The sequence below is a fragment of the Lingula anatina genome, chromosome 8 (assembly GCF_051362555.1).
Source record: "Lingula anatina isolate TDL-2025a chromosome 8, LinAna3.0, whole genome shotgun sequence".
Classification (NCBI taxonomy): domain Eukaryota; kingdom Metazoa; phylum Brachiopoda; class Lingulata; order Lingulida; family Lingulidae; genus Lingula; species Lingula anatina.
Genome location: NC_141774.1, coordinates 2,239,338 through 2,311,426, shown reverse-complemented (window position 1 = coordinate 2,311,426; position 72,089 = coordinate 2,239,338). Strand labels below are relative to the sequence as shown.

General features: G+C 36.2%; 1 protein-coding gene and 1 long non-coding RNA gene across 4 annotated transcripts; one reads left to right on the top strand and one right to left on the bottom strand.

The window, feature by feature from the left end:
* Nucleotides 1-21,796: 21,796 nt before the first annotated feature.
* Nucleotides 21,797-41,608, bottom strand: LOC147760177 (uncharacterized). 3 transcript variants are annotated; one of them, XR_015330922.1, is made up of 7 exons: nt 41,288-41,608; nt 40,481-40,565; nt 34,276-34,503; nt 25,244-25,357; nt 24,153-24,252; nt 22,752-22,911; nt 21,797-22,504 (listed from the first exon to the last, which is right to left on the bottom strand). It is a non-coding gene; the product is annotated as an uncharacterized LOC147760177 (long non-coding RNA). The 3 variants fall into 3 exon arrangements; XR_015330924.1 differs by lacking the exons at nt 34,276-34,503; nt 40,481-40,565; nt 41,288-41,608 and adding an exon at nt 25,584-25,724; XR_015330923.1 differs by lacking the exons at nt 21,797-22,504; nt 22,752-22,911; nt 24,153-24,252; nt 25,244-25,357 and adding exons at nt 25,796-26,806; nt 27,291-28,480.
* A 7,699-nt stretch (nt 41,609-49,307) lies between these two features.
* Nucleotides 49,308-69,954, top strand: LOC106157851 (alpha-tocopherol transfer protein-like). Its single transcript, XM_013533630.2, has 8 exons — nt 49,308-49,433; nt 50,533-50,679; nt 55,275-55,508; nt 57,180-57,256; nt 64,314-64,430; nt 64,770-64,880; nt 67,557-67,658; nt 68,122-69,954. The coding sequence occupies exons 2-8, from the start codon at nt 50,547-50,549 to the stop codon at nt 68,269-68,271; spliced, it is 924 nt and encodes a 307-aa protein (XP_013389084.2). The 5' UTR covers nt 49,308-49,433; nt 50,533-50,546; the 3' UTR covers nt 68,272-69,954.
* Nucleotides 69,955-72,089: the final 2,135 nt, after the last annotated feature.

Below are 72,089 nucleotides of genomic sequence, written 5' to 3'. Positions count from 1 at the left end.
GGATCCACTGATTATAACATTGGTCAATGTTAGGCTTGGTTTGTATGGTGGCAGGTCGTCTGAAAATTATAAACATACTTAAATGATCACACCTTAGATTATATACCCTGGATATATCATTATTTTACCTCATTTGAGTTCCTTAGTCATTCTCTCATCTTCTTAGTATGTACAGGGGTACAGGTATCAGTCTATCATGTCTTGCATTTTTGTGATAGCCCAGGTAAATACAGAACATAACGAGCCCACGAATAGCACTTTAACCCAAAACCGGTGATATGACGTCATCTTCAAAATGTGAACACCTTTTTGTACACAAATAATATCCATGAATATGATAGAATAATATCATTACAGCCGGTTTTATATTTAGTCGTTTTAGCCTGATAATTGACTAACATGCTATATTACCTATATATTTAATAAATTCCACGGTGTTTTTGTCGAAGCAAATATTTCTCATGAATTCACATTGTGAGCCATCATATACGTACATATACCAAGCTGTAAGCGCTAGTGGGGTATATCTGTACACTTCAATAATGAATTCAATATCGGAAAACTTAGAACGTTATTTTTATCTATCAAGTATGTTCTATGCAAAAACCAAGATGTTCTCAATTACAGTGCAGTTTCCGGACTGAGCAAACTGCAAATCAATGTATGATAGAAAAAAGATTTTGGCATAATTACTAAGTTAGACGATGCATTTGTACCAATTATCATATCTAATTACAAGTTGACACCTACCACTTTATGTTGCTTACCTTTCACCGCCATAACTACTGCGTGTATATATACACTGCACCAAGTACATCCGTTGAGCCAAGCCTTGAGGAACTGTAGAGTGTTAGTAGAGGTGGTGAGAACGGAATCCGTCGAGTTCAGACCTATTGTCCAGTTTTTCACTGTATCTGTTAAAAGCAGCTGGAAGTCACGAAAACTACTGTAAATGATAAAAACCCGTAGTCTGAGGTCCGACCTGGTTGTAAAGGTACCGCATTGTGTACGCGTATTTATGTAGTGATAAAATGGCTCCATATCGCCTTCATTGGCCAGATATGATACACCGCAGTCTCTTTTATAGGGAGTAAAGTACCCTGTCGTTGTCCAACTGGGTGACCCTGATTGAAACAATACAGCATATGAGTTTATGTCTTCCATCCGTGAATCCCTCAGAGTTGCGCTCAGTGTGTATGTTTCAAAGGCGTTGGTATATATGTCTGCCATCACCATGTTAGTCATATTTCGCTCTAACCCGTCCACGTATATTTGTCGAATGCCTCCCCCCGAGGTAAGAATGGCCAAGTTGTCAATGATATGTCGGTTGAAATCCACCTGTAAAGAAGGGCCTGTTCTGCTTGACCCGGAGTCAAAGTATCCAGCAAACTGCATCACCGCATGTTGTATAGAGCTGGGACGAGCCGTCAGACCTAATCGTATACCTGCCCACGTGGACTCTCGTGAATGCTTGGTGCACACAACTCTGAAGAACAAAGTGCACCTATATCTTTGCATACCCGTAAAGCAGATATTTTCAAAGTCTGTTTCAGTCCCAGCACAATTTAGTTTTAACCCCGGTTTAGCCGTATGAGAAGTCGAGCTCATGTACAAAAGAGAAACATATCCAAGTCGCCTGCATTCTCCGTCCAACCATGTTGTCAACATCGACCCTCTCAATAAAGAATCATAACAAACTGGCAATATATCTCCGTCTTCTTCTCCGTAAAGTAGTCCATAAAACGATGTCGCGTCATATGATTGCGATGACCCTCGAAGCAACGAAAATTTGCCAAAATTTGTTTTAGATGTGACATTTTTCGTTGTAGCCATCTTTCCCTTGGCGGTAAAGATGCACTTCTTACTCTCTGTTCCACTGACATTCAGTCTTCCTTCAATGTACACCCCCACAGAATCTTCAAATTCTAAAACCACTCCTGGTTCAATGGTAAGTGTGGCGTTGGCTGTCACGTTCAGGTCATGTGTCACCGTGTACGGTCTACCAGTGTCCTTAAGAGTAAGGTCGGTGTTAATGCGGCCACCGAGTGTGTGGGGAGTTGGCGCTGGGTCCACTTCTATCGTTGCTGGGGACAAACTGGAGAGATTAGACGTGATATAGAACGGAGTGTATAGGAACTCAGTTCTCAGAGTGTAGCGTTTTGTATTATCCATAATCCCCGAGTAAACATCTTGCGGGTTTGGTGTTCCCCAGTAATTGCGTGAAACATTAAGTATTCTAAGGACGGAATTCTCGTACCAAGTGGCCAATTGATATTCGACCAACAGGTTTTCAAAAATATTGTCAGTGAATGTGCAACTGCTCGGGAAATTCTTCAAGACCGTGATAGCACCCACCTCATGTCTTTTGTTTTCCGTTCTTACATTGTTGTTTCTAAATTCATTTCCAGTCACCAACAAACTGGAGGCAGAAACACAAAGAACGCATTGGGACACGCCATAATCAGATAGTGTATTGTTCCTAAAGTTATTTCCAGTCACGAACAAACTGTAGGCAGAAACACAAAGAACGCATTGGGGCACGTTATTATCAGAAAACGTGTTGTTGAGTATCTGGGTGTTCCTGGAAGTGTCTATTACAAAACCTGCCGTGCCATTTGTTTTAGAAACCAAATTCTCATTCACCTGGACGGAACTGAGTCTGCTTGTTCTACATACAGAACCAGACCCCAACTTGAGGGCGGTTGCCCTTTGGTTGTAAAAGACATTGTCGGACACTACGATGTCTGTTAGGGCACACTGTCTGGCTTGCGGTACTGATACACCAAATAAATTATCCATCAGGGTGTTGTTTTGAAAAATGAAGCTGACTTTATCTGATAATATCCACACTGAGGTGGTGCCAACAGACAAAGCATACGTAGAGGAATTAATGAATTCATTGTTTTTCACGGTAACATTCCTCTGGATGTGTTCAAAGTACACATGGTTCATGTTATTCACAAAGGCGCTGTCCTGAAGCACAATCGTACCGGATCCTTTACCAACGTACAGACCTGTGTCTGAGGAATGTGCCACATAAGAGCCTGATATGCGAATTGGTTGCAGTTGATTCTCAATAAAAATGCCATATCTGGACTTTGTAACTTTGACGCTATTCATTGATAACTCAGTAAGGTGACCTGAATGAGCTGTAAAAAGGCATACAGGGTTTATATAGATAACTTTTATGTTACAATAGCAAATTCATATCGAAAATTTTCATGTGATATTTAGCTGTATATGCTGACATTAAAACAAGCATGACTCACTCGAACATTGAATCATTAGTCAGTATGCACTATAATATACGATATGTACTGTGATAATAATAATAATATATATATATATATATATATATATATATATATATAGTTCAGTCAGTGGCCTTTTTTTAGCGATTTTCATAGGTTATAAGCTCAATTAGTCAATTTTTGATTCTTCAGAATTGTTTGGATCTATTAATTAGTAAAGTAAAATTCAAGAAAAATCTGTATGTTTTAAAAAGAGGCACGAAATTATTTTTTCGCAAAATTCTTCAAAATTGTTTGGATCTATTAGTAAAGTAAAATTCAAGTATACATCTGTGTGTTCTGAAAAGAGGCAAAAATTTATTTCTTTCAAAAAATTAAAATTTACTCACCGGCAACGGACTGAATTGTAAACATTCCTTGATATCGGTCTCCAGTATCGATATTGAGTCTTGAAAATGACAGCAAGACTGAACCACCACTTGTGTAGAGAGGAGACGGCATGTTTACCTCGGTGCCGTACATATGCACGCTCTTCAGCCACCGGGAGGACGAACTGTTTCCGTCAAATATATCCAGTATGTTACGACTTGTATACCAACGTGCCCTTAAATATAGTACGCGCACCGCCAAAATATATCCTGGGTTTTGACTTCGAAACACCTATATGATGGAACACAGCAAATTAATACAGGTTTTATGAAACAACGTCTCTTGCGTAACTACTATCATCTACCCAAGTACTTAACTAATTAAACGCTTGAGCTGAATGATTATTTACTTAAAATGTAAAGATGTATGGCCAGAAACTATGTGCAACGTTCTTTTTACAATATAGGCTACGCGTTGAACAAACTAATTCTTAAATATGACAAATCAGTGAGTTCTAAAGGTCCAATAAGTATAAGTGGCCTACCTGAAAACAGGAAAACCTTGACCCCAGGTGAAGGTCAGTACTGTCAAAGCTGACTATGAGCGGTTCTCCATCAGGAACCGTTGTTTCCGGCAGTTGGCACATCTTATAGGAGGGCAGCGGATATGTTCTGTTGTAAAATACACCTGCTTTATGGACATTAGAAATCTGTACATTGTCCATTGCCAGGTTACCACCAAAGCTTCTGAAGGAAACCCCGTTGCCCATGATGTCCTCAATGTTACTATTGTTGATAGCCGCATGTCCAGTTATATCTCTGAGTAGAACACCATTACCGATGACATTTGTGATGTACAGGTTATCAAGCACAGGTGGGATTCCACTAATCGATATGGCTGCCGTATCATTTGACTGTGTCCCGATGTTAGGAAGACCAGCAAATTCGATGTCCACATATTGGAGAGCACTTGTTCCTAGTGCGGAAGAGTTAGTCGCCAGCTCTATACCAGACCAGTACTTGGCAGTTTCGTTGGCAATCCCACGATAACCATAGTAACCTGAGCACTGCAGCCATACGTCTTGACTGTGAACTGAAAAATTAAACATAATGACATGCATATTTTTATCAACTTAGGAAAACGGTATGTGAACAGAACTCGATGTTATTGTTCACAGTTTATTTTGTATACAATTGACTCAATTACACTTGGAAGTTGCTAGGTAATAGGAGACAAAACCATTGGGAAACCACAGAGGGACAGGCGGCATTGGTGGCAGCTACTAGTATTTCAAACTTGTGTGTTTTTAGCGACGACATATAGATGGTCAAGCAGGTACCGTGGTGAACGAGAAGCAAATGGACGTGATAATACTGTTAATTAACACATGGTATGTACCCTAGGTTCTAGATTCCGGTATTGCCAGCTCGATCTTGATTTCATATATAACCCATATCAACAATACCGGCTCTAGTGACCAGCGGCCATGTTACACTTCCATCAATCAAATAGAACTGCTCCGCAGTGAATCTGCAGTTGAATGTCATCAGACCAAAATGAAACGTAAAACAGATTTAATTCTGCTTTATTTAATTTTATTTGCTGTATGTAAGATGTAAAGTGAAAAAATAAATAATATTATTCGAACAGAAAAGATATATCCAATGTTTTTGTATTTTTTGCTTATCAAAGAACATTTAGTCCTGAGATGTACACGTGCGCAATACACGTGTTTGCCGTGTGCCAAATTTGACAGCTACACTGTATGCCCGATACCACTATAAGGGCTGCGCAATGGCTACACCAAAATCAGTTTTAAAAGCAGAATGTTGCTTCTATTGTGGCACTGACCTTCGACTGCAAGATATTTTCAATTCAAACTTCGTCAGGCACTTTGCTTCTTGTCTCGTCTGCACGAGATAACTTTAGCGCGAGGCGGGAAAGGCAGCTACAGGCGGCCAAACCTGTGACGTACGAGACTTATGACTTCCAAATATGGATCCAGGCGGACACGGCTGTGACGTGTGACTTCCAAATATGGAAGCGCCCCAGGCAAAATTTTGAAGAAGAACGCCCTCAGACTGTCGCTGTTCGTCAGAGCTAGTAAAAGCGACTCCATCACAAGGTATATATTTAACAAGCTAGCTTTTACGTTGCTCTGACACTCAGGGTAATGGTATGCAGAACATTGCAGAAAGGATAAAAAACAAAAGGGATTAATACACAACTCCAACAACTACAGCAGTAACATTGTAGTCTATTGGGAACAAAGACGAAAAACAGAGTAACAGTTTTGAAGAGTTAGGTTCAAACGTTCCAGATAAAATATCAAAACCCAAAGCCCCCGCAAGATCGACTCAGACCACAGTACCACTTGTGAAATGAACAAAAGGCAATCTGTTTGAAGTAACTAATGCGCTCTAGATCTCTTTATATGTCTATTGCTGCTATGCCTCTGAGAGCGCATTCAGAACAGCGGACCAGGAATGGATTTAGAACAGATGATTTTCGGACTAACTGATCTGCCGACAAAATATGGCCGACCCCAATTAAACACGTTTGGTCGATTGGAGCCGAAATTTTATTACTGTGCCCCTGCAGGGACGATGCGTTGTTACTAACATCAGAAAGACAGACAATGACTGTATGATACTTTATCATTTTGGTTCCTATGCAAAGACATACCCAAGGACAGGGTAACCTGAAGCTAAGGTGAACAGGGCAGGCCTTTCTTAAAGCAAGCATGTGCCATACCTGTACGGTATATACATGTATGACAGTAATGTTACCTCAGTTTACCATTGAATATTTGCCACCATAAACCAGGCAAAATTTATTGATACTTGTGTTGGCACCCCCTCTCCTGTTAGCACATCCTGGATCTGCCACTATACATATTATAACAGAGCGGTATAGAAATCATGATAACCCTTTACAAACTACCTGATAAAAATCCATTAGTCATCTCTTACTTTCCACTTCGATATATAGCACTCATGCCTTTGTAAGTAATTATTGTTTAAGAACTTACCCACACTTATTTGAAACCGACCAGAATGAATGATAAGATCATGGCGCGAGTGCAGTAAATGGTCGAAATTCCATCATTGTATAACACAATACTATTAAAATAGAAAGTGTTTTGTGTTATTTTCCATTCTAGCAGACTTTTGGCCACAGTTCACTTTTTGTCTTTTTTTGACATTAAGCTCTGTCTAACTGTCAAACAAATTAAGTTTGTCTTACTTCCTCCGGTTGTCAGGAACGTATCAAACACTGCACAATGAGAACTTTTGCAATAATCACTCACGTACAAGAATGTGATGTTTTGATACCTGAATTTACATTATATTCCATTCAATACACGTGCAAACTTTCATGTTCGAAATAAAATGGAAAATAAACCAAAAAATCTGGGTCAAGAGAAATGTTCACATGTTGTAGACACAATAAATAACAGTCGTCTATAAAAGTGTCGAGTTTATCTTTTCTGTGTTTAGCAGTGAAAAAAGGCGCCTAATTATAAATTTAATTTTTTCGTGATAGATCACTCTAAAATTCACCAAACAAAGAAACATCTCTAACACTGGCCTCAGGCTATTACAAAAGATTAACACAATTGCAATATCATGGTTCTCAAAGGTAGTAAATACATGAATAAAAATAACAGGTAAGTAAGATACTCACAACAATTGTGTACACGGACCCCATCGTGAGGACAGTCCCAGAGGGAGCTCTCATGTCCATTGCATCTCACGTTGTTCAGAAGAATACTTCCAGTGCCACTGCCTCTGTTATTTATTCTGGTACATGTTTTATATCCCAACATCCTGGCAACAACTCTGTTGTTGTTGTAGTAGTAGGAACTACCCCAGCCATTCTGACAAACGGTGCCAAAACTACCTGAAAGGGGAAAATTATACGTTCTCTTTAACAAACATTTGTGGAAATGAACATGCAGGCTAGTAGGAAGTCAGATGGGTGCTAACAATTCAAAAATATTAAAGATTAACGCCTGTCTGTGGTCGTGGAAGGGGGGGGTCTTTTGCATTTATAACAGATGTATTTGAATATGTGAGGGGGGAGTAATTTCGTTATGACCCCTACCCCCTCGGCTCCTATGGTAATAAGCCAAACAATTTTTCATTGCAATAGAAAAAAGCAAGTATATAATAAACGTCACAAGCACACAATACTCATTACAATAGCACAATCCACAAGGTTTTAACATTCAAAAAAATTAATCATATTGGATACATTACGTTCATTAATGTCAATTAGAATAAACTGTATATTTCTGAAATTAAAAACATATTACAAGAAATTAACCCTGCTTCTACTTGGCGTAAGAAAATTTGTACAATATCACAATCCCAAAGTATATGGTATATAGTCTCTACCTCCTCGTGGCAAAATGTGCACATAGGTGATTGAGATAGGCCAGCTTTATATGCAAAGCTATTTGTGGTGAACATTCTATAGAAGTTCGAAACTGGAAGCACAGCATTTTTGTGTCCTCTACTCCGAAATGCGATCTGACACACACCTTGAAAACGGGTAGTGTGGTCCGATATACTGGTTAATTCAGGATCCTTATGTGCCGAGTCTGGTATTTGGGTAGGCCTGTTACTGACACATTGGTTTTCTTATATACCTTTTCCCAAAAATTATGATCCGAGGAATAAAAATATTTGACGATTTTTCCTCAGAAATAGGCTTAGCAGTCGAGCTATTTAATATGTCGTACATATCTTTTGAGCCCCTTGTAGGGCCTATGTCTAACAATAACTCGTATACTTTCTGGTTGCCACGGACCGTAAGTTTTGATTTTATGCGCATTGTCATTTTTTCTGTATCGATCATTTATTGTCGCAATAAAGCATTATATTGTAAAAAGTTGATTATAATGTTAGCGAGTTCAGTAAATTCTTTATATGAATATAGTCTACCATGTTCATTAATAAGATCATTCACTTGTCTATATCCTTTGTCATACAGCGTCTCTTTATTTACCCTCAAAGAGTTATTGTACCATAGTGGGACTTTATTCAACTCGGTCATTTGTTCTTTTTTTCAACAATTCCCGCCAAGCTAAAAAACGTCCTTTAAAAAAAATGCTGTGTGCCTGTTTGACAGAAGCGCAAATATTCACATCCACAGTTTAGCATCAAGTCTAATATATATCTATGCAAAAGGATATATTGCCAAGTACCCTCCGTATTTATCAACCGTCTCACCCATGCTTATTTTAATGCCATTATTGAAGCTTATGCGTTTATCATATTTAGTCTTCCATCTTTTATTTTTTTGCGTAATATTTCCCTTTTTACTTTGTCCGGCTTACCTTTCCAAAGAAATCCAAACATTAGCTTTTTAAGCTCCTTTATTATTTAGTTAGATTGGTTAGGTAGTGAAATAAAAAGATGGTTAAATTTAGATATTATGAGACTTTTAATTATTGTAATTCTGCTGACTGGTGTCAAATTTCGTCTTTCCGATTGTTTAAGTAATCGTTCAGTACTTTCAATTTTTTCCCGATAATTCCATTCAAATACAGTATCTAGTTCAACATAGAATGTAATGCCTCATAATTTAAAAGACGCTGCACCCCATATTAGTGTCCAATTTTTGCACAGTTTCTCGTTTGTTTTTTTTACTCCCTATCCAAATAACCAGAGTTTTGTCATAATTTATTTTTAAACCCGCTTTTTTTCAAACCATTTTAGATCCTGTAGGAAGGGGGCTGTTCAGAAACATCTGAAATTATGGACGTGTCTCTGCATATTGTGATATCTTGTATTCATTTTCCCCCAATTTGTATTCCTTTAATTTGAGGGTATTATCTATGCTTACTGAAAGAATTTCAGAACATAACAAAAATATGTATGGTGATGTCAGATCACCTTGTCTCAGGCCGCGCTGTGGTTGAAACATTTCGAAATGACCTCCCTGATTTACTCTTGAAATAATATTTTTATAAAATGTTTTAATGAAATTTGTTATGTTTGGACCGAAATTAAAAAGATAAGAAGTCGATTTAGAAAGTTCCAAGATATCTATTTTTACCAACCTGTAGTCGGGGAATAATTTTTTCTGTAAATCTTCTTTTTTCAAGGCTGAAAAAATATTTTGTGGGTTTTTCTCCCTCAGTTAACCATTTCTCGCGCGATCTAATAATACTACCTTTTTACCTAGCGCCTCTCATCTCAATTAAATGTTGTTTTTTTCTTTCTAATTCTATTTGAAGAAGGGTATCACAATTTTCAAAATCTTCTGTTAATTTAATTTCTTTCATAAGCCCTTTTCTACCTCTTGTAATATTTTCTTCTTAAAACATGCATACGAAATAGTCGTTCCTCATAAACGTAAAAGCATAAGTTCTAGAACATCTGATCGTTTACCATACACTGCAATTCTTGGTCAGGACTGTTGTCAATTTTTTCAAGATTATGTATAGGACTGGGATATTCTTTTTTAAAAATCTCGTATGGATCTATTAATTTTTTCGACATAGTTCATGTCATATAGGAGGGAATTATTAAATTTTCAAAGTCCTCTTCCTCGCTTAAAACTGTCAAATTTTACTTGAAGTTTAATTGGTGAGTGATCTGATCTATAACCAAGTAGGGTGCCACCTGAAACCAAATTTGGAAATAAGCGAAATATGGATAAAATGTACTCTTTATGTGGTTTACCAGCCAATATCAATGTTCGAAGGGAATAAAGTTTTCTCCTACTCACGGAACATTACTCGACCCCTGCGTGCACTTGGATCCGACGTATAGCATAAATTCAATTTAATTTTTTTTTCACATATATCTAAGTAGCTGGGCAGTAGAAACCATTGTTGTAATAGTTTGTTAGGTCTGAATTGGGGAAAAACTGATTGCTTTGCAGGAAATGTAGACACCAAAAATATTTTATTTTAGGAAAATTTCAAACATGTGCTGTTTTCCTATAAGATTTCATTCCCCCAACTTGGAGGTGAGAGTTTTGTTCCGTCATTTCGTAACAATGAAAACTTGTGTTGATACACATAATCAACATTTTGTTCTCATAGATAACTTACAAAAAAATAATAATAATAAAATAAATAAATAAACACTCCAAAAACACAAATACTTTCTACACTGCATATACCTTGGTATAAAAGTTCCAGGCGTCCAAGATGATTTTCCGTGAAGTCCCCGGCCAATCGTGCACCATCAAACCAAACAGGTGACTGGTTATCATCCCTTTCAACATTGGGTGGGTCTGCAGCCGTGAAAAGTATACGTTTGTCGGGTTGTCCCACTGCCAAAAGCCGTCCCTCAACGCGCAAGCCGACAGCCGGGCCGAATTTAACGGTAACGCCAGGTTCTACATTCAGCGTTACCCCCTGCGGTACTGTGATGGAATTGTTGACGTGGAACGGTTGATCTGATAAACGTAACGTCAGATCCTCGGTAGGCGAGGTGTCTATGACAGTATAAGCATTCGAAAGCGCCGAACGAGTCCCCAAAATTATGAAAAAGACGGAGAGTAATTTCTCTCCAACTCCGGTCGATTCCATGCCTCACCTTCGAGTGAGGTTATTTAATCATGCATATTGTTTATGGTTAAGGGTATACTTCCAATAAAAAACATATCTTATCAACAAGGAGACTTTGAAGATCAACACTTCTGTCTTGTTCAAACGTTGGCTGACTTGGGGATTGACGCTCTGCAAATATTTAGTTAAATTTGAAACGAGACATTACAGGAGACTAGTTTAAAATATAGCTTTATAAGCGTTGTTTTTTCCTAATGCGAATGCGAATGAGTTTTTTTTTTCTTCCAACCAAACGTTTATATTTTGCCAAAGCGACCTTCATATAGTTCCCAGGTTCCCCGTTTACAAATATGCACAAAATACCAACTTCTCGTTGAGCTGGATGAATCCTTTTAATTTCAACCATCATCTCACGCCACACAGACTTTTCTTGGCCACCATTCTCGTCAGATCTCAATCCCCCATATTTCTTCCTTTGGGGGCATCTTAAGAAAAAAATTAAGTTTAAAAGACACAAACTCGAGACACTTTGAAGACCAACATTCGAAGAAAAGTAAGGAAACATGACATGATTGCAAGAGCCATTGCCAATGTTTGCGTGGCTGCCGTTATTCAGCAGCGGGGAGAGTGGATAGAGCACATTATTAATTATTGAAATTTGACTACTTTAAAGGTTTCTAATTTCCCCAGAATGTGGAAGGATAAAATTATCATTTATATGGAACAACTTGGCGAAAGGAAGCTGGGATTACCTTAATTAAATCAATAGATATATGTGAACGCGTGGGAAAGCGAGAGGAATGGCATGGCACCGGCTGAAACGCCACTTAGGGACCGGTCATTACTTAGGTTGGAGGGGGAAATTGGGGTGCCTGAAATTTTTCAAGCTAATATCAAGAGGGTCTTGAAATTTGAAAATGACAGATAAGTTGTTATTGAGCAAAGTTATTTTTTTGACATGCCATATAAGCCATAGTGAAAAATACAAATTTTTCACGCGTAAACTTTTATTACAATAATAATAATTAATAATCTTTATTGAGCAATAAAATGTGTATAAGTTACATTTTACAGGCTCTTTACTCTAATCATAACAACTTTATAACAGCTATACAAGTATGTACAAATACTTATGGAATTATTACTGGGAAGTAGCACAGAATAAACGACTATTGCTACTGATGGGTGTATGCAGATAATAGGACAAGGTCGTCAACATACAAGATATTGAGGGGGTGGTTGAGTTATTCAATCAATCCGTAAGGGAGATCTAGAAAAATGTGAATGCTGCCAGTGGTTTTCTCGACTTTTTTTGGTGGGAATTGCAGACATTTTCCCCTTCCCCTCCAACTAAATAATGGCCAGTCCCATAGTAATGTATTAGGCATCGTTCACATGAAAAATCCAAATTCCAAAAATCCATTGGCGGTATCTAGTAATCACGGTCTGTGCCCTGAATACCTCGCGGCGTAATTAACAAGCAGCGAGAGCAAGTCGTTTCCAAAGCTGTAATTGATTCTCGGCTGCGCTCGGAGGAGATTCTGACACCTGAACGCATGCGCAGTAGTATCTTTAAAGTGTGGAGTTCATCAGTTCAGCACTCATATCTGTCGTGTGCGGGCCTCGTGTTCTTCGTCTTGTTGTTGCACAAAATCGACAAACACGTTTTCAAAGCAACCGCGATCGCCATTTTCTTTCTCTCTAACTTTTTACTACGCATACTTAAACCAGCTTTCCAGCTCACCTGGCGTCCTTGGTCAAACTTACACATGTACAATCCTCATTGTCACTTGGAAGGGCTGAAAGCAGACCAGGCAATTAAGTTTGGGATGTTACTAAAAACATCCTTGTCGTGCAAAGCTAATAAAACGAATGGGTTTTATGGTTAACATGGGTGACAACAATGTGAGCTAAAGATCTGCGGCTAGTGTTAGACCCCATTCCCACAGATTTTACATCGATCTATTCCTGTGGGGAGTCTCACTAGATTACTGTCAGCTTAGCCGGCTTAAGCGTCTGTCCCGCCAACTAAAAACTGTAAGGGGGTAATTAACTGTCGTGCACGCTCGGCTGACTGCAATTTAGCGTGAAACCCTAGGGAGTTAGGTCGATCCGGATAGATCCGTTCATAAGGCCTGGAAGTCCCTAACAAAAGTTTATTGAAACTGCTGCCATAAAAGATAAAGTTGATAAGTCAACTTAAATTTCTTAATCCCTATCTTCCCAAAGCAATTTCGCGAACGTATTATTTGAAAAAAATTCAAATGTTCTTATTCATCTTGGTTTTCAGATAATATTAGAGCTCAAACATCTACATCAGGGTATCATGACAATCTCCGTTCAAACCCCCCCCCCTTGTAATGAACATAATAATGAGAATGAAAATGTGATATTGAGAAAATTTATAAATGCCCAATTTTCATAAAACACTATCTCCGGGCAGGGGTGGGTAAACAGATAATCATACTCGTTCAGGTATCTCTTTGATGAAATTTTGTAAGTTTTCATTTATTTACCACTGCCCCAGACAGAAATAAATAGGCTTCGGAACTTATCTTCTTTTTTTAGTATTTCATTATTATTTGCTTAACCTGTTATTCAGAAACCTCACTAACATCAAATGAAATGCAGATAAAATTATGTTTATTTGCTTTCAGGAAAAAAAAGAAAATGGTAGTATTATTTTGATTAAAAATGCATAAATAAAAGAATAAAAACGGTAACTGAAAATAAATTAATAAAGGCAGCAAATTGACAAGGAAGAATAATGATAATAGGAAGAGAATATTAAAGAAAAACTGAAAATCAACAATACGTTGCAAATCAAGCCTGTCAATGGTAGAAACTGAGGTGGTTTGAATTAAATTGTTCATTCGGTCTTTTACGATAACGCGTATTAAATTATACGTATAAAACGACTGAAAACTACCTCTTAGTCAACATTTGTTTTGTATTTGTTTAGCATAATGCAAATTAATGGTCACCGCGAAAATAATTCTCTCTGAAGATTTATTTCCTTCGCGGTCAGCTTTAGTTTTAATAGGTGGTTTTGTTCCCACATAAAATAACATCAGCAATCTAAATTATTACTGGTATATACCGGTTTAAACAATATTCTTACCAATAATTAGCCAAACAAAGTCTTATACTTTTACGTGCGTCCGTAATTCGAGGACTTTCAAATTTGTACAGTGTATTGAACGAAACTGATCTGGGCACTCAGCCGTATGTATGCAGTCACAGACGACATATTCCCCCATTTGAATCGCACCGCACGCACAGTCTGTTGTCACGTGGTCTTCTGACCCACCTGTCCATCAATCATCACTGTACTAAATATAAACATATCAACCATACACTGTATATATACAAAGTTCGTTATGTTTCCTGTTATAACCTCTCAGCAAAATTGAAGTAAATGTAGCGTAGACCATCCCACCAAGGAAAATTTCAAAGTTAATAAATAATAATAATAATAATAACAAGGGACAAATAGAAAAGATATCATGTTGAGCGATCTTTCAATATTTGATTTAAGCTTTCAAGTAACAGAATATTTTTAATCAGTGAAAAAACAAAAATATAATATCTTTCAACTGAAGTAAATGTTATTCGTTGCAAATAATATAGTACTACGGACTAGACCGGCCTTTAAAAAACTTTATTTAACTGTGGCCTACCAAAAGTCGCATGCAGTGCATATGTGTGTATATAGCTGTACAAGTAAAGCCATCGCCTGCGTCCGTCGTCGTCGCCGTCCATATTTCACTGTTATAGCAAAAAATTGATAATCGTGTGGATTTTTTGCTATTCTCAAATTTACTGGGATATACTGTATTATGATATATTATGAGTCGTCGCAACGAGAGAAAATAATAAAGCATTGATCAAATAGGCCCATGATCATAAATATAAAGCGTGTTATTATAAATAGGTAAAAGTTAAAACAATTAGTTTTAGTTGTTTCGGCTTCTTGATCCTAGGGCGTATTCCCATGGATTTTAGATCGATCTATCCCTGTGGGGAGTCTCACTAGATTACTGTCAGATAATCTGGCTTAAATGTCAGTCCCACCTACTACAAGCTGTAAGGGGGTAATTAACTTTCGTGCCCGCTCGGCTGACAGCTATTTAGCGTGAACCCCCAGGGAGTTAGGTCGATCTAGTTTGGAACGATCTAATCTCTGGGAAGGGGGTGCTAGACAACGTCTCGACGTGAATTCCCAGAGAAAAAAATCTATGCCATACAGGGGCCTCAAGTACAGTTATCACTGTTACATGGTACTCTTTTTTCATATCAATGAGATTCAAGAAATTTGGGCAGTATTGAAGTTAGTGTATTCAGTGCAAAAAGTTTCTAGTATTTAAAAAAATAATTATGATAATTATCATATCAGCGCCCTCTGTGCTTTATCGCTGTCTTCACTAGCACAATATGATGAAATTCATGGACACCGTCACAATCATGTTGAGATAGACTCTGAAGTCAAATACTGTAGCATTAACCCTGTTGTAACTCAACTTCCTCTATTCTCCCGGACCATTACGTACCTGTCAATATTGACAATTGCCAGAGAGGGAGATTCCCGTGCACGACCTACGCCCCCACCCGACACACTCACGCACGCACACACACACACACACACACACACACACACACACGCTATTTTTTATGCTTTGGAAAGAAACGCCTCGGTTATAAATGAATTGTAAGCAGTTTGCTAAAATACTTTGAGTATACAAAATTAAATAGAAAAACTAAATCGGCAATTAAGAAATTTATTATATTTCAATTCAAGTCTTTCAATGTTTCAAGAATTATTCCGGTTGTTTTACAACTTAGTCATACTAACAGCCTGTTTTAATCAATAATTAAAACAAGTCAATTTTTGCGCTCCAATATTTCAGTCTCCGTTGTGTGGCTTATTGCACACCTCAGGTAGAGGTGACACTCACCTCAAAAGTTAGCCTAACTTTTTATATTACTGGAACATTTTTGAAATATTGTTTAGATTTCTTTGTGAAGTCTCGAATATCTCACCTCGTAACGAATTCATTTTTAATTTAAAAAATAAAATAAAATTATCATTCTGTCCTTCAACCCGCAATCTGTACTATTTTAGCTCATTGGCAATGTGGATAGTTCGGCAATTCGGCTCATTCATTAGCACTTCTGTTTTATGTTTTCCTATGTATATGTTCTGGATTGTCACGCAAATAGGTCCCAGTGCATAAATGGAAATGTGCAATATTTCGTGCAAGTCGGCGAACATACTTGATGTGAAAATTAATCGCTGACAGTTTGTGTAGTTCAAAATTTGCAAACTTGGACTCCACGTAAATTCTGTCGGCACTTTATGTTCAATTTTTAACCTATTTTAGTTCCTTTCGTAGTGCTGACGCTTTGCCAGTTAATTTTCCAGTGCTGCGATTTTAGTAATGGCGCTCTTTCTCAAAAGTCATCCTTAAAGTACATTTTTATGAATTACTATAGCTGAAACATACGGTAGTTATATAAAAAAAGATAATCTGTACATATTTTCTTTAAAGACAAAAGTTGCAAAAGTTTGTATAACCTGGTGTGTTAAAGTTAAAGGACATCAGTAAACACCCAAACGCTCTCAAAACTCAATTTCCCCGACTCTCCCAAACCTTTTATACTATCATCATACCCTCCCCCCATCATTTTTGCGCCGTTTTATTTCAACATCTTTCCTTTTAATCCAACTTTCTCTGCTTAAAGGCTCGTCGACATCTATTTTAAACTAAAATAGCATGTTGTCATTTCCAATGACTTATTAGGTCATTTCTTTATAAACATTTCATCCCCCTCCCCGTCTCGCGTTATGTCTTCACTAACACAATTGGCTGATATTTGTGGAGTCCGTCACAATCATGGTTGAGACAGCATCAAAATCAACACACCGCAGATTCTGGCTACCCTCTACCAGGGCCATAGATCGATTTTTTCACTATATATTCAAATATGCTTCGCTGGTTAAATAGATGGCTAATCTCTGTAGGGGAGACGGGGTTGGATGGACCCCGTGATAAGTTGGCCCCCTCATCAAGTCTATTTAATAAATTATAGATACTAAATTATTTCATTTGGACTCACTGCCGACGCTTTCTTAGCGCTATTGGATAAGGTCGCTTTACAAAATGATGTGATCAATTCTTTTACCCCATAGTTACTTTGTTATAAATTGATGGGGGGCAACTTACCCCGGGGTCCAACTAGCCCCTGTCTCCCCTACTGTAAAAGCAAAGAAATGTCCACAGCACAATACCTGCCTGTGGCTCATTTCCCGTATTAACTGAGATTGCTCATTTGAAATGTCTTCACAGTGACAGAAAACTTATTTTGGGTTAGCAAGAAAGATTAAGGGGATAAAAACGCGTGCGAGAAAGAGAGTGAACTACATAAACTGTCAGCGATTAATTTTCACATCAAGTAGATTTAGTCGAGACATTAATAAAATCGAAAACCAAATTCATAATAATTGCTTATAAAGCAGGAGCATTTTGATGGACAATATTAAATTACACACAAATATCTAGAACTAATGTCGGATATCGCCATTGGGGGTATTATTATTATCAGCGTTCTGCTAAAGCTTTGGCTACTTTTTTCACAGACGCCGTACGATGAAATCGAATCAATTTGCCGTATTTTGTGCATAGTAAAAGTGACTATGGACTAGTATAGGTACCATTTGTCCCACATGAATTTGAGGTTAAGTAACGGATGACGTACTATTTTTCCCACATGACTTTGAAGTTAAGTGACGGACGTCCCACGAGTAGGGGCATATGGGCAATACATGGACACCATAGGACATCGTATACGACAAATGAAACCTAGGATTGGATATGTGGTAAATTTTTAATATATTTGTTCGGGAATGATGCGTACAGGTTTTGAAAGTTTGGGGGCGCACCTGAGAGAAATTTCGGTCTTATATTTTTATCATTATCATCAAAAACTGTTTGTGCGTGTGTTGGGGGGGGGGGGGGGGTGGAAGGGGAGGGGGTCGGTCCTTTCTACGGGTAATTAAACGAGATCCGCTCATTGCTCAATGGATTGGGTTTTCTAGATCTAATTGTATTGTCATCACAGCCACGTGCAGTGAGTATTACTTGTATACATATACAGCCTATGCCAGCACTTACATTGCCTTCTATACTTCCACATTAAATACTACTACTATTACTACCACAGTGGACAACTTCATCTTGTAGGCCTACTACTACATGCACTGCTACTACTACTTACTTACACTGCCACAGGTATGCTAAGGTGAGTTTCCAGAAGTCTCTTAGATGCTGTCAGGGACAACCTAAAAATATTGTTCCCCGTGAGTTAGTACGACTGTTGTAACGAACTGATCTTTCTGTGTCTCCCTTCCTCTCTCCTACATCCATCCCCGTTATCCTCCCCCCCCCCACCCCACCACATTCCCCTTCAAACACTCCAATCATTGCAATACACGTACATGCTATCTCCCTCCCCTCCAGTCTCACGTTATGTCTTCACTAACACAATGGGGTGATATCTGTGCTATCCGTCACAATCATGGTTGAGACGGCATCAGAATCAGCTGGAATCTCGCTTGTAATGTTGAAAGGACACTAGTAACCTCTACCAGGGCCACACAGAGAATTATTCATTAAAGTGACACAAATATTTTTTCTGGTCAATTCTTAACAGTTTTTGTGTTGTCCAGCGAGAAACTTTGAAAACAAAAATAATAAAACGCCACCCGAAGAACTTGCGAAAGGTAGTAAAAGCCTCTGCAGAGTATTTACGTGTTATCCCGGGGCCGTAGCGATAGTCCGAAGGTTCAATAGTCCGAAGGTTCATTGGTCCGAATGTTCGCTATAGAACCTTCGGACCAATGAACCCTTCTTTAAAAAATCGATATAATGTTACCACTTTTCGGACCAATGAACCTTCGGACCAATGAACCTGACGCCCACGTTATCCCAGCAGGCAAACGACATTGATTCTACGTTGATTCACCGTTGATCCACCAAAATTAACGTTGATTCAACGGTGAATCAATGTCGTTTGTCTGCTGGGTATACAACCTCACAAAGTGAAGAATTCCAGTTTTAAATTTTAAAATGTACCTCTCGGTGCGAACAAGGTTATGTCTCACGTTACGAATGTATTGATATTTTAAAGGTGTATCAACAACATAACCGTGACAACATCTCATCAGAATTTATTGAAGTGATATATGTCAAGTGCGGGTGGGTTGTTTTTACCTTATACTGACTGGGGTAATGGGGTATGAGGTGATCCACGATGCTAAATGTTTACCTGAGGAGTCCTTAGTCTTGAAGTACTACCAGAGCGGATGAATGTTAGTGCTAGGTATCGTTTTGTTGGTGCTAAATAAACGTGTGGTGTGTTGGTTAATTCTTGGGTTTTGTGATTAATATGAGCGTTAGTGCTGAAATATCTGCGGCTAGTGTCAGTAAACGCCTAATCCGTTCATAAGGCCTGGAAGTCCCGAACAAAATTTTATCGAAACTGCTACCATAAATAATACAGCTAATAAGTCAACTTAAATTTCTTAATCCTTATCTCCCAAGAGCAATTTCGTGGACATAATATTTGAAAAAAATCTTCAAATGTTCTTATTCATCTTGGTCATCTGATAATAATAGAGCTCAAACATCCATCTGGGTATCATGACACCCCCGGACCCCCCCCCCCCCCCCCTGTAATGAACATAATAATGAGAATGAAAATGTGATATTGAGAAAATTGATAAATGCCAGCTTTTCATAAAACTCTGTCCCCAGGCAGAGGTGGGTAAACAGATAATCATACTCGTTCAGGTATCTCTTTGATGAAATTTTGAAGTTTTCATTTATTTACCACTGCCCCAGACAGAAATAAATAAGCTTCGAAACTTATCTTCTTTTTATTATTATTAGTATTTCATTATTATATTATTATATATATATATGTATATATTATTTCATTATTATTTGCTTAACCTGTCTACAGAAACCTCACTAACATCAAATGAAATGCAGATAAAATGTTTGTTTGCTTTCAGGAAAAAATAGAGAAAATGACAGTATTAGTTTGATTAAAAATGACATGTAATGGCAAATGACCAAATTTACTTAAATAATTGTTAATAAGGATGCCTCTCAGGCCTGTTTATAAGCGTAAGCGGACTTCCTGATTCTTGTAATTTATAATTATAGCCAATACATTTGTTTTTATTTCATTTTCTCTCTTTTCTTATAGTCAGTTGAACATTCAAGATGTGTATAAAATGGGATACATGTATAATACAGATAATTCAAAACCAGAGTGTTTTATTTTCTGGGAAGGCGGGGTGTCTTGGAGGAATCGTTCGGGGGGATTGCCTTGGTGGGGATCGTCTTGGGGAAGGGGGGGTTACCCAGGAGGAATTATCCGGGGAGGGGGGTGGGGTCCTAGAATCATGTATTCCAGTCAAGATTGACCCACTGCCATCACTGAAGAGTCAAGTCCTGATGTGTAGACTGTAGTATCGACCCCCACCCACATTTCTCTTCCCTTCCCAGAACACGTTTTTTTATTGTGTACCCTTTCATTTCTGTTTCTTTGGCGCTCACGTGTGTTTTGAATGCCAGTAGTACGAGGTCACCCTTCACAGAACTGGGTACAGACAACGTTCTGAACGTAATTTATTTGTAGCCTTTTCAGTTGGAAAGAAAAAATATAGAAAATTGGACTACGGAATATAAAGTAAAAAGCATTCTATTTACTTACATTTTATTCACTTTTCCAAATTAGAATTCTTTACATCACCCATTTCTACTGTACACCGTAGATCAGATATATGGAAAATGAATACAAAATACTTGTTTTCATTTTAATATTGTGAATTTGAACTCCCCTTAAAATCAGAAGTTTAATATCGTTGGTGAGAAATAAAGAGAATTTGATGAATGGGTTTGTGTGTGTGTTCAAATTCACAATAAACCCCTTACATTTTATTCACTTTTCCTCTCCAAGTATCTAATATTAATTCCACTTTTAAGCCTAGCTAATAATTATTATAATATTCAGTCCTTTATTATTATTTTTTGTCTAAAATGAAAAACATTCCGATATTTATATTTCCATTATATATTGGCTGAATTAATTTTTATCTTATTTCATTAGATAGGAAAAAAAAAACAAGATAAACATAAAACACCCTAAGCTGGACTTTTAGGAAATGACCAAAACAAAATCCATTGAACGGCTCTACTGTTAGAGCTCTCAGTAATTTATTGGTAGACATATTGTCCACAGCTGCCGTAAGCTTCAAATTTCTTTCCTGGAAAGTAGATGATGTAAAAAATAGTAGACAGAACTGTCTCATGTTTTCCAAATGTGTCGGGAATCTAATCCGCGAATCAGGCGACCACTGTACCCCTAAACCACAGAGACGTACACCTAAGCTATAGGCATGGCGAGATGGGCCTTGAACTCTGTACCCCCCTCAACCCACTCCCCAATAATACCACCCTGGTAGTCGTGCACTTTTCTGCAAGTGTGTGCAAACATTTTGTTTATTTCGAATAAGTTGCAAATACAAATTTTATGAAAAGTAACAATCTGCAGATGCATTTAAATTACACATCTTGTTCTCCTGCTACTTACGGATGCCTGTGATGAGTTTATAATTACTGACTTAGAGCCAATAGTTTGACATGTTCAGTAACATATGATCAATGTATTCTATGTAAGGATTATTAAAGATGTATATCTCGAAATAGAATGTATATTTTCTTTAATTAGACTTAAAAAATAAGCAATAAAATGTGGAGTACAATACAAATCACTTCTCACATATACATTTCTCAAAAACATATGCATACATACATGCCAGCTATATGTAACTACTGTATGAAATAAATACATATAAAGCATTATTTTTTAGTTCAGAAAAAATTTGATGTCCCTGGATTATGGATGCCCTCCATTTTGTGATTTTCTGTAAATGTATTATTTTACCTGAGAAATTAGTAGATTTTTTTTATCATCATTTCTGAAAATAATATCTGATGCGTAAATCTGAACATTGGCTTCCTTTTCTTCCCTAATCCAGTTTGTGAGTTGTTTCCACAAGTTTTTCACAACATCAAAGTTTACAATATGTATATTATCTTTTATTTTTAAGAATTAAACACATTGGACTTTACTTGATTTCGACTGACGTAAAGTTCAGTAGGTGTGCCAGATATCTAAGTTAATCTACTGGTCAAGACTTGTATTTGATGAACTGAACCAGATTTGTCCTTGCTGTCATACTGATAGGAAGGTGGGCTCCCAGGCTGCTTTTCTGTTGATGAATCTGGAAAAATTTCACAATATTCTTTCAGAAGATATCCATTGCTTTAATTGATCAATATGTCTTGAAATAAAGATATTCAAGAATATGTTAAATACCCAACTGCAGGAATCATTTTAGTAAGCAAAACATGACACTTTTTTATATTGTTCACTATGCAGATGATGGATTTGCAGCTGATATAGTTCTTAAGTTATTTTGATAAATAAATAAATAAATAAATAAATAAAACCACAGCGAGCAGTTTTACCTCAGCTGTCAGCTGTGGTACCATATGGTCTGGAGTATGTCCGTTACCCTGATCTCCATGACAAAAGGTCCAGATGGTCAACGATGGCGTCCAGAGGCTTAGTAACCACCCACTATTTCTGGTCCTTGCTCACTACTTCCACAAGAAATGTGCCAAAATTCTGAAATGAAAAATCAACTAAAAAACAAATCTGACATTGATTGTAGATTTGCAGGGACTCTTGCTGAGTGCAAACAGCTTAAGTGAATGACATGCCTCCAGGGGCGTAACCAGACCATTTTAAATTGTACGCACAGATTTTGAAAATTCCCAGGTACGATTATATTCCGTGAAAAATACACTGAATTTATGGAGAATAATATCATGGTTGGCTCAAAAAATTGTACGCACAGTGCATCCATGCGTATGCCTGGTTACGCCCCTGTGCCTCCTCTTGTTTCCAACATATACTGCTTGCATAATCAGCAGCTATTTTGTATTCTATTCAATGCCTGCAGAGGCGCTTCACTCAGTTAAGCTAATTGCACTTTGCGAGAGTCTAGGCACAGAGTTGGATCACTCCAAGTTGACCAATGGTGTCTGTGAGAATGAGATCAGAATATATACACACAAATACAGTATATATAAACACACATTAAAATATATTCTACATGGTATGAAGCAGATTCAATGGCATCCGTAGGCAAGAGTAGTGACACATGAATTGTAAAATTCTTTGAAAAAATCAGATACTTTCACCTCAACAGGTATGGTCTGTCTATAATAGAAGTAAAATTTGTTTTTTCATTGTTCCAAATCTTTTGGTTTGGTTTGGTTTAATTTTCTGGCCAGTCATCAATACTACTGTGTCTGTACCCTTTTAATCTATCAACTGAACACAACTATTCATTAACATTGGCAGTATGAGTAAACCATCATCATATTTACATAAAACCCAAATAGGTTATATAATATTGATTCATATAATATTAATTCATGTAATAGGAGAAAATATTATCTATTAGTACATCAACCTTTAGACATAGCAAATATTAAGACTGGGTTCCCATACTTAGATCAATCTAACAGGATCGATTCATCTCCAAAGGGTTTCTCGCTCATTGCTTTCAGCTTAAGTTGCTTAAATGTCTGACACACCTACTGAACCTGCTAAATGATAATTAATTACCCCCTAGCAGGTTCAGTAGGCATGACAGACATCTAGTGAAATAATGTATATCATTTAGAAATTATGGTAATAACTCGAAAGTTAAGCCATTCTTTGGATCTTTTTCTATACCTGAAGACAATTTAAAGGCTGTGCAATGGAATTGCCATTTTAAAGCAGGATTTCTTCTAAGCTAGTTTCATAGTGATAAAACAACAGGCAGTGCATATTGTTTTTACAAACTCATGACTCACCTGCATAAACACCTTTCCAGTGTTGACATCATCTAGGTCTTTGAACTCTGTGCTAAAGTAGATCATCACACAGCCCTTCTTTATATCCACACAATGATACCTACAGATTTTATACCAATTCTTGAATTAATCATTGTTTTCATTTAAATAAGTAAAAATAAATAAATAAATAAATAAATAAATAAATAAATAAATAAATAAATAAGGAAAAAAATTTAATAAATTTGGGAAAATTATTCAACAATTTATTTATATAAATTTTTATCAACTGCCTCAATCAATAAATGGAATAACTATTTCACAATTTTTCGGAAAGACCTCATTTCTATACACTAACATTTAAAAATGTTTAGCTGACAGTGAGAAGTTATCAGTCTTACAGAGACATTATGCAATTTTGTATTTGCCTACTGCTTCCCATAATACATGTACAACAGTAATTGTTGATGTCACAATGTTCAATGTCTTCCCATAATACAACAGCAATTGTTGATGTCACAATGTCCAATGTCTTTCCATAATACAACAGCAATTGTTGATGTCACAATGTTCAAAGTCTTCCCATAATACAACAACAACTGTTGATGTCACAATAGTCAATGTCTTCCCATAATACAACAGCAATTGTTGATGTCACAATGTTCAATGTCTTACAATAATACAACAGCAATTGTTGATGTCACAATGTTCAATGTCTTCCCATAATACAACAGCAATTGTTGATGTCATAATGTTCAATGTCTTCCCATAATACAACCAATATTGTTGATGTCACAATGTTCAATGTCATCCTATTATACAACAGCAATTGTTGATGTCACAATGTTCAATGTCTTCCCATAATACAACAGCAATTGTTGATGTCACAATGTTCAATGTCTTCCCATAATACAACCAATATTGTTGATGTCACAATGTTCAGGGCAGAATCCACCAAATAATTTCCCATTGACAGCCATACTAAGAAATGCCTGCAAAACTGCATGAACAACATAAATGGGTGAAACATTTCACATCCCCATGGACAGCAGACACACTGACATAACTCCCAATGGCACAAAAATAAACTGTTATCAAGTAAACTTTCTTACCAGCATTACTTGAACATGTGCACCCCTCTGTTTGTAAACAAACCACTGCACCACTCACAGTCAGTAGCTCCCTCCACCAGAGGTCTCACGACTGCACCACAACTGTGCCTGGTCCTGGAAAAAAAAAAAAAAAAAAAAAAAAAAACTGGCAGTAGTTTATATGCTAGCCTGCTAGTTGACACCAAAATTAACCCTAGCAACACACAAGAAATGGCAGGAAAAACTGAAAAAAAAAGCACTATTTTTCTCTCACTGAACTACATTTGTCTATAACAGGCGCTGATAGGCTGATTTAGTGGTTTCTGCCCTTCACACAAACCACCACCCCCCCTGTTCTTACCTTCTGACACCAAATATTAAAACCTTCATACACTGCCAACTGCTCTGCCCAATATGACTGAGAATGGTCTTTTGGTTCCTGAGAACAGTCAAGTTGAAAATGTGGTTGCTGTGTAGGCCACTGAGCTCACATTGCACCTAGTGAGAAAGGCACAATTTCATGAATAAGTTTATATTATGTTTAAGTCAGAGACAGTTAATGTTAAAGTCAGAAACTGTTATAACATTCGATTTTATTCATGGAAAGGATATTCATGGAGGACATTTAAGACATGGAAAGTGATCAATGAGGACAATAATTCATGGAGGTTACCATGAAGGACATTGGATAAAGTGACATATATTAATTAAAGAGTGGGCACTGTGTTACTTAGTTTAAGATTGACATTTAAGGAGTATAGTTAATTTAAGATGTACCATATAACTGATATGTTTATGTTTTAAAATGTACTTCATACATACAGAGTTCAGTTCTGTCCTTTAATAGTATATTAGGTAAATGTTTGTTTTATAATCTCACATTTAAGGGGCCGGTGTAAAGGACATAACCTACCACCCCTTCAGTTTAGTTTAGTCCACACACCCCTATTGAATAATAGACAATGCCACCTAGAGTGAGCAGTTCATTTACACAGACACCTTAGAAGCTAGCAGTTCATTTTTATGCAGACACCTAAGAAGCAAAAATGTAGTCATACAAAAGAGGACATAAAATTGTAAGTTTCATTTACTTGTACTTTATAAAACTGTCATTATCACTATTAAATTTATATGGAGTTAAATTTTGGTTTGGGGTATGTATATTGTAGTTTACAAGTTTTAGTAAAATTTGGGTGTGGACACGTGGGTAATTTCAAAAGTAGTGTAGCATTTATCTTTATTATTGAATGTGTTCACTTTATTAATATTTATTTATCTGTTTGTTTTTTTTATAGGACATTATTGGTGTTTATACTGGTAACAAGCTCTGTCATACTGCTCAACTGCTCAGAAGTAGAAGGGAAGATGTCTCTTGTCCAGAGCACAGTGGAGTCTGCACAGCCAATATATGAGAAGAGGATAGCAATGGGGACAACCAACACGCCATGCAGCAGATCCTTGAGGATATTTCTGGAGAGGTCACAGTTGGCACCTTAACTACTGCTGGGGACAGCCAAGCCCACTCTGCATATGACAATGTTGAAAGTCTTTGGGACAAACGACTCTTTACACTTTACCAAAGCTCTGAAAAAAAAAAAGGGAAAAAGCACCATCTTCTGGTCAAGTGTTTCCAGCAAAAAAAAAAAAATAAATAAATAAAAACACTAGAGACAAAATGCAAAAACACTTTGCTCAGTGTACAGCAATATGTGCTGCTATTCTGAATTTGATGCTTGTTTTAGAACAAATCAAGGAGACATGGGTTTGATTAAAAGAGCAATGAGTTATGTTATTGACTCTATCATTAGTATTGTTACAGTGGTGATTGTCAAAATTGTTTAAAGTACTCTTATGTATGTAAAGATGACTCAGAAACTATTTTCCCTGAGAAAGGCAAACTAGACTTTAGCAACACTGAAGACATGCAAATCTTGAGACAGTGCCTGAATTATAGACTGGGCCCAAGGGCAATTGAATCAACAAAACTTAATTTTAATTAAAATACCAACACACAAAAAGTGGAGTCTTCAACCCAGACATTTCAGAAAACTAATAATAAAGTTGTCACCTTTTCTCAGAACTTTGCAGGAAGGATTAACAGTGCAGTCCACTTATACAATAATGGACTTAAACTATCCAGTTTGAGTGAGATGGCCTCTGTTGGTATTGTGCAAACTCCTCAGTCATTAAATATCTGAAGAAAGATGAAAAACAGATGAAAATGAGAGTGAATCACAATAAGACACTTGCATTCAAGTTAAGAGCTAGAAGGAGAATCCTTAACTGCTACATAAAGTATGGCAGATCTAAAGCATTGAAAAGTAATGACTATAGAAAATGCATATCTATGCCAAAACTTGTATTTCCTGATCACAGTTATTCAAAGAGAACATGTACTTAAAAGAAAATGTATGATTTCAAGATACTTCTCTGTAATAAACTGGTTGTGAAATATACACAAGTGTGTTGGTCTTTCTTCTACTTAAAACTTAAAAATATAATTGAGAAATCTAGAAATAAAGCAAATGTAAAAAAAAAAAATAATAATAATAAAAAATAAAATAAATTTAAATAAAATAATAATTATCATGTACATAGTTTGGCCTCTGTCCGTGTCCTATGCACCTTTCCAGATTATGACAATGTAGTCTGTTACTGTTGCTTCCGTGAGGCTCTGCTGTAAGATGATCTGGGTTACAGCACAAAGTGACTCCACACAGGTGAGATACTTCTGTCTCTCTCGGTATCTTGAGAATCCTTTCCTTTAGCATAAATGTCACCCTGTGCACTCCAACAGTAACGGAGTATCTGGCCCCAGGAAATGTAACCCTCATGATCCCATAACAGACCCCACTGGAACAACTGGTGCCCCCAGTCCACAGTCAACAGTATCTCTCCTGTGTGGTATGCAAGTTTCTGGGTAATTTTTCATTTAATTGATCAAAAAATTGATAATTAGCCAGACCACCCCTTAAATATTTTCCCCCTTCAGGACAGAATCAACCTGGCATATAATTTCCCATTGATGGCCATACTAAGAAATACCTGCAAAATTGCATGAACAAAATAAATGGGTGAAACATTTCACATCCCCATGGACAGCAGATACACTGACATAACTCCCAATGGCACAAAAATATAGTGTCATCATTACTTGAACATGCGCACCCCTCTGTTTGTAAACAAACCACTGCACCACTCACAGTCAGTAGTCCCTCCACCAGAGGTCTCATGACTGCACCACAGCTATGCCTGGTTCTGAAAAAAAAATGGCAGTATTTTATACCATAGCCTGCTAGGAACACACAAGAAATACCAGGAAAAATATGTAAAAAGCACCAATTAACTTTCTCTCACTGAACTATATATGTATACATTTGTCTATAACAGTCAGTGATTGCTCCATTTAGTGTTTTCTGCCCTTCAATGTCTAATTCCCATAATACAACAGCAATTGTTGATGTCACAATGTTCAATGTCTAATTCCCATAATACAACAGCAATTGTTGATGTCACAATGTTCAATGTCTTCCCATAATACAACAGCAATTGTTGATGTCACAATGTTCAATATCTAATTCCCATAATACAACAGCAATTGTTGATGTCACAATGTTCAATGTCTAATTCCCATAATACAACAGCAATTGTTGATGTCACAATGTTCAATGTCTAATTCCCATAATACAACAGCAATTGTTGATGTCACAATGTTCAATGTCTAATTCCCATAATACAACAGCAATTGTTGATGTCACAATGTTCAATGTCTAATTCCCATAATACAACAGCAATTGTTGATGTCACAATGTTCAATGTCTAATTCCCATAATACAACAGCAATTGTTGATGTCACAATGTTCAATGTCTAATTCCCATAATACAACAGCAATTGTTGATGTCACAATGTTCAATGTCTAATTCCCATAATACAACAGCAATTGTTGATGTCACAATGTTCAATGTCTAATTCCCATAATACAACAGCAATTGTTGATGTCACAATGTTCAATGTCTTCCTACAATACAACAGCAATTGTTGATGTCACAATGTTCAATGTCTAATTCCCATAATACAACAGCAATTGTTGATGTCACAATGTTCAATGTCTAATTCCCATAATACAACAGCAATTGTTGATGTCACAATGTTCAATGTCTTCCCATAATACAACAGCAATTGTTGATGTCACAATGTTCAATGTCTTCCCACAATACAACAGCAATTGTTGATGTCACAATGTTCAATGTCTAATTCCCATAATACAACAGCAATTGTTGATGTCACAATGTTCAATGTCTTCCCATAATACAACAGCAATTGTTGATGTCACAATGTTCAATGTCTAATTCCCATAATACAACAGCAATTGTTGATGTCACAATGTTCAATGTCTAATTCCCATAATACAACAGCAATTGTTGATGTCACAATGTTCAATGTCTAATTCCCATAATACAACAGCAATTGTTGATGTCACAATGTTCAATGTCTAATTCCCATAATACAACAGCAATTGTTGATGTCACAATGTTCAATGTCTAATTCCCATAATACAACAGCAATTGTTGATGTCACAATGTTCAATGTCTTCCCACAATACAACAGCAATTGTTGATGTCACAATGTTCAATGTCTAATTCCCATAATACAACAGCAATTGTTGATGTCACAATGTTCAATGTCTAATTCCCATAATACAACAGCAATTGTTGATGTCACAATGTTCAATGTCTTCCCATAATACAACAGCAATTGTTGATGTCACAATGTTCAATGTCTTCCCACAATACAACAGCAATTGTTGATGTCACAATGTTCAATGTTTAATTCCCATAATACAACAGCAATTGTTGATGTCACAATGTTCAATGTCTAATTCCCATAATACAACAGCAATTGTTGATGTCACAATGTTCAATGTCTAATTCCCATAATACAACAGCAATTGTTGATGTCACAATGTTCAATGTCTAATTCCCATAATACAACAGCAATTGTTGATGTCACAATGTTCAATGTCTAATTCCCATAATACAACAGCAATTGTTGATGTCACAATGTTCAATGTCTAATTCCCAAAATACAACAGCAATTGTTGATGTCACAATGTTCAATGTCTAATTCCCATAATACAACAGCAATTGTTGATGTCACAATGTTCAATGTCTAATTCCCATAATACAACAGCAATTGTTGATGTCACAATGTTCAATGTCTAATTCCCATAATACAACAGCAATTGTTGATGTCACAATGTTCAATGTCTTCCTACAATACAACAGCAATTGTTGATGTCACAATGTTCAATGTCTAATTCCCATAATACAACAGCAATTGTTGATGTCACAATGTTCAATGTCTAATTCCCATAATACAACAGCAATTGTTGATGTCACAATGTTCAATGTCTAATTCCCATAATACAACAGCAATTGTTGATGTCACAATGTTCAATGTCTTCCCATAATACAACAGCAATTGTTGATGTCACAATGTTCAATGTCTTCCCACAATACAACAGCAATTGTTGATGTCGCAATGTTCAATGTCTAATTCCCATAATACAACAGCAATTGTTGATGTCACAATGTTCAATGTCTTCCCATAATACAACAGCAATTGTTGATGTCACAATGTTCAATGTCTAATTCCCATAATACAACAGCAATTGTTGATGTCACAATGTTCAATGTCTAATTCCCATAATACAACAGCAATTGTTGATGTCACAATGTTCAATGTCTTCCCATAATAAAACAGCAATTGTTGATGTCACAATGTTCAATGTCTAATTCCCATAATACAACAGCAATTGTTGATGTCACAATGTTCAATGTCTTCCCATAATACAACAGCAATTGTTGATGTCACAATGTTCAATGTCTTCCCACAATACAACAGCAATTGTTGATGTCACAATGTTCAATGTCTAATTCCCATAATACAACAGCAATTGTTGATGTCACAATGTTCAATGTCTAATTCCCATAATACAACAGCAATTGTTGATGTCACAATGTTCAATGTCTTCCCATAATACAACAGCAATTGTTGATGTCACAATGTTCAATGTCTTCCCACAATACAACAGCAATTGTTGATGTCACAATGTTCAATGTTTAATTCCCATAATACAACAGCAATTGTTGATGTCACAATGTTCAATGTCTAATTCCCATAATACAACAGCAATTGTTGATGTCACAATGTTCAATGTCTAATTCCCATAATACAACAGCAATTGTTGATGTCACAATGTTCAATGTCTAATTCCCATAATACAACAGCAATTGTTGATGTCACAATGTTCAATGTCTTCCCACAATACAACAGCAATTGTTGATGTCACAATGTTCAATGTCTAATTCCCACAATACAACAGCAATTGTTGATGTCACAATGTTCAATGTCTAATTCCCATAATACAACAGCAATTGTTGATGTCACAATGTTCAATGTCTTCCCACAATTCAACAGCAATTGTTGATGTCACAATGTTCAATGTCTAATTCCCACAATACAACAGCAATTGTTGATGTCACAATGTTCAATGTCTAATTCCCACAATACAACAGCAATTGTTGATGTCACAATGTTCAATGTCTAATTCCCATAATACAACAGCAATTGTTGATGTCACAATGTTCAATGTCTAATTCCCATAATACAACAGCAATTGTTGATGTCACAATGTTCAATGTCTTCCCACAATACAACAGCAATTGTTGATGTCACAATGTTCAATGTCTAATTCCCACAATACAACAGCAATTGTTGATGTCACAATGTTCAATGTCTAATTCCCATAATACAACAGCAATTGTTGATGTCACAATGTTCAATGTCTAATTCCCACAATACAACAGCAATTGTTGATGTCACAATGTTCAATGTCTAATTCCCACAATACAACAGCAATTGTTGATGTCACAATGTTCAATGTCTAATTCCCATAATACAACAGCAATTGTTGATGTCACAATGTTCAATGTCTTCCTACAATACAACAGCAATTGTTGATGTCACAATGTTCAATGTCTAATTCCCATAATACAACAGCAATTGTTGATGTCACAATGTTCAATGTCTAATTCCCATAATACAACAGCAATTGTTGATGTCACAATGTTCAATGTCTTATTCCCATAATACAACAGCAATTGTTGATGTCACAATGTTCAATGTCTAATTCCAATAATACAACAGCAATTGTTGATGTCACAATGTTCAATGTCTAATTCCCATAATACAACAGCAATTGTTGAGGTCACAATGTTCAATGTCTTCCCACAATACAACAGCAATTGTTGATGTCACAATGTTCAATGTCTAATTCCCATAATACAACAGCAATTGTTGATGTCACAATGTTCAATGTCTTCCCATAATACAACAGCAATTGTTGATGTCACAATGTTCAATGTCTAATTCCCATAATACAACAGCAATTGTTGATGTCACAATGTTCAATGTCTAATTCCCATAATACAACAGCAATTGTTGATGTCACAATGTTCAGTGTCTTCCCATAATAAAACAGCAATTGTTGATGTCACAATGTTCAATGTCTTCCCACAATACAACAGCAATTGTTGATGTCACAATGTTCAATGTCTAATTCCCACAATACAACAGCAATTGTTGATGTCACAATGTTCAATGTCTAATTCCCATAATACAACAGCAATTGTTGATGTCACAATGTTCAATGTCTAATTCCCATAATACAACAGCAATTGTTGATGTCACAATGTTCAATGTCTAATTCCCACAATACAACAGCAATTGTTGATGTCACAATGTTCAATGTCTAATTCCCATAATACAACAGCAATTGTTGATGTCACAATGTTCAATGTCTTCCTACAATACAACAGCAATTGTTGATGTCACAATGTTCAATGTCTAATTCCCATAATACAACAGCAATTGTTGATGTCACAATGTTCAATGTCTAATTCCCATAATACAACAGCAATTGTTGATGTCACAATGTTCAATGTCTAATTCCCATAATACAACAGCAATTGTTGATGTCACAATGTTCAATGTCTTATTCCCATAATACAACAGCAATTGTTGATGTCACAATGTTCAATGTCTAATTCCAATAATACAACAGCAATTGTTGATGTCACAATGTTCAATGTCTAATTCCCATAATACAACAGCAATTGTTGATGTCACAATGTTCAATGTCTTCCCACAATACAACAGCAATTGTTGATGTCACAATGTTCAATGTCTAATTCCCATAATACAACAGCAATTGTTGATGTCACAATGTTCAATGTCTTCCCATAATACAACAGCAATTGTTGATGTCACAATGTTCAATGTCTAATTCCCATAATACAACAGCAATTGTTGATGTCACAATGTTCAATGTCTAATTCCCATAATACAACAGCAATTGTTGATGTCACAATGTTCAGTGTCTTCCCATAATAAAACAGCAATTGTTGATGTCACAATGTTCAGTGTCTTCCCATAATAAAACAGCAATTGTTGATGTCACAATGTTCAGTGTCTTCCCATAATACAACAGCAATTGTTGATGTCACAATGTTCAATGTCTTCCCATGATACATAAGCAATAGCTGTTGTTTAAATGCTCAATAAATTTCCAACAACAAGATATACCAAACTGAATACAATTATTTACTTATTAATTAAAAACTACCTCAGTTTAAAAGATGCGTAAAAGAATAAATATATATATATATATATATATATATATATATATATATATATATATATATATATATATATATATAATGGTACAATATATAAGAACAGTAGTTAAAACGATTTCAAGAGCAGTCCTGCTAACAAATATTCTTTTGAGAGTCTGTTCTGATAGCAGGGGCTGTTTACTATGAACCTCAGCGTATCAACCAGCCCTGACGGTGCATGCAGGTCCGGGACAGCATTTCAAATTCCCAACCCACTCAAACATAATGATCGGGTTCGTAACACAAGAAACAATATGTAGCAAAGTTTTATCTTTTATTATAAGGTGATGAAGTGACCAAAATGATTTTCTTACCTGTCTTCCCTCATAACCTTGACACATTCTACAGTGGATAAAAGCTCTGAGCTGGTTTGGGCAGCCACACTTTGTAAAGCACATCAGATAACAGTACTGTAGTATGGGGTGACTGGATGAAGCTGCAATCTTACTGGATAGCACATCTTACAGTGTATCATATCAGTTCTCTAAGTCCATCTTCCCCCGTTTCAACAATATACCCAGTACCACATCCTTTTCCATACACTAAAATTCAAAGAAATAAAATAATTAAAACTAGACAGCAAAGTTAATTGGAGGATCAGAGAGGCAAAACTGCCTCCTGATATTGTACCACCAGCTGTAGTAAGGGCACTCATATTGAAAACCAAAAACAAAGGGACACAAGCACCAGTTTTGTGTTTGACAAACTCTACAAAATGCAATTAACAAGACAAGAAATGTGCCCCCCCCCCCCAAGAAAAAAAAAAAAAAAGCACAACTTTTATAAAAATTGTCCAATCAAGCCGATTCTCAAGACAATAAGATTGTCAGTTTTCCTTAAAATGTGTTAATTATCAGTGTTGAATATATGTTTAAAAAAGAAATAGGCCTTTCTCTGCCAGTTTTTGAAATACAAGGGATGGAAAATTTGCAAAAGTCAAAGGTCAATTTCAAAGTCATACGTAGTTAAATTGCCAGTACATGACTTCCTATTCAAGTTCAATAGTAACTATGGTCATATCTTTGCCAGTTTTGCAAATATAAAGTGCAGTTCATTATGAAAAGTAAGTCAAAGGTCAATTTCAAGGTCACAGTTATATTGCCAGTAGAGACACAGGTCCTTGCTGTCTAGGAGGAAAAGCGGTAACGGAGAATTGTATCCCACGCCATCCTGCATAGCCAGTGGAGCTCACGGAGCCAGCAGAACCATACTATATGGGGCAGGACTAAAACCATGAGTACTGCCAGAGTACACACTGGTGGTACTAATAAATATAAAAACACCAAAAAAAAAAAAAATCTTTTTCAACAATGCTAAAACAAGGCAGCAAAATTGTCAACTGTACAGACAAGAGATAACTACACTGAAATGAGTTTATTTCCATTTTCTACACTTTTTACATAATACAAATAATAAATTTCATGTCATCTTCATATGATCAATTAAAAAAATTGCTGAGATAGGAAAAAATAGCAACAGAACATTTTTAAATGTCAAATTTGCTCCATTCTGATATTTTGAACATAATCTGACAAAAAGCAATGATATGGGTTTATCTCCATTTTTGACACTTTACTGCACAATACACGATAACAGGTTTACCCTTATTTTTATATAATCAACTAACAATGTACAACAATGTACCACAATACAGAAAGTCAAAAAAAAAAAAAAACACTTTTACCTATCTAATTAATTCAATAATGAGGCTGTTATTTGATATGCTTAATATATTAATTCTGAGGAAAAACCACTTATACAAAAAGAGGCATAACTTTAGCGAAACAGAAACAATCAAGCTTTCTTTAAAAATATAATCTGTACATTAGCCCTTTGAACCACTAATGACAGCTGCAGCATACTAAGTGTTGATGGCTTCCATGTCATGCCTGTAAACTTGCCATTTCATACCTAATGGGAAACAATGTTTTCGCATGCACATGGGCGTCCACAGAAAATTTTCCAGGGGGGTCAAAGTCATTGAAAGGGGAGATAATGATTGGCTGCGTACCCGCAATTACATGCCTGCCAAAATTCCAGGGGGGAGGGGGGTCAAGTGACCCCATTGACCCCCCTGCGGACGCCCATGCGCATGCATGTACTAGTGTATTAGTCAGAGAAGCTAATCCTCAGTCACAAGCACCTTACCATCTTATATTGGAGAAATAACATAAAGTGACTCCAATGATTTAACCCTGCTCATTAAATTTTTAACAAAATGTGGCAAGTGCAACAATATGCTTAAGTGGCCAACGATGAAAGATGAAATCTGAATATGTTTTGAAAACATTATCCAGAAACTAAAAGATCACCTGCTCTTCTGGGAGTAGCAAATGCTGTTTTACAACACCACCAGACATTCTGAATGGCTTAATTAATGGCATAATTTAGACTACAGTTTTACCTAACCTCTGTTGCTAAGATAATAAAATAAACTCTTACGCTGGTAAAATATGGAATGTAAATTCTACAGATGCATTGGTCAACATATTAGCTACGACACGTATCCAGTGGTGGTAAATGTATTTATATACATGTTTGTACACTGGGACAGGGGGTGTCTTCAAACAACATTATAGTAATTAAAGCTATACATTGTATTTAAAGCATAACTGGGGCAACAAACAAAATAAAACAAAACTGGTTGAAATAAGACAAAGATTTAAAAACCTTGATTTATAGGTGCATAAAAAGTTTAAATGCCTGCAGATGCCTTGTACAGCTACCGGTACATGACAGTAGATTGAAAATAATGTCTGCAACATAAAGGAATTTGTGATACATTCTGTCAGTTTTAATGCAACATTACATAAAGCTTAACAGCAAAATCAACACCAAATTTTGATTATGCACTGTAGGTAACACAGATATTAAGGATAGATGACCACCTTCAGGTCTGTGAAGGTGCAGATTCACACATTTAACGTGCAAAAATGAAAAAAATAAAGAAAAAAAATGCAAAAATGCAAGATAAATAATCCAATCATGCAGGTTCTCTAATTTGAGCTACACATCAATTCTATGTATCATTTTTATAAGTTCAAAAATAAGTCACACTGTTTTCCTTTTATTGCATTTATGGTGACAAGCTGTATTTTAGTTGTATGTTTTGATCTTTTCTGTAGGTTTGAGAATATTTGGTTTATCTTAAATGGCCACTACTGCGGCAGTGCCCAAAATAGGGTTTTCTTCAATTTCGATGAAATACTACATAATGCTTAACAGTATAATCACCACCAATTTAAATGATGCACTGCAGATGACAGGCATTTAGAAATGATACTAGCTAAAGTCTTCAGGCCCATTGAAGTTCAATAGTCACACTTTGAAAATACTACGATGTAAAAAATTTAATTTTCCACACACATAGAAACAAACACACACACTCCTTCAATAACAACAACAACAAAAAAGTATGCGATGTGGCTGGTTTTAAATTGTTTTCCGTGAAATTGCATATTACGTATATGTACACACACACACACACACTGTTAAAAACATTAAAAAACTCCAATGAGGCTGGTTTTGAAATTCAACCTGTATCTAAGACATGCACATTCATCAGTCCTGTAAGTTTTATATGGAAGGTGTTATCTTTATACCATGTTTTATATGCTGAGAAATAAAACAAAAAACATAAATTCAAGAAAAATGGTTCCATCAAGCTGATTTTAAGACTTGGCCTGTATATTAATACTATTGATGTAAGTTTGTGTTATCTGTACTTCATATATTATAATGTATACCAAAAAAAAAAAAATAATAATAATAATAATAATATTGATTACTCCTGAAGACAACATTATTGGTTTTCCTTGAAATGTGTTGCATACAGCATAAAAAATATTGAAAAAAATATATCAGCATTACTTCCAGAAGAATAGTTTGAATAAGTGGATTTTCAGATTTAACCTGTATTCAAGTAACATTGGTCACTCCAGTAAGTTTGAAAACAAAATATGTTGACTGTATTGCATACATGCCAAAAAAAAAAAAAGGTTAATTTTTGAAAAAAATTCATGGGATTATGCCTAGATCTACCAGTTTTCCACTTAATAATATCATGTTGACACTGAAAGTACACTGAATGTTGGGGACAACTACAACAGATGTAGGTGATGGCTACATATACAGGCATGATGTGTCTGTACATAAAACAGTAAAAATAATAAATTCAAAGAAACAATATGATTGAATAATAATTTAAGCAAGTGAAAAAAGTAATTCACAATGTTCAATCTCTTACCAAAATACAGCAGCAGTTGTTGATGTTAAAATGTTTAATGTATTCCCATAATGCAACTGCTATTGTTGATGTCACAATGTTGAATGTATTCCCATAATACAACAGCAATTGTTGATGTCACAATGTTGAATGTATTCCCATAATACAACAGCAATTGTTGATGTCACAATGCTGAATGTATTCCCATAATACAACAGCAATAGTTGATGTCACAATGCTCAATGTATTCCCATAATACAACAGCAATTGTTGATGTCACAATGTTCAATGTCTTCCCATAATACAACAGCAATTGTTGATGTCACAATGTTCAATGTCTTCCCACAATGCAAATGTCACAATGTTCAATGTATTCCCATAATACAACAGCAATTGTTGATGTCACAATGTTCAATGTCTTCCCACAATGCAAATGTCACAATGTTCAATGTATTCCCATAATACAATTGCTATTGATGATATCACAATGCTTAATCCCATAATGCAACTGCAATTGCTAATGTCACAATGCTGAATATATTCCCATAATGCAACTGCAACCGTTGAATTATACAGAGATTTAATTACTGACGACATGTGGTGAGGCATGTGAGAGGTGGAGAGTTCATTACAGGATTAAGCAGTCTTCCTTTCATATGTAGGTCTGCCATATTTAGGTCATGGCCTAACTAGCACTGGGCTCTTCTCATTCTGATTGGTCCCTATGTATAACAGCAAGTTAGCAATAGTTGAAATCACAATTTCCAATGTCTTCCCATTATAAAACAGCAATCATTGTTACTTAAATGCTCATTTTTTTAACACAAGAGAAACCAATGTGAGACAAAGTTCTATCTGGTGTTATACGGAGTTTAAGTGACCAAAATGATTTTCTTCCCACATAACTTTGACCCATATTGTATAGGTTGTATAGAAGTTTTCAGCAGAAAGATGGTTTGTGCAGCCAGACTTCGTAAAGCACATCTTATAAGACTACAGCAGTCCATAAAATACCAGCAAGCAAGGGCAAGATTAAGACCATATTTATTGAAGGTATAAAAAAATTAATAAAACAATGAGGTGAAGGTTCATATACTGCACTGTAGTTAAGAACTCTGGGAAAAAGGCTAAAAAATGCAGATGATGTCACCAACCTAGACATTGGACTGAAACTCAGTCTAAAGAAATGCCAATCAATGAAACAAGCATGGTTCTTTAATGGCATTGTATATTACGAAGCTAAAACAGTGATACCAGTCCATATCAAATACATGTATAATACTGGTAGAAGAAAAATTGAAAAAAATGAAATAATAAATTGAAAGAATTGCTGTTTATGAATATTATATATAAAAATGATCACAAAACCCTAACCAAACAAGAAGTGCATGCTATTGACTAAAGGGTGCAGTGATGTTGGATGGCCCTTTTATATTATATGTTGTGTAATGTTTATGACAAGCATAAAATTAGGGTGTATGAACTGCAGAGGTCTAAGCAAGAACCAAGTTCAATAAAGAAACAATTGACTTTTGTTTGAAAAAGTATGACACTGATTTACTGAATGACAAACATTGTGAAAACAAGGCAGCAAAGCTGTTCAATATACAGTCATAAAGCAGATAATAATAATGCTATAATAACTAGTGTACAAAACAGGTTAGTTTTCAATTTTAATGCAATATTACTTTGTTCACCAGCAAAATCTCAATCACTTTCCATAATATGCACAAGTAAATAAAGGGATAACAACTTTTCATCTGGCAAGAAAATTGACACAAAACAGCCTTTCCTGGGATAGACCATGCTTATACCCCATTAAACAATGGTCAACCAATCCTGTCTGACAGTTACCTGGTGGTCCACTGAGACTACAACACACTTTAAGCTTATGCCATGGGTGTATGTACAGATGCACAACAAAGATATACCCATCCCAATATGATAATAAAAACTGTCATAAATCAATCACTTTTGTCAAAAACTCATCAAATTTCACAACCAGAAATTAACATGTTAAAGAGGGCCCAAAGCAGCCAAGACAATTGTCTCAATACAGTTCACCATGATTTCGCTTCACCTTTAGGTTAAATCAGATTGTACCGTCAACCTCTTTTAAAGATCAGAACTGAATGAGGAAAGATGTTTAAAAGATATATAAACTTGAAAATTATGACTTTGCAAAACCTTTATATGCTGTAATAAGCATTTTATAATAAGCTTGACATTTCAGCACCTTTAATAAAATCTATTACAATTTACTGAAAATAAGACATTATTTTTAGATTACTCACCCCCTTTTGGAGAGAAAATTCAATACATTCATCTGCATCTATCGTTTTGTCACAAACATCAACGCTGCCATCTAGAGTCAACTTCCTGAAAATTAAGTAACTGAATTAAAAAAACATTTATCTAAACAATTATATTATTTTTTTTAATGCAGCTAACTTCTCCATTTACAAATTTTTTGTTGATACAGCTATAAATATAAATCAAACAAGGTCATATTTAAGTTCTCTTTAGAAGAAATCAAAGTTTTTCTTTTCAATAAAATACAATGTGTACATGTGTAGGATAACCAACGCAAAGAAAATGATATTCCTACATCAAAACATTTAAAAATAATCATGTCACATTTTCCTTAATTACTATTCCAAGACCTGGATGCTGTCATCAGATGTTAACTGTGGCTATCTACCTGGACACTGTCCACAGGCATGTGACAATACAGCTACATGTGTTAGTGTACTGGTTAAAATTTTGATTATTTTTTCCGGCAAATTAAAGAATGCATTTCAAAAGTAAACAGTTCTGCCGACTTAGAATAAAATATGTTGCTTTCAAAACATGAAAAAGTAGTTCAGTGAGAAAAAGTTTTTCTATTCCTCTCCGCACACTGATTTTTACATCCTATCTGCACAGAGTCCCAGAGCGAACTTTTAGACATAACAGAAATTCCATGCCTGATCCCAGAAAGATATTGATAAACATAGCATTGATACCAAATAGATTTATATAATAATATCAATATAACCCACTGACAGTGACACTGACCACTGCATCCAGTTCACTGCTGACCACATCTCTAATCAGTTTACCTGAGTGTCCTTGGTACTGTCTTCCTCGAGCTGAGGGAAAGTATATAATGTTAGTCCACCACACTCTCTCCGCTGAATACTGACGTGGTTGGAAATGTGTGTGTTGGGGGGGGGGGGGGGAGGTTTAACCCCCTCCTAACCCACCCCAGCTACTGTGTATGTATATCCACTATCGTTGTCGGGTCTCATGCTGCCACTAGGCGCTGGATTCTCTGCGTTTCCCGGGAGCGGAAGAGTTAACGCGGTCAGCGCCATTTTAGGGAGAGGCAGATGAAATACAAAGATCTCATAATATCTATAAAATTGTACTCACTGAAATTGAATGAATGGATTTTATTTATTAGCCTTTCTTAAATTTGCAGTATATTCTGCTTTCAGTTATTCTAGGCATTCCAAATATTTTTGGTTATTTGAACTCTCTCTCTCTTCATCCTCCCCCTAAAATGTTCCATGTTAGAAAAAAATCAATAATCGTATGGGAGAATAACACAGGCAATTGACCTACTTCACCAGTCAGCGCTATTTTACTACTTTTATGACTTGGGAGAGATTACGTCATGCACGTCTGGAATGTGTCTTTTTTATGATTATATAATTAATAAATTACACATGTTAATAAAATATTTATAAATGTGTCAGTAAAAAAGGAACATTGCTTTTTGAAAATAATGAAAAAATATGTAAAGAACCAATCACAAGATAAAAACGCCTTTTTTCTCTTATATGCAAATTAGATTGTCTTTAGTAATAAAGCTGACAGGAAGTGATGCTCAAACCAGAGATTTCAAAGGTGGTGATCTTGATTAATCTATATTTTGATATTAAATCAATATTGATAAATGTAAAATATAATTGAAGCTACCAAATTATATATTCCTCGAGAGTTTTTTTTTTCTAATTACGAACCAATGCTCGACTCGCTCCTGGGATGAATTTAGTAACAGCCAGAAGGTCTTGTGAGTACGCCCCCCCCCCACCCCCCAATGTGTTGTACATGTATACCCTATCCAGACAACGTTTACCCTCTACACACTGTTACTTTACTTATATCTATTCTGTATCCTTTTTCCTTTTTATGAATGAACGATTCCTAATATTGAGGTGCTTATAAAAAGTAATTGCTCTATATCTTTGTTGATGGACTGATCATAAAGTTGTCATTGGAAAAATTAGTTGTTTACATCAGCATTTCTAAGCATCCCAATAAAGAGAAAACGTGGAGGGCCAAGGTTTGGATGAAAAATCAACATACAAATGGACAAGAAAAAGTTTAACAGAGGTCACGAGGATGGCAGTTGATAGAAAGAAGTAGAGGGGCTTGGTCCATGGAGTGTGGCGACAATCTTCGATATGCGGAGGATCGGGTTAAAGATGATGATCATCATAAAGTACGGGGTGGGTGTGGAGAAAGTGTGTGCGTGTGTGTGTGTGTGGGGGGGGCACATTTTTTTTTTTTTTTTTTTTTTGTCTACTAAAAGAGGTGGGCCAAAAATTAAGCCATTCATTTAGGGTAGGTCACAAGCTAACTAAACTTAATTTTGGGCACCTACTTTTACTATGTAGTTGCACCTAGGGGCGGATCCAAGATTGTTTGAAGGGGGGGGGGGGGTCCGCGGATGCGAAGCCCCCTCCCCCTCAAATCTTGACGTGGGGTTCGGGGCCCGCTGAAGAGGCCCGAAAATTTTTAGTTATTTTAGGGAGCGAACGGTGCCATTTGATACGGTTTAGAATTATGATTCAGCTAGTCAAAATTCTAATTTAATGTATCACGTGGTAATTTTTTACAAATAGTTTGAAGACAACTTCCATCTTTTGTCCCGTTTCTATTTAATTGTAACCTAATATAAAGTAAGACAAATAGGTGTTGACTCACCATAAGTTGAAAGCAGCCAACAGTTATTAAAAACAAAGGTTATGTATGTGTCGACGAATATTAAACTCTGTATGACAATCTAACAAAGAAAAATAAATTTCAGACGTAAAAACAAACATGTATCGATACGTATATATATTGATACACCTTTGAAGATCTACATTACAGTTGTAAAATACAATCCGAGCTTTCGGCCCCAGGGCCTTCTTCGGGGATAAAAATTAAATTTCCTCAAAATAATTGTTCGTTTAATATTTCTTATTTTATCTATTTTACGTTAAAAATAAACGCATCGGACTTTCCCAGTGCTGCCCTCTGTGGCCCAATTAATGTGTAGATACATGTATTAAGACGAGGAAGGGTGTGTCTGTTACTGGACTTCTGTCGTTAGGTCTCCTTTTGTGGATTACGTGTAATTCAAGTACTGATGCAAATTAGATGACCATAATAAAAAAACGCATAAAATATTCATATCCTTTCAGCTTCAAAGACTGATGTAGCAGCTACGAATGTTAACTTGATTGCCAGAAATGGTTTCACTCAGTTCTTTTTATTGCTATTCATTCAAACCAAAGATTATAATCAGGTTTTCTGCATGAAAGGAAATTAATCCAAATACCAGATTTTGACCGTCATCAGTTCTGAACTCTGGAAATGAGACAGTCTATGTATAATTGGTGCTGATTACTGGGTATTGTGGAGTGGGTGGGGAGGGGGGGCGGCCTGATGTCTTGGAGACGGCTTTTTCTCTTTGCTGCAGATCTCGCTTTCATGAACTCGGATGATTAATGATTTTTATTTGTATATCATTGAGTCACTGAACATTTATCTTCATCTTTATTATCTCGTTATAACCAGTAAGAGAATAAGGCAAATAAAGACTTATATAATATAATGTTGACACAGATTACACACACACACATACACACACACACACACACACACACACACACATACAAAAAAAAACTTTTCTTTCACAAAAAATTAAGCTTTTTGCTCATTTGCAGTTTTAATTTTATGTAGAAATAGCTTCTCTCTCTAGCAGCTACGAAGTAATATTCTGACAGAGGTACAAATAAAATGTAAGCACTACAAAGATGAAGCAAGTATATTCAATGTTTGTCTTCATCATGATTCCAGGACTTTCATCTCCTCCGAAATCACATTAATCTGCAAAAGTTTACCCAATTTTGATAATTATTCGAGACCTTTTAATTTGGGCCAGCGAGTTCTAAAGGGCTCTTACGGCCTGTTTGCGTCCAAATTTTCGCAGAATCTCACGTGCCGCGCAAGTCCTTTTTGCGAAATTTGGAGTTCGTAGACAGCCCGTAAGCACGTGCGGAGGATATTAGACATGTCCAAAAGATTCTACGAATAATCTGCGAACAGCGAGGCGCAAGCGTATCTTGCTCCTCTCGAAAGGAGATCGCAAGTGAGACGTGCGTGCTCAAGACGTACGTCGCAAGCAATGAAGAAATGTGTGGTGTGGTGTCTTGTCGTACATGTAGGACACACGTGAAAAATGCACCGTGTCTTGTGTGTTTGGTAGTATACCTTACAATCATACTACATTTGAGAGATTCATGAAAAACTTTATATTACAATTTCTTAAAGGAATATACTATGCGTATATATTACACTTTCAACTATGCGTATCAGTAGAAGAGGAACAGAAGTATCAAAAAGACGCGCTTTAAAAAAAACCCTTTAACAAGATATTTTAGGTAAATGGTTAAAAATCGGTTATTATGGCCTACAATATGCATTTACAGCGGCCAACGGCTTGTCACATCTAACACATTTCCATCAATTTTGTAGAAGACGTCACAACCATGTTGAGACAAGACAAACGTCAGAATATTACCGCGTATAAAAAGTAGTTTTTACATATGGACCGGGCCCCCTATGTCAAAATATCATTTCTCGAGGAAATTAGATACATGCATCGCTTTAAATTCTTATATGAGATAAAATTGAATGTCCTTTAAGTGTTGTACTGGCATGTCAAATAATAATGTGATTTATGATATGTGTTGAAGACGTGTATTGACCGCTTGAAATGACTGGCGGATTGGCGAGTTATAATAAACCAGTGGCGATTTAGAGGTGTGTGTGTGTGTGTGTGTGTGTGGGGGGGGGGGGGGGGGGGCATGCAGTGAAATGAACCAACAAATAGTTACAAGAGCGGTTTGTTTGTTAAATAGGATAGTAATATTTTTGTTAACAGTAATATTTTTCTTTCCCATCCACGTATCTTATTATCACAGGTCCTTGCTAAGATTTAGCCCCGCAAAAACCACTTCAACCACAACACGAATATCACCTTTAATGAGGATGGATTAGTATCGTTTAATTAATCAATTAATTTGCGGAAAGTGTTTGACAGTAAAAGAACCTGTCAATATTCCACACATAATGCAAAAACATTTATTCTTCCTTCTTCCATGCACAAACTGGGGTACATAGTTGAACTAATTTTGAAATGACCCATGCGCTATACCTCCAGAATAAATATTTCTTTACTTGAATCTGTTTTTAAATTGGTTTCTTTTGCTAAATCCTCCTTTTCACGATAGTTTGTAATCTAGAGTGTTGTACTAGACACGTTGAAGGGGTTCAAAAAGAGAACTAGTTTTGGAAACATGTTGCACATTTGCTCTTGAAATATTTTGCAATTTAATTACTAACTTCAGATTTTAGCGCTCTCTTTTGGCGTACTCACTGTTTCACAGTAAGAGAAATCACAGTGCGCGATGATTGACGTTTGTTTATATAACCTGCCAATCAAGCTGTTATTTTTGACAGCAACTATCAAAACTAACTGAATTTGATTGGCACCTTGTCAATCAAAGGGTGTAGAAGATTGAACTAAACGTGTTCGACGACTATAGTAATCCACTGTGTAATGATTGTGATTGACGTTTGTTTATATAACCTGCCAATCAAGCTGTTATTACTTGACAGCAGCTATCAAAACTAATGAATTTGATTGACACCTTGTCAATCAAAGGATTTAGGTTTTTTTTTACATGTTCGGAGAGAAGAGAGTAGTAATTGTGTTTGACGTTTGTTATAAAAACTGTCATCCATAGTCATGTGCGCTTGACAGCTTCCATCAAAGCTGAATTAGCCTGTTTGAATTTGATTCATACCTGTCTATAACAATACATGCCGTAACATTCTAGAGGTAGGGGGCATTTTCTTTTCTTTTCTTTTTGCAGCGTTAAAAAACGCCGGCTTCTTTATTTCAACCGAGGGACTGAAATTTAACAACGTGAAAGAGTCCCGGGTTGTTTCACAGGCGTTTTTAATTGTACTAAAAATCAGCTGTCATTCTTTTTCTGGATACGGTGTAAAATGACTATACATGAATTAACGTTGATGTCAATGTTTGTTGCTCCATGATCCTTTCTTTGGTGCTCGTACGAAATCGGAACTTCGTGTACGAACTGAACATATTACTTTAATCATACTCATGTTCTTTTACATCCAGTGAATATATTTGGATCATTAAAAAAAAAAAAAAAAACACTGGTGAAAAAACCAAAACCTTGTCAATTTTTATAATGAGCCATGGAGAGAAAAATGCCGAGATAATGATGTTAGTGGCCAGGTAAAATCTAAAACTACCGGTTTTGTTCGTTCCTTTTAAACGGCCGGGGCAATAAGAAGCCCGTCTCTGTATATTGACAGGAGCGTTCGTGAAAACTGTTGTTTTTAAATAAATAACGCAACCAATAAATAAAAATTGAAAACAATTTTATGCAATGCGTTAACAATATTTTGTGCTTTAATGTGCGATATATTGTTAGTACTTCATAAGTATGAAAAAAAAAAAACTCCAGATTTCAATAACGTGTGAAAATTAAAAACTAATAATGGAATAAGTCGGGTTGGTTTAATTCTTGTTTTAATTTATTGAAGTTGTTCGTTCAATATTTTAATTTGTATTTCATCAGATTGGTAAAAATCATCTTTTCGTTATATATAAAATGGATGCTACGCCGTATAATTTATTTTATTCTATTCTAAAGTAAAAACAAAATTAATTCAGCATTAACAACAGCATCTTTGCTTTGCCTCATCTAGCACATTCTTTGAAGTTTTTGTTCGAAGGCGCATATTATAATATAATAGATTTCCTGGCATGCTTTTTGCAGTTAATATTCTACGTGCAGCACATTAATGTTTCATACCGCAAGTGACGCTAAAAATGAAGCTTTTTTCTCTCGGTAATTTTTTCTAATCTATCATATATAGAGAAACATATTTAACTTTTTCTATAATCCAGATTAGGTAAAATCTTCCGTAGTTTTGAGCTCAGATCGAGAAAAGTCGGTTTATCAGCCGGGGGCGGTAGGCGAGTCTTGACATTCCTCTCTTTTAGTACATAAGCATATTTCTTATGCAAAAACGACCAAATACAATTTTATACAGCGTAATAAGTACACGCAATGATGTGGAAAAGAAGCAAAGCTAACAACAAAGAGAGTGTTTGAACAGTTTTATTTATAATATCATTTTTATGTGTTTTATTGATAAGTAATAATTTTAATGAACTTTTATCAACTTTAAATGCAGTATTACAGGTTTTAGTCTTTCATAACCCTTAGTAGGGTGGGTTTTATTTTTTTTAAACGTGAGACGTTAATAAAATTATTATTATTATTATATTAGTAGTAGGCCTACGTAACCAAAAGACTTGCAATCGAAAAACTGTGTACGAGGCAACTTCATATCTTGGCTTCCTTAGTCCCAAATTTGCCCTTAGAAATACCCACAGATACTGAGCTTACTTAAGCCCCGATTTAAGGGTCATTCACAAGTAAACTCAGTACCGAAATGCCGTATAGTTCCCACGTCAAGGGGGGTGGGGGTGGGGGTGGGGTGGGGGGGTGGAGGAGGGGCGAGGGTCGGCTTCGCATCCGAGGCCTGTCATTCCTAAAAAACCGGACCCCCCCTTCAAATAATCCTGGATCCGCCCCTGCTACCTTATGAACTTTAATGAAATGGAATTCATCATTTTTATAGTTGCTATTTCACTGAAAAGTCCAGTAAGTCCAGAGTTCATTTCAAGGCATTAAATTACAAGTATGACAAAACTGTCGACCAGTTATTTTGTCTGCGTCTGTTATTCCTTTAAAAAATATATATTTTGTTTTTAGCTAACTTGCTGTAGAGGTTGGTTGACGGCATTTACTCTTAAACTGAAGAAATATGTCATCATTATCAATGGCTTTTTATTTAGGGGGGTTCGATGAATTTTTTTCTTATCCGCTTATGTAGGTCTAGTACAGAAATAAGCATTGTACACGCTATGTTATGAGGAAGAAATTCTGTTGCATTAAAAAAAAAAAAGCGTGGTGACTGTGTTAACAACAGCTGCGTAAATGAAAAATAGATTTAAAAGGTTTTTCTGATTTTATCGGTAAAGATGCGAAATAATGCCTTTCTTCAATGAAACCTCGTAACCTTCTAAATAAAAATAAATAAATAAATAAATAAATAAAAACAAACTCTGGCTCTGGATTATAGTTCACAATCTACAGTATATTCGTCAACCATGCCAGTTTTGATCAGTGTCTTACTAAGATAAAGCGATCACTATATAACACCAATTAAAAAGCATCAACACTGCCGATAAACGCTTGACCACACCCTATCTAATTGCAGCAGTGAGCGTTTAGTTAAATACAACAATAAAAAGAGGATTTGGTTATCTAAAGGTGTCTATTGATATTGCACTTACAATAAAATGAGTATTACAAATTAAAGGAAACAGGAAAATTAAAGCTATTTTGCCACATGTAGGCCTTTAATATCACCACAGAGAGAGAGAGAGAGAGAGAGAGAGAGAGAGAGAGAGAGTACAGTAAAATAAATTGCAGGCAACTGTACAGTTTAGTTTGACTATATTTAAATCTAATCTAAAAAAAATCACACGGGACACCTGCCCCCCCCCCCCCCCCCCCCTCAAAGTCGCGTCCGGTCTTCTCAAGCACAATCTGGTAAAATCTGTAGAGTCCGTCACAATCATGGTTGAGACAGCATCAAAACAACACTTATGAAATTAAGACTTAATTCAATATTTTATTGCATAATTTCAAGTCTTGTATCTGACACGTGGATTGCGGTACTTTATCGATGTCTGTATTTTAATATTAAAAAAATAGGGCGACTGACACTGGTGACCTAGTTCCACAGATATCCCCAGCTGACCTTTAGCAAGGTCATTTCCTGTTTAGATTTCCCAGGTGAATATTGGTGGCTCAGGTAGGTTCTGTTAATATTGTTTTACAATATCTACATTGCAAGAGAGTATTTACTGATCCTGAATCTTAAACTAAGAGTGAATTTGCAAACTGTATGTTGAAGTCAGAGAAGTTTTAGTAGCAATATTAAATCGTCACGTACTAGCTGTACAGTACGTGATGAATTACCTCTACATTCCCCCGGTAGCCAGTGCAAGGGTAAACTGTGTGGTCGGATAAAGCGGAATTTGACCCTTTTGATTGTAAACTCCATTAATACGGTGTGGCGTGCCTCAGCGTTCTGTATGCTCGTCATGCTCTTTCATTTCACGTCTTTTAGCTCTAGTGCTTTGAACAGTACTAGTCTAGTATATAATGTTTATTTTATTACTACATGTATATATCGGTAAACACGCAGAAATACATGTCCAGAAATATTGTATTTATAAATTATTTTGCCAAAATGATCATGAGCACATCTCAGATGTGTATTCTTCTAATAACTGTCAAATAAAACGATTACCGTGCGCAAAATAATTTTAAAAGATACACCAAAATAATGTTTTAACTTCCAACATCAACAAACAAAACTGAGCATTCACATGATAACTACAAGTACAAGCTTCATGTAGGTATTATTAATTTTTTTTTTTTCGGTGTGGAACCAGCTACATGTATTAATTTATACTCGCATAATTTCTTATTTGGAGAGCACGAAATTAGAATTATTGTCATCTGAATAATGTGATCTAAAAAGTTTGGACCCAAACACTGTCAATCTCTCCATCACTGTTTTAGGGGAATGTGCAGCAAGCTTCAAAGTGGGTCAGCCATATTTGATTCAAGGATCTGTTACCTGACCAGACACTGCCACATGACCCACTTGGAAGCTTGCTGCACAATCTCCTTATAGACACTGAATAGATTTCCCACTACACAGGGATTAAGTGGTAGTCTTTCAGTTGGGTTGGCCATATCTGATTTGTGGATCTGTTTGACTGTGGATCAACTTGGTTGTGAATGTGGCCTGCCTCTCCCTCTCTCTCTCTCTCTCTCTCTCTCTCTCTCTCTCTCTCATAATTCATGTTCAGTGATACTATGTAACATTCATATTTGTCCAGGATCAGGAGCCAAGATGTCTACCGCCCCGTACCAGTGTACACTGACCCCAGAGCTCCAAGACAAGGCTAAGAATGAGCTAAATGAGGATCCTGAGTGGAGATCCAAGGATGTAGCAGCACTCAGGGACATGGTGAACAAATATACAGGTAGCCATTACTGTCTGGATAAAATAATTTAGTAGAAAGCACTTAGAGTAACACCACTGCCCAACTAATTTCTGAGTAATGTTGTGGGGTGTAATTTCTCACAATTAAGTGCTTGTGCATGTTTTACGATGTGTGACGTCTTCCACAGAGCCATGACACCACTGCCTTGCAATTAGGACACGAATCAATTTTATGAGAAATAGTGGGGTTGACTTGTGCCATTATTTAACAATGCATTGCATACCACGCATGATGTAAAGACCACAAATTATCCTTTATGTTAAAGTCATAACATGTGTTCATATAAGTTAAAGATGACAAGTTGCTGGTTAAAAACCAAATGGTTGTTAATGTGCTGCTGTAAGCTATGTATCTGGTAGGCTGCCCACAGCCACAGTGATGCCTTTCATTCTTACAGCTTCAAGAGAATACTGAAAAGGTTCTATTTGTGAGCCAAGTCCCTCTGAAATTCTTGTAATTGCAAAAAAAAAAAAAAATTATTGAGAATTTTTTGGCAGTAATTGCATCCATGTTAATGTTGTCCTTTTTGAGTTTTGTTTAGAATTTATAAGCCTACTGGTGAAATACATTGATTGATCTTTTTTGACTAGAATAATGACACTGAGAAGCATTAAGCTGTGATTTTTGTGATGCAGCCATAAAAATGGTGATTGCTAACATCTGAGGTAAAGAGCTCGAGTTATTTGATCAGCTTTCAACCATTACTATTTATACAGCCCATTACTATTTTCAATAATGGAGTAATGCACACCCGAAAGTTTATGGCACTTACAAATTTGGAAAACCTGCAAAATAATAATAATAATAATAATAATAATAATAATAAAAGTTAGAGCCTTGCTTCATGCTATCTTTCATTGTCATTGATATGTCATACATATAACTAGGGTCCCCATGTGGCATCATTGGATGGGTGGTGGAGTGTTTGCCTTTGGACCCTGGGTGGCTCCTACTCTGCATCATATCTGTACAGATTTGATGTGATTCCACACCAGCAAAATATATAGTGAGCTATTTGATATAGATTAAATTGATTGATTAGAAGGTAAAATTGCAATCAGTTGATCAACAAGTTTATAAAGTATACGTGGCATATTGTGCTCTAGCCCAGTGTTGAAAAAAGTCAATAAATTATCCTCATGAATCTAGAAAAAATAGCACTGATGTAATGGATGACCTTTTGCAAGAACCCATTTCTTAAACAGGCAGATAGTAGAAAACTTTCTAACTATAATAGAAGGAAAACGGTGTCACTTATAATTCTTTAATTAACATATAAGAGTTGTTCTTAGGACATAAAATTGAAAAACCAGCTTAACTGAATTATTTTTCTTTAAGTTATGCTTTTTTATGTACAGACACAGATGTGTCTGTACATATTGCCATCACCTGCGTCTGTCGTCGCCGTCGCCGTCGCCGATCATGTCGCCGTCGCTGTCGCCGTCGCCGTGCACTTTCAGTGTTAACACCATAAGTGGAAGATAGTTTTACTTTTTGGCTTTATATTTACAGCGCTGACTAATATTCATAAAACGCAGGTCAAGTTCGAAAATCAGCATGATCGGGCCATTATTGTAGAATTTATGCTGTTTTTTCACTTTTTAGCACATATGCAACACTGTTAACACATTTCAAGGAAAACCGATAGGCCTGTTGTCATGAAACTCACAGGAGTAATCAGTCTTACTAAAACGCAGATCAAGTTCGAAAATCGGCATGATCGGGCCACTATTTTAGTAATTATGCTGTTTCTTCACTTTTCAGCATATATGCAACACTGTTAACACATTTCAAGGAAGACCAATAGACCTGTTGTCATGAAACTCATAGGAGTAATCAATCTTACTAAAACGCAGGTCAAGTTCGAAAATCGGCATGATCGGGCCACCATTTTACTAGTTATGCTGTTTTTTACACTTTTCAGCATATATGCAACACTGTAAACACAATATAAGAAAAACAGATGGGCCAATTGTCATGAAAGTCACAGGAGTGGTCAATTTTACTAAAATGCAGGTTGAGTTCGTAAATCAGCATAATCGTGCCATTATTTTAGAAGGTATGCTGTTTTTTCACATTTCCTCAGATTCAATTTTAGGCATGTTAACAGTCTCATTATTAAACTAATAAGATATGTGAAAGTGTTTGTTTGACATTTCCTGCATCTTTACAACATTGTTAGTTGATTTTGTAAAAATGATGGTAAACATGTTATCGTGTATTGTGTAAAGTTTCAAAAATGGAAATAAACTCATATCATTGCAATTTGTCAGATTCAATCATTCACTATGTTCAGAATCTCAGAATGGAAGAAATTGGACATTTAACACTGCTCTTTTGATACTTTTCTCATCTCATCAATTTTCTTAGTTGATCATATAAAAATGGCAGTAAACTGTTAATTTTGTTTTATGTTAAAAATTGTTAAAAATGGGGAAAAAAACATTTCAGAACAGTGCTGTCTTGTTTACATTTTGGCATTTTCAAGTTGTGACTTTGAAGTTCCATGGGCCTGAAGACCTTTGCTAGTCACATTTTCTAAATATCCATGATACTAATATTTTATTATTAAAAATTGATGGTCATTATGCTGTTACAAATTATGTAATATTGCATCAAAATGTGAAAAAAACCTATTTTGGGCACTGCTCCCATGATTACCTTTTAAGAAAAACCATGTCACTTACTGTTCTCAAACTTACAGGAAAGAAACATGGGACTAAAATACAGCTTCAGTAGGCAATGCAATCTGCCAGATAAACATTTTTTTTGTGAAAATTTAATTTTTCACATATTGGCATTTTCAAGGTGTGACTTTGAAGTTCCACAGGCTTGAAGACCCAGGCTAGTCACATTTTCTGAAAATCCATGATACATATATTTTGTTATTAAAAATTGATTGTCATTATGCTGTTAACCATTATGTGATACTGCATCAGAATAGAAGAAAACACAATTTTGGGTGCTGCTGCCATGATGACCATTATGGGAAAACCATGTTACTTATGATTGCCAAACTTTCAAAAAAGAAATACAGGACTAAAATGCAGCCTGAGTTGGAAAAGCAGTCTAATTGACTTCTTTTTCTGGAAGTTATACATTTTCAAAGTGTGAACTTGAACTCCCATGGGCCTGAAGCCTTATGCTCGTTTCACATTTTACTTACATTGGTATTACCTGTTGAGCATAATTAAAATTTGATGTTGAATTTGCAGTTTTACATAATGTACTTTTGCATCAGAATTGACAGTAGCCTATTTTGTTATTTCCTGCTTTTTGTCTGTACATTTGACAGCTTTGCTGCCTTGTTTAGTGAAATGTTCATTTTTCATATATTAATTGGTATTTTCAGTGTGTGACTTTGAAATCCCATGAAACTGAAGGTCTTTACTAGTAACGTTTTCTAAATGTCCAAATTACCTGTAGTATATTAAATTAAATATTGATGGTAATTATGGTGTTAATCATTAAGTTATTTTGCATCAAAATTAATGAAAAACTATAACAGTTTTGTGCACTATCATTATTATTCTATATTTTTGATTTTTGTTTGTACATTTAACAGTTTTGCTGTCTTGTTGTCTGTACATTTGACAGCTTGCAGTGTCATGTTTGCAGATCAGCAGTGTATTCATCTGAGAATTCAGAAAGATCTACATTAACAAGTGATCTGTTAACTGTAAACAAGAATTTCACAAGAAATGATATAAAAAAACAAATGTACCTGCAGGTATTAAAATTTGACATGTTGCAAGCCTGATCACAAAGTACCCAAAGTATCACAAAGTGCAATGAGTGTTATATCCTACTGTACGTGACACACAGTATTGTCTTTGTCATCAAAATGTGGACATTTGCACAGTACAATTTGATTTATTTCTGATATACCAGTATATGTCAGTGGGAATAGGGGGGATGGGTGTTTTACGTTGGTTCATTGATTTCCATACATTATTGTAGTGACTGCTGTGATGATTGCAGTTAAAAGCTTCGCCTAAAAGACACTTCATTTCCATTATAATTTGAATAACAACTGTTCATTTTGGCCAAAAAATGAATTTTGCTGGGGTAAACAACAATTTTCCCATACTTACAAATGGTTAAGGAATCCATTTCTACATTCAAATTTAGTCCCTGTTTTTTTTTTCAAGAAAGTTTTTTTTTTGCAATAATCTCTTAGGAGATTATTACAGAGTATAGCCATCTATGGAGGTCACGTGGTGACAAGCACAGATTTCAGAATAATTTGCTTTAACTGTCATTTTTGGTGGTTAAATAGAATATTATATTTTTATGAGTTGTTTACAATGTTTTTATTGTGAAATATAGAACTCATACAAAGGTTTGTTATCCCTTTAATTATACATGAAAAAAATGATAGTAATTCATTCTAAATTCCAGGTTGTTAATTCATTACTCTCAACATGACTGTTGCTAAATTGAAGGAATGATTGAAACTTATGTATTCAGATGAAATAGAAATAATGATTTATCGATCGGTATTATTATGTGTAAACAAAATTTTAGTTGAAATTCATCAATTTTTAAAAAATCAATCAAAAAATCTTCCTCAGGTTTGAAGTGCAGAACAGACGATGCGTTCCTACTGCGTTTCTTACGAGCTCGTAAATTTGACCACCAGAGGGCGTTTGATCTGCTGCTGAACTACTTCAAGAAGAGGAAAGAGAACCCGGACATCTTTGAGAACTTTACACCAATGAACCTGAAGCACATGCTTGAGGCTGGAGTGAGCAATGTGCTGGATTGTAAAGACAAGCTGGGGAGACGAATTATTCTGTTAAGAATAGGTAAGTGTATGTGTGTGTTTATAATAAAAATAATGATGATGATAATAACAACAATAATAATTATAATTAGTTTATTAATACATAGCAACCACAAAGTCGAAGTTGTAAATAAACTGGATAAGAAGAAAAATTACAAATTAAATCATATACATAAAATAATGGATATATACAATAAGACCAAAATGAGTTCAAAAAAAAATAAAGCACAACATAAAAGACAAAAAGAATGGGAGCTCAAAAACCAGGCACGCTACTCGTGTGTGTGTGTGTGTGTTTATGTACAGTGTGTGTGTGTGTGTGTGTGTGTGTGTGTGTGTTTATGTACAGTGTGTGTGTGTGTGTGTGTTTATGTACAGTGTGTGTGTGTGTGTGTATGTGTGTGTGTTTATGTACAGTGTGTGTGTGTGTGTATGTGTGTGTGTTTATGTACAGTGTGTGTGTGTGTGTGTGTGTGTATGTGTGTGTGTTTATGTACAGTGTGTGTGTGTGTGTGTGTTTATGTACAGTGTGTGTGTGTGTGTGTGTGTGTGTATGTGTGTGTGTTTATGTACAGTGTGTGTGTGTGTGTGTGTTTATGTACAGTGTGTGTGTGTGTGTGTTTATGTACAGTGTGTGTGTGTGTGTGTGTATGTGTGTGTGTTTATGTACAGTGTGTGTGTGTGTGTGTGTGTGTGTGTTTATGTACAGTGTGTGTGTGTGTGTGTGTGTGTGTTTATGTACAGTGTGTGTGTGTATGTGTGTTTATGTACAGTGTGTGTGTATGTGTGTGTGTGTGTTTATGTACAGTGTGTGTGTGTGTGTGTGTGTGTGTGTGTTTATGTACAGTGTGTGTGTGTGTGTGTGTTACAGTAAGCAACTAATTATGACGTAAGATAACCTTACGTTTGTGTGTGTGTGTGTGTGTGTGTGTGTGTGTGTGTAGGTCTTTATATATATAAATAATGTAGATGCATAATATACAAAATGGGTAATCTGTTACGGTGACCTGGCCTGTATGTGTGTTGTTTTTCATCCATCTTATCAACTTTAAATTGTAGCAGGAATAATAATAATAATAAATATTGGTAAATTTCAGATCTTGTGTTCAAAGGGGATATAGCTTGATAAAATTGTTTACTACTCATAAAACCCTAAAGCCTGGAGTTACTTGTCGATCTGTCATAAAAATGTTATGAGCTGTGTGGAAACTGGTGCCCCATGGCTGACACTGCTTGATTTACTACCCCAGCTACTGATTCATACATTGCGTGAATATTTAGAATTCACTGAATTCATCTAGAACAATCTATGTCTGTCTGTCTGTCTGTCCGTCTGTCTTGTCAATGTTTATACAGTAAAGTTAATAACAGCCAGTGTTTTGATGCTACACTAATGTGAGATGTGATATGAGATATGCTGGCATATCTTGGTAGACTGGTGATAAGGCTTGCCTCTGGCTCTTACACAATGGGGTTGAGTGTAGCAATGTCAAAGCCCCGGCATTTGTATACTACTGTTTTTAATAGTTTGTCTCTCTCCCACTGTTAAAGATTGTCTGTATCCATATTTGCCAACTTTTTATTTAGCTGGATCATTTTTAAAAAAATACACAACAAACCATTTTCAGTGTCAGATCTTTTCAATTCAGATTTACATGTATTTGAACTGATATATAATTTTTGATAATTTCAGGTCGCTGGGACCCAGACAGATACCCTGTGACGGACGTAATGCGCACTCAGCTGCTTAATTTGGAGAAAATCATACAGGTAAGTCGTGCGTGGTTTACCTCATGTTTTGCTTGGAAGACCAACTTAATTTGGTAGTATTAGCACTTCATTGCTCTAATGGTGAACACCAAGAAGCATTATATCTGCCTGTGTGTCCTTCTTGTGTTTACCATTATATCTGACTGGGTGTCCTTCTTGTGTCTACCATTATATCTGACTGGGTGTCCTTCTTGTGTCTACCATATATTATATCTGACTGGGTGTCCTTCTTGTGTCTACCATATATTATATCTGACTGGGTGTCCTTCTTGTGTCTACCATTATATCTGACTGGGTGTCCTTCTTGTGTCTACCATTATATCTGACTGGGTGTCCTTCTTGTGTCTAGCATATATTATATCTGACTGGGTGTCCTTCTTGTGTCTACCATTATATCTGACTGGGTGTCCTTCTTGTGTCTACCATTATATCTGACTGGGTGTCCTTCTTGTGTCTACCATTATATCTGACTGGGTGTCCTTCTTGTGTCTACCATTATATCTGACTGGGTGTCCTTCTTGTGTCTACCATTATATCTGACTAGGTGTCCTTCTTGTGTCTACCATTATATCTGACTGGGTGTCCTTCTTGTGTCTACCATTATATCTGACTGGGTGTCCTTCTTGTGTCTACCATTATATCTGACTGGGTGTCCTTCTTGTGTCTACCATATATTATATCTGACTGGGTGTCCTTCTTGTGTCTACCATTATATCTGACTAGGTGTCCTTCTTGTGTCTACCATTATATCTGACTGGGTGTCCTTCTTGTGTCTACCATTATATCTGACTGGGTGTCCTTCTTGTGTCTACCATATATTATATCTGACTGGGTGTCCTTCTTGTGTCTACCATATATTATATCTGACTAGGTGTCCTTCTTGTGTCTACCATTATATTTGACTGGGTGTCCTTCTTGTGGCTACCATTATATCTGACTGGGTGTCCTTCTTGTGTCTACCATATATTATATCTGACTGGGTGTCCTTCTTGTGTCTACCATATATTATATCTGACTGGGTGTCCTTCTTGTGGCTACCATTATATCTGACTGGGTGTCCTTCTTGTGTCTACCATTATATCTGACTGGGTGTCCTTCTTGTGTCTACCATTATATCTGACTGGGTGTCCTTCTTGTGTCTACCATTATATCTGACTGGGTGTCCTTCTTGTGTCTACCATTATATCTGACTGGGTGTCCTTTATGTGTCTACCATTATATCTGACTGGGTGTTTTTCTTGTGCCTACCATTATATTTGACTGGGTGTCCTTCTTGTGTCTACCATTATATCTGACTGGGTGTCCTTCTTGTGTCTACCATTATATCTGACTGGGTGTCCTTCTTGTGTCTACCATATATTATATCTGACTGGGTGTCCTTCTTGTGTCTACCATATATTATATCTGACTGGGTGTCCTTCTTGTGTCTACCATTATATCTGACTGGGTGTCCTTCTTGTGTCTACCATTATATCTGACTGGGTGTCCTTCTTGTGTCTAGCATATATTATATCTGACTGGGTGTCCTTCTTGTGTCTACCATTATATCTGACTGGGTGTCCTTCTTGTGTCTACCATTATATCTGACTGGGTGTCCTTCTTGTGTCTACCATTATATCTGACTGGGTGTCCTTCTTGTGTCTACCATTATATCTGACTGGGTGTCCTTCTTGTGTTTACCATTATATCTGACTAGGTGTCCTTCTTGTGTCTACCATTATATCTGACTGGGTGTCCTTCTTGTGTCTACCATTATATCTGACTGGGTGTCCTTCTTGTGTCTACCATTATATCTGACTGGGTGTCCTTCTTGTGTCTACCATATATTATATCTGACTGGGTGTCCTTCTTGTGTCTACCATTATATCTGACTAGGTGTCCTTCTTGTGTCTACCATTATATCTGACTGGGTGTCCTTCTTGTGTCTACCATTATATCTGACTGGGTGTCCTTCTTGTGTCTACCATATATTATATCTGACTGGGTGTCCTTCTTGTGTCTACCATATATTATATCTGACTAGGTGTCCTTCTTGTGTCTACCATTATATTTGACTGGGTGTCCTTCTTGTGGCTACCATTATATCTGACTGGGTGTCCTTCTTGTGTCTACCATATATTATATCTGACTGGGTGTCCTTCTTGTGTCTACCATATATTATATCTGACTGGGTGTCCTTCTTGTGGCTACCATTATATCTGACTGGGTGTCCTTCTTGTGTCTACCATTATATCTGACTGGGTGTCCTTCTTGTGTCTACCATTATATCTGACTGGGTGTCCTTCTTGTGTCTACCATTATATCTGACTGGGTGTCCTTCTTGTGTCTACCATTATATCTGACTGGGTGTCCTTTATGTGTCTACCATTATATCTGACTGGGTGTTTTTCTTGTGCCTACCATTATATTTGACTGGGTGTCCTTCTTGTGTCTACCATTATATCTGACTGGGTGTCCTTCTTGTGTCTACCATTATATCTGACTGGGTGTCCTTCTTGTGTCTACCATATATTATATCTGACTGGGTGTCCTTCTTGTGTCTACCATTATATCTGACTGGGTTTCCTTCTTGTGTCTACCATTATATCTGACTGGGTGTCCTTTATGTGTCTACCATTATATCTGACTGGGTGTTTTTCTTGTGCCTACCATTATATTTGACTGGGTGTCCTTCTTGTGTCTACCATTATATCTGACTGGGTGTCCTTCTTGTGTCTACCATTATATCTGACTGGGTGTCCTTCTTGTGTCTACCATATATTATATCTGACTGGGTGTCCTTCTTGTGTCTACCATTATATCTGACTGGGTGTCCTTCTTGTGTCTACCATTATATCTGACTGGGTGTCCTTTATGTGTCTACCATTATATCTGACTGGGTGTTTTTCTTGTGCCTACCATTATATTTGACTGGGTGTCCTTCTTGTGGCTACCTTTGTATCTGACTGGGTGTCCTTCTTGTGTCTACCATATATTATATCTGACTGGGTGTCCTTCTTGTGTCTACCATTATATCTGACTGGTTGTCCTTCTTGTGTCTACCATATATTATATCTGACTGGGTGTCCTTCTTGTGGCTACCTTTGTATCTGACTGGGTGTCCTTCTTGTGGCTACCATTATATCTGACTGGGTGTCCTTCTTGTGTCTACCATATATTATATCTGACTGGGTGTCCTTCTTGTGTCTACCATTATATCTGACTGGGTGTCCTTCTTGTGTCTACCATATATTATATCTGACTGGGTGTCCTTCTTGTGTCTACCATATATTATATCTGACTGGGTGTCCTTCTTGTGGCTACCTTTGTATCTGACTGGGTGTCCTTCTTGTGTCTACCATTATATCTGACTGGGTGTCCTTCTTGTGTCTACCATTATATCTGACTGGGTGTCCTTCTTGTGTCTACCATATATTATATCTGACTGGGTGTCCTTCTTGTGTCTACCATATATTATATCTGACTGGGTGTCCTTCTTGTGTCTACCATTATATCTGACTGGGTGTCCTTCTTGTGTCTACCATTATATCTGACTGGGTGTCCTTTATGTGTCTACCATTATATCTGACTGGGTGTTTTTCTTGTGCCTACCATTATATCTGACTGGGTGTCCTTCTTGTGTCTACCATATATTATATCTGACTGGGTGTCCTTCTTGTGTCTACCATATATTATATCTGACTGGGTGTCCTTCTTGTGGCTACCATTATATCTGACTGGGTGTCCTTCTTGTGTCTACCATTATATCTGACTGGGTGTCCTTTATGTGTCTACCATTATATCTGACTGGGTGTTTTTCTTGTGCCTACCATTATATTTGACTGGGTGTCCTTCTTGTGTCTACCATTATATCTGACTGGGTGTCCTTCTTGTGTCTACCATTATATCTGACTGGGTGTCCTTCTTGTGTCTACCATATATTATATCTGACTGGGTGTCCTTCTTGTGTCTACCATTATATCTGACTGGGTGTCCTTCTTGTGTCTACCATTATATCTGACTGGGTGTCCTTTATGTGTCTACCATTATATCTGACTGGGTGTTTTTCTTGTGCCTACCATTATATTTGACTGGGTGTCCTTTATGTGTCTACCATTATATCTGACTGGGTGTTTTTCTTGTGCCTACCATTATATCTGACTGGGTGTCCTTCTTGTGGCTACCTTTGTATCTGACTGGGTGTCCTTCTTGTGTCTACCATTATATCTGACTGGGTGTCCTTTATGTGTCTACCATTATATCTGACTGGGTGTTTTTCTTGTGCCTACCATTATATTTGACTGGGTGTCCTTCTTGTGGCTACCTTTGTATCTGACTGGGTGTCCTTCTTGTGGCTACCATTATATCTGACTGGGTGTCCTTCTTGTGTCTACCATATATTATATCTGACTGGGTGTCCTTCTTGTGTCTACCATTATATCTGACTGGGTGTCCTTCTTGTGTCTACCATTATATCTGACTGGGTGTCCTTTATGTGTCTACCATTATATCTGACTGGGTGTTTTTCTTGTGCCTACCATTATATTTGACTGGGTGTCCTTCTTGTGGCTACCATTATATCTGACTGGGTGTCCTTCTTGTGTCTACCATTATATCTGACTGGGTGTCCTTTATGTGTCTACCATTATATCTGACTGGGTGTTTTTCTTGTGCCTACCATTATATTTGACTGGGTGTCCTTCTTGTGGCTACCATTATATCTGACTGGGTGTCCTTCTTGTGGCTACCATTAACCAGACCAGTAAAGTGCCCAAGTAAAATATGCAGTGGTTGATCGAACTGCGTTAAGTGAACTTTGAAGTTAACATTATTACCTATACTAGTAATATTAACACCTTACCTGTGGTTGGACACAATTCCATATAGCGCTTGAATAAGTGCACGTGGCATCTGTCAGGGCACTTCGTGATGGCATGACGAACAACCTCTTTATTACTTATCTGTCTGTATTTCAACCCCCTAGGACAGTTTTGGAACAATCCTCAGTATACCTCAAATATGCTGGTTTTTCCAGTGGGCTCATGTAGAGCTATTTGACTTGGATTAAAACAGGATTCAGTTGGATTAAATTCATCTTATTCTTGTCCTCCTCTTAGACCAAAGTGTAATCTGTTGAAAAAAAATATACTTTCGACCAGAACGGTAGGATTAAAGTCACCTAACTGCTTACTTTTCCACAATTTTTCTACGTCCTCAGCCTGAATGTGCTCAGCTGTCTTACTTTTTCTTCCCATGCCTTTTCTTGTCAATCTTTTCATCTCAGCGTGCAGTACTAAACGGATCCGGCTAAAATCTGGGCATTCCAAAAAGTTAATGGGCTTCTGAGTTTTTACTCTTAGATACTTTTGCAAACCCATCACCAATGACATAATGGAGTTCGGTGGATATTCTTCTCCATTTTCCTTACGAACTTCAACTATAAACTTAGATACCCAGTAGTTAAGTAGATCCACATTCATCTGCTCTATGGGACACAGCATTTTATTATACTGGTCTTCATTAATGCCATTCCCTTGTCTGTCAAAAATATGTTTATTATTCCTTGCGATACTCCACTTTTCGAATGAATTAAAAGCCCAGAAATTACATTGTCTGGTATTCTGAGGGATGGAATCCTGTACAATAGCATCCACCTGCTGATCTGAAATGAAGGAAAACCTCTCAGATAACTGAAAAAATATTAAAATTTAATCAAAATGAGGTATATTTATTTGTGAGATATACTACAACACCTCTAGTGTAAACAAATGTATTAAAAGCAGTTATAACAAGAGGACCCCAGAGATAGATATCCTTGGAATGGGCTCCTTGAGGATGAACTGCTCTTTACAATTTTTAAATTAAATACTGAGATGTGCGATGTCTCCCCATTTGACACCGGATGGGTTTGTTGGTCCCTACCATGTATATACTATATATTTTAATTAACTATAAGCATTGTAATATTTTTGGATAACTACTTCACGTGTACTATACCTAGGTAGGCCTACTCATGGCATAAAGGCTGACCTGAAGTAAACCGCTACTTACCCCTGAAGGCTGAACCTATATTTTATTGTTTGTTTCTAGGTCTTGATAAACCCTACTCTTCATCATGCAACGGTAAAATTGTCAAATTTTTAATTATGAATAAAGTAACAAGTGCGAGCTACCTAAATGCATTTATGTTATATTTACTGAAAGCACATGCAAAACGAGTTGCTGAGATAGAAATACTGGTCTTCCATTGTTTATAAATTCTACATTCAGCAACAACTTTTGTAATATGCCTTGTATCTGTAGAGCAGTCCACGCCCCACCCACGTGTGTCACACCTACAAGCAATATAAAAGAGCAAGTGTGGAGTGCATTTTTTTTTTTGCAGTGTAATAAGTAAACCATATTTTCCTGCAGATTTCAGATATTTAATGTACGGTATATATTTTTGATCCTCTCACCGTGTCAGCTGTGGCAACCTGCGTCTTCTTTTTTGAGTCCAAATACAAAAGCTCTGCTGTCTGGCTTGCATTCAGAAGTTCAACTTCCAAAGTGTCAGAGTTAAGCTGCGAAACTTTTACACAATTTTCTTTCTGCTTTTGGGCTGCACCATTGTCATATATGTCCCCCAAAGAAAGGGATAACTACGTTTAGACTGGCTATCCATTCTTATATCGAAAGTCGCTATATCCACGCAGTGCTGTAGATCTAAGCTGTGACAGAACAATTGACGGGAAGGACTGTCATGTGCGCTATATAGATAGGGATCGGTCAGCTATTCACAAAAAAAAAAACAGCTGACCCATGTCTCTGACCATTACGTGGATGAGTTTATTCCTAATAGCATGATATAGAGTCACTTTATTCAGTTTTTAGGGGTATTTTAGGATGAAATAACAGTATTTTCCCTTGGTATGTGTGTCAAATAATACACTGTCACCTTCTCGCGATATATGCCATGAACACGTCTCGCTGATGCTTTAGCTGTTATGGCATATATCGCTCTCACACTTAATAAACAATGAATGTTATGTCAATTCATAAAGTCTCTCCTTTCTCCTCTATCTGGTGGTGTGACTAGGATGAAGAGACTCAGGTGTCTGGGTTGGTTGTATTGGTTGATGCTAAAGGAATGACTTGGAACCATGGGAAACATTTCAATCCTTTCTTCGCTAAGAAACTGATGTCAATAATACAGGTAGGACTGACCAAAATATGAGTGCTACTTTATTTATTTTTTTCAAATTATTGGCACTTTTCATAAATAAATAAGGTTTTCATTAATTAATCTCACATTTCTTGAGAAATGATACTTAGTTTGTTTTTTGTCCAATTTACTCCATGTTAACAGTAATTCAGTGAAGCAACAGCTTTTCTTAGAAATGAAACTTATCAAACATGTCATGCAGAACTATGAGGAAGGAATTTTGATTAATAAATTTTTTCAAGTTTTAGTGAACAATATTGTTGATGTCTACCTGTGAATAAGTTGTAAATGGGAAGATATCAGTCCCCACTGTGTCTGTCCTTATTGCAGGAGGGCATGCCAATACGCCTGAAAGGAATCCATTATTTCAACGAACCTTCCTTCATGGGGACTATATTTGAAATGATCAAACCATTTATGAAGGAGAAGATTAAAAAAAGGGTATGTTGTGATTATTGGAAATAATTCTAGTAGATTTGTGTAGAGTTAGAAACATTGTTTCAGATAAGCTTATTTTAATCATGGATAATCCATAAAATGTGGTGTAAAGTAGAGGTACCTGTAATGTTTGACAAAAGAAAAAAAGTCCAAAAATTGGTCTAAATGTATTGATCAAAATTTTACTGTACTTTGACCCATGTTAGCATGACCAGTAGCATTCCGTTTCAGGGTCAATCCGTGGTATTTGTGTCCTGGGCATAAAATTTTCAAATGTATAAAAATCAAACAAAAGTTGCATATTCTGAAAGTAGAGACTTCAGGGGATAAAAATTTGTAAAAGATTTGTCTGAATTTTTTGAATTCATGATTTTATAGCGCGTTAAACTTGAAAAATGTGAAAATTAGCATTACGGACAGAATTTTTTATTTTTTGCATATGACACTCAAAATAAATTTTAATCAATATATTTCAATTGAGACATAAATAACAGCAATTCCTTGAGGTAAACACATAAAAAATCAAGTGAAATCTTTAAAAAATAGTTAATTAATCATTAATCCAAAGTCATTTTTTCCATCCGTAATGATTTGGGTTCTATTTTTTAAGTTTTTTAAAAGACTACTCGGCAAAAAAAAGTTTCCTTTTATATTCTCCTCATACTAGTCCTATGTTTACCAAATATCCAAAAAAAACTTTTTTTACATGTTTGATGACAAATTAATTTCATAATAAAAAATCTTTACGGACGGAAAATTAGCATTACGGACGGAAAGGCACAGCTACCTGGCTATAACATTTCTACTGAGTGGTTTCATGTGGCATACTCAAGTAATTGATTTATGAATTTTAAAACTAAAGAAGAACTGTTTCCCTTGAAAAATTATTAAAAAAAAAAGGTTATTAAAAAAATGCAGGATTTAAAGTCAAAAAGTGCTTTTTCTTACCTGGCAAGACGTGTCAACATCTGTCTCACCTGTCAATTAGTGGCATTTGAATTGCACCCTAAGGATCACTTATGATCAGGGTTTCTCCTGGATGTGTTTCAGTTACTTTGATTGCAATTTGAAGATAAAATGTGCTTTTGATCACTTACCTGTCATATACACATTGCATATACCTGGGAGATGAGCAGTTAAGATAATTACTGACCACAATTAATCAAAGTTGACTAGAGGCCAGGCCTTTGTTCTGGCACCGTGCCACTTACCTGAAATTATCCTGTATCCTGGTTCAGAGATTAACAGTAAAGATAAACAGTTACTTACCTGGTCACACCTAATTAGCACCTTGATATCCACTTTGATCATAACATACCTTGATCAGTAGAATCCACTTTTGATCATCTTTTTGTAATCATGTCTTTATTCTTAAAAAAGGTATATAAACCAAGCAAGTAACTTTTCTCCCAGCGAAGGACAAGTCCAAAAAAACTGTTTGCCTTTCCTTCTCAAGAAGGCAGAGCATGGATTTCCAGTGACCAAATTATCAAACTTGTACCATTCCCTGTGATGGACCAACGTCAGAGATACAAATTCTCAATTGATCTAAATGTGTCAGAAAAAAACAACCTTAAACTTTAGCATGAAAATAAAAAAAAGATTTAAAATGTAGCTATTCTGAATGAGCATTGAACACAGAATTTTAAACAATAACAATATCAGAACGCAAGGAATTTCTTATTCCTGAAAGTGTAGACTGTACTTGATTTTTGTAATTTGAAATAGCTAACAAAAATATTTAAGTTGTCATCAAAAATAACTTCCTATTATGTATGTATTTAGTAAATAGTTAACTTTTACCAAGAATAAATGATTAATTGTACTTTTTTAATGGCTTCTGTGTAAGTTTTCCACTGTGGACAAATTTTCCGTCCGTAATTTTCTGTCCGTAATCTGACATGATTTTTTAAACTTCAAAATTTTATAACAACAAAAAAAAATTTTAAATAAACTTTTACATTTCTAGTAACTAGAATAATGAAATTGTCATATCAATGCAGTTTTATCTTTAAAAAGCCATAAACAGAGCAGAGTTTTGAAGTTGAAGTTGATTAATAAAAATGCTTGTCCATTTTTTTCCGTCCGTAATGGTGATCAATAACCAATATTTCTCAAAAACCAATAGATGTTATTTCAAGTTCTTTGGTGACAAGTTTAGGCTTGCACTTATCAATATTCCTGCCAAATTTGAACAATGTACTTTTTATAGTTTTTGTAGAATTTATTTTTAAAGTGTCAAAATTCCGTCCGTAATGCAAAACGAATACTGCGGATTGCCCCTTCAATGAAATATTGTGTTTGCTTCAAAACAAGAAACACGGAACTTATGTCAGTCCGATACGACTGTATCAGATTGGACCTAGATCTCAAGCAGATATATGACTTAGGATAAAAGTTTAGATTTATTTTTGAGGTAAAGTTGCTTTGTGTATACTGGGCCATTGCATCCATTCTGTTCAAAACGACAGAAGTCTTTACAAGTGGTATGAGGATGGAAACTTTAGACACGTGATCACGTGAACTATACACTGTAGGTCTTCAATGCACATTCTGTGTGTCTGTCAATGAGTGTTGCTCATATTTCCATTTCCCTCCTGTGGTGGGCTGTGTGTGTTTGGTGACAGGTAGATTTGGGGTTATTAAACATGGCCAATGATAGGACTTGGATCATTTCAGGTCAATTTCCATGGAGATAGGAAAGAAGAGCTGCTGGATGTTTTCCCGAAAGAGTTGATGCCTGAGGAATATGGCGGAGATCAGCCACCGTTCAATCACAAGGTACACGCTGGTGTTGGTTTAGGGACCATTCCCACAGATATTTGGATCGATCTATCTCCCTACTGGGGAGTCTCACTGAATTGCTATCATCTTAACTGGCTTAAATGTCTGTCACCCCTAGTAAAGCTGTTAAGGGGTAATTATCTTTACCCTAGCTGATTAGGTAGGCGTGACAGACATTTAAGCCAGATAAGCTGATAGCAATTTAGTGAGACTCCCCAGGGAGATAGACAGATCCAGATGAATCAATCTAGGCATGGTAACTCAGTCTAAGTGGATATTTCTGGAGACAGTCGGTATCTGCTGAGTAACCACTACTCTCTAGTTTGTAATAATATACATGTACAGTATGTAGTAAAATAGCATGTGCTTACAGTCTTACATATTATACTTCCACACTCAGTTTTTTCTTCCTTTTTTGAAAATTATTCTTATTTTGTAAATGTAAAGCCTTCCCTTCCAGGCATGGACTGAGAAGATGTATGCATCAGAGGAGCAGTTCAAGGAAATGGCCAAGTACGAGCTGGAGTCGTATGTTCCTATTAAAGAGGAGAACCAGGCTGATGCCATCGGTGGTGTCACTGGTACGTTTAAGAAGTTAAATGTGGATTAAATGGTGGCAAAGATTCCAACCATCTCTGTTTTGAAGCCAGCCATTGCAACTGTGAACCTGGATGTCTCCTGAGTTCATTTTCTTTCTTCAATCAAACAAGTACTGAAATGTTAGCAGTTTTTTTTAAACCAAATATAGTGGTTACTTAATACATTCCAGCAAGTTAATTTCAATTACGCATTTGAACACAGTGTATAGCTTGTGATAGGGAAGACTACTAGAAGGTCCTGATGTAGCAGTTGATGTCAGAAATTTCAGAACAGAAAATTTAGCCACATTGCACAACTGTGACACCATATATGAAAGCACAAATTTGCACCAAGTAATCGAGGGAAGAATGGTTAAGTTGTAATAGTTTAAGAAACAGATTACACGCCCTTTCCTGCTCGTGAGGCCATTGTAATCCCACACTGGGGGTGACATGGGTCATGTGACTGCTGGACAAACTTAGGAATATGATATGTGTCGATAAAACTAATCGGACTGATGCTTTGCTTTCTGAATAGCCAATATATTATGCATTGGAGTGATATTTTTACTAGAATTGACTTACATGTTGCCTTGCATGTGATGAATGAATATGCAGATGATTTTTTTGATTTGTTTTCTATAGCATCCATGTATTTGATACATTAGTATTATTGATACTGAACAACTACAAGTACAGGTGTGATATGTGAAACTGCTCCAAACTTTGCACAGTGTCATTGTGCTTTTTCTATTGAATATTTACCTCTATGCATAAAAACAGCTCTGTGACAAGGGGAAACATTTTCAAACTTGCTTTTTGTATTGTTAATGGCATAATATTATTTTTCAATGATGAGTTGTTGTCTGAGCATTCCTCACTAGTTAAAATCTTTATTTCATTAGAGAAGGCTCTCAGAATGTGCAGCTTTTGCTATTTATCCTATTTATGTACGGTAGATGATACTGTGATACTGCATTGCTGTGATTAGAGTCAGTGCACATAAGTTGTCTAGAGCCTGCTTTGTGATAGAATTTAAGCCTGGTAGTTTACATTAAATTTTAGATCACAATTTTAGTCCACTTTAATCCAAGATAAATAGTGGCCCATGTCAATGAAATATTGCCCCAGTATTAATATAACAAAAATGGCTATAGTTTAAGACCAGTACTTCAGTAAGTGGATGACTATTTATCTTGGGTTGAGGCAGGCCAAATTTTGGTGTAAAAGTCAAGACCAAATTTTGGGTTCAAATTTCCTTTGAGAAACTGTGGCTATACTCCTGTAGATGTCTAAGTATGTAGAGCCAACTTAGCATTTGCCTGCTTATGTTATTGAATGAAGGATTGCTCCCCATATAGTCAGTTAACTTACAAACAGTTATTAAAAAACATTTATATTGCATTATATGTTGCCTCTCTACATTCCAGGATTGAAATTTCTTGCCAGGAACATTTTTTAGTTGTGCTTAAGTTGCAACTGTTGAATTAATAGTTATTTTATAACATTTATATTGCATTATATGTTGCCTCTCTACATTCCAGAATTGAAATTTCTTGCCAGCAATATTTTTAGTTGTCCTTTAGTTGCAACTGTTAATTTTTAATCTTTGTGATGACATCATGGAGAAAGTTGTTGTGTTTTGTTTTTGGTGCTTTGTTTGACTGTCAATTTTTATCACATATTTACATGGCAATAGAATTGGATGGTTTGGATTGGAGTGTTTGTGTCTTATTTTGTTTACCCTTCCCCAGTAATTATTGTAACGTACCATAATGATGCGATAGCTTGCGTCTAAATGCTTTCTGGCCCAGTGCATTGTGGGTAGCCAGTTGTTTACCTGTAAAGCCCATTAAAATGGCAGTTTAGAAAAACCACAAAATTCAGTTTTGCGCAGTAGACCATTGTGAAGATGAGCCATGCAATGTGGTGGAAACAAAGGACTCTCGTGCAACTCCGAGACAAAGGGAACCTGTATTTTCTTATAACCTAGATTTTTATCTGTAGGTGAAAAACAGACTCATGAATGTTATGTTAAATAATATGATTCGAATGAGCACATTTTAAAAGATGGGGGGTTTAGCAGAATTGATCAGGTTTTGACTGTTTATTTTACAGCAATGAGAGACTTATGTGTGTGTTGGGGGGGGTGGGGGGGGGAGAGAGGGTGTGTGTTCAATTTCTGAATAGTGGGGGCTTGGGAAGGAAACCATTGGTTTTAAAAGTCTGAAATATTAAACAATATTCCTTGGACAAATCAATTGATTGGAGCCATCCTTGCACTCTGATGATTTCTACCATCTGTAATTTACTATAAGGGACCGTTTCAAGACCCTATTGTACTAACGGTGAATCAATATATATATCTCTGAGGGGATTCTCGTTAAATTGCAATCAACTTAAGCAGCTTATTTAATTTTATTTTTTATGTGTGTGTGCAATTGATGTGATTATAAGTATTTTAAACAAGTGTTTTACTCATATACAAGCTTGAATAACCAGGTGAAAGGCTTCAATTTATATCACAACGACCAATACAGAAAAATGTGTAAATACAAATGAAACACTTTGCAATTCAAGTTAAAAGACTGCTTCAACATCCTCTTAAACTGTCCCCAACCTTTTTAATTCTCTGTGCGTACTACATGTGCATGCGCAGGGTAGAGTAAGAAACAGTTATGTACAAATTAAAAAGGACGTACTAACATGTACAGGTTGGGAAACAGAAAGAAGAAACTGTACAAGATATCATTAAATATAAGATACCATTAAAAATAAAAACATAAATCAACAAATAAATCAATCGGTGAATAAATAATAGTACTGTTTTATTACAATGACAATTAACTAAAGGCGTAGGACAGTGAATACGCCAAAAGAAAACACATTATTCCCAGAATTATATTGGAGTAAGTGGGAGAAGGAGAAATGCTTTTTTTCTTTTTCATTTAAACACATGTAAACCAGTTAGCAACTCAGCTGCTGGGATTGTGTGATGGGAGGTTGCACTTGCCAATACTTCTATTGATAAATAGTTATCAGTACTTCCACGCGCGAGTTCAGTCCTACCCAACTACCAGACTCGGCACCGAATGATCCCGAATTCACAGGTATATCGGCCCACACTACCCGTTTTCAAGGTGTGTGTCAGTACGCATTTCACAGTATCATACCCCAAACAAATTTTGAGTGGTGATGCAATACTTTCCAACCCCGTTGAGAATCATCACTATCATATCGCGTACTAGGCAAGAGCGGTGTCTCGTCTGATACTTCGAAGCGCGTACTGACGCACACCTTGAAAACGGGTAGTGTGGTCCGATCTACCGGTGAATTCAGGATCATTCGGTGCCGAGTCTGGTAGTTGGGTAGGCCTGGAGTTATAGGCCTGCTATTTTTATTTCGTCGCAAGTATTTTTTTCTCGGGAATTGCTATTCCTGCATATTACCACGAGGCTCGGTATTTATATGATATATATTTACTAAGCATAGTTTGCCTTGTAATGTCATTTCTAAAAGCTGGCATGTTTGTTCATTTCTAAAATTATAGACTAAAAACTCTACTCAACGGAATCTAAATTGCGATATACACGCTCGATCATATGTCGTTACGAGGACTTGTAACTTATTATCCAATACTAAACAATAAGTACTTCTTATTCTAACAATAAACGACCGAAGCTGTCAAATCTTAAAGCATATCCAGTCTGAACATGGTCGTCAGTCTTACCACAGAATTGATGGAAATGGGCCAGGAAGAAGAAGCTTATTTTAAACAAGGTTTATTTTAGAGAAAGAAAGGGGGCAAATCGCACATAGCATTATAAACTCTCCTTAGAAGAAAAAACGA

Excerpts from the sequence above, each read along its gene's own strand:
- LOC106157851 (XM_013533630.2), top strand. The coding sequence starts at position 50,547 with ATGTCTACCGCCCCGTACCAGTGTACACTGACCCCAGAGCTCCAAGAC. Across the intron at positions 57,257-64,313 it reads ATTTGGAGAAAATCATACAG|GATGAAGAGACTCAGGTGTC; the intron begins GTAAGTCGTGCG and ends TGGTGTGACTAG. Across the intron at positions 64,881-67,556 it reads AGGAGAAGATTAAAAAAAGG|GTCAATTTCCATGGAGATAG; the intron begins GTATGTTGTGAT and ends GGATCATTTCAG.